A 72089-nucleotide genomic window follows, 5' to 3' on the forward strand; every position below is an offset into this window, starting at 1 on the left:
TATAATGATTGAGATATTTTAATAATCTACATCAGACTCGGTATTTCCAACCAATTCGTAATTTCGTACGTTATTTACCGATTCTAACTCAAGACAAGAAAAAATTGTAAAGCCTTCGGTGCCAGAGGCAATATTTACGAAAAACTCAATTTGCTGAAGAATTTGACTCTATCTAAATCTTGAGATATGGAAGGAAAATAAGGTTATTTTTTGAAATAATAATATATATCTCTCGCTAAGGCAATATATCAACCCAGAAAATGTTTCGGGGATTCTTGAGGCGCGAACACTGTAAATCATACGGTTTAGAAATGAATACTAATCCGAAATAAAATATCGCCAATAAATAAAGGTCGGGAAATGAATTAAATAAAGGCGGTCGTCGGTTTATTTTATCGCCGACAGCGTCAAATTAATTTAGTCGATCAGAATTGTTAGAGATTTGACATTTAATGTTGCCAAAATTTAAAGCTCTATGCATTCCTTGAAAGGATTTTTCAAAATTTAGATTGGTTTCTTAGATAAAGCTGCTTTTGCCATGGCATATAATAGTAATTTTGAGGGGGTTGAGATGAATTTCAAGTTCTGCTGAACCGATTTCCTTGAAATTTCCATATAACCTATCTATCAATATATGAGCCTTTTTTAATTATATTAACGTATATCCTTAAAAACCTATACCCTGATATAAAAATGAATCTTGAAATTTCCATATAATCTACAAGGAAATCTTCATCATTCGAGTCACCAAATTTTCTATCTAAGAAACTCAATAAAATAATCAATATGTGAGCCTTTTTTAATTATATTAACATATATCCTTAAAACCTATATCCTGATATAAAAACGAATTATTTTTATCTCTTTTATTTCACTGTTGCACTTTATAGTGACGAGGAATGATGATGAGGAAGATAATGTAACTGTTATATTGTCAGAATGTGGATCTCTACTAAGTATCATAAATATCCTTTTATCGTTCCTAAAAAATATTTTTATTGCTACTAGTTTTTTGCAAATAATTATTTTTGCAACTTTTACTCAGAAACATCTTAACAATCTTCATTTTTAAATAAAAATTCTTTTCTGTTTTCTCTGCCCTGTGTTTTTTAATCCACAAAAAAGCTTGGTATTAGAACCCTTATATTTTGAAGGGGGTACATTCGTTTATACTAATTTCAAAAAATGTTAAATATTATTAATTTTCTTTAGTCTTAAACTATTTATAATATTTTTATCTGAATTTACCTTTGTTTTTTATGTTCCCAGTATAGTAGTAATCAAAATCATTTAATACTTGTATCCCTCCCTCACTAATCGTATGAAATAACACTTTACGTCAATCGAAATAGTGGATCTACCGTATGAAAGATAGATCTGGCAGCACTGTCTAGTTGTACGAGTAGTGGTATTTATGTTGAATGATTTGATTGTGTGTCTTATATGTCTACATATATAAATATATATATATGTTATTTCTACGAGAGCTCCAGGATACCCAAGTGGTCCGTATTTTCTCTATCAAACTGTCATTAGTAGTAATTAATAACCGTTCTAATAAATATGGTACAGTTTTCAGTTCAGATAAATTTAACCATCATAACCATCAATCATCATTATCAACCAATGTTTCAACCAATTTTAAATTATATTACTTTTCACCCTCAAATTCAAATTTCAACACATTAAAAGCCGAAAACATTCTTCTGGCGATTTAATTTGTATAATTCATCATATTTCTAGATGAATATAGCCTGTCCAAAATAACAGTGAACTCAAGTCATCATGATACCGAACTTTTATAGTTTGTGAGTTTATTCTAAAATCAGATCGTATTTTGCCTCTCATTTTATTCTAGTTAAAAGGAGACAGAATGCATGGGTCTCACGCATCCGAACTTGTAACCAAATAAGCCAGCTTGGTTGTCAAATATCTGCAAGATTCTTCAAGGCATTACACATTAGAGTTGCTGCATGTGACTAAAACCTCTCTAGGAGAAAAAACTAATGTAATGTTAGATTCACTAAAGAGAATCCGTTCAGATGTGAAGTGAGTGACGAATCAAGATCACCTTGATTGAAAAAGTGACTAGTTTTTTATATACATAAGCATTTGATTGGAATATTTTAGTATAGAATGTAAACTATGTTACAGATGATATGGAGGAATATATAAAATGTCTTAAATATGTCCTCCAATAAAAATAAAATACATTACTTGAAAATAAAGTTGTTAATTAGGTGGATTGGACTTCCAGGGGATATTACTAAATAAAGAAAAGTCGCCTGGAACTCTACTTCATAGGTGGTGTGGAGAAGATTTCAATGTAAATGTAATAAAAAATCCTTATATAAGTCTATTAGCTCAGTTTAGCTTTAACCATTGTATTATGTAGATGTCCAAATTTTATTATGGATAAATATAGGCCACAAGAACGAGCATAAATAGTGACAATATTTATTGAAAATAATCGTTCCATTATTGCCACTCAGCGGAAATTGCGTTAGGAAGCCCATTTTCTTCTCAGTGGCCACGATAATAAACAGAAATATCGGTTTTGAGGAACACAAAATCCTCAATTAATTCACGAAACAGCACTGCATCCACTAAAAACAACTATTATTTTGAAAGGTGTTGAAGTTACTGTTACTGTTAAACGATACCAAGACATGATTCCAAATTTTCTTCTGCCTGAAATGGAAGAGCAAGGGCTAGAGGACATATGGCTTCAACAATTCGTTCAACAATTCACTTACTGAATGACGTTTTTCACGAAATTGAACAAATTCAGCCTCAGATGTTGCAGAATGTCATGAAAAATTCCTTTAAAAGAGCCGAAGCGCGGTCACCATTTAACCGATCTAATTTTTCAATCATAACGAAGAAAAAGAAATGTAAAGATCAAATACTTTTTATGAAAACCACATTTACTTATGTTTTCTTTGAGTAGTTATAGGCAATCAAAATGGTAGAGGGACTTTTGCCCCCACGTTATACTACAAACTATTGTGGCTGTATCATTAGCTATAGTTTAAAGCTTTAGTTACTAGATGCAATAAATGTATTATAAATTTAAAATAAAGTTGCAATAAACACTATTTTTGTGCCACTATTTTATTTATATTATATTTAAAAATAGAAACTAGTCACAATTAAAGAATACATTAATTTATATAATACTTGTGAAAGAATAAAACAAAATTAAAATTAGCATTAAACATGCATTTTCAATAACAGCGCCATTTTTTGCCAGCCATAAAATGAAACTGATTAAAAATATTTTATCTGGTGATAGAGGAGAGAAAGCGCCCTCTTACAATCAAGTCACGCGTCGTTATGTAATATTGTTTTTGTTTTTCTCTGTTTTTCAGTCTTCTTGATGCTGCACCAGATGTGGGTCTGTAACGGACTTGTCTTTTTTCTTTTATCAGAGGAACGAACGAACAAAATAATAATTTGTTCTCTCGAGCTGGAGAGGGACCGTAATAAGACAGAAAAGTATGGCAAAAGAGACGAGACGGATTTTAAAATATACCATATATATATATAATCCGAATTTAACGACTTCTTAAAAATTACATCGCACAAATTGGATTAAAATTTAACATAAATAACATTAAAATTTATATTTGGTATTATATATAATAGGTTAATTGAAAAGTCCACAGCCTACCATAGTAAAACACATTTTTTGGCAATTTTTTTTTTATTCAACATAATTCCCTTCAACGGTTATATCAACCCTCCAACTTTTCAATTCCTTTTTTGTAGTACAATTTGTCCTTTACTTCAAAATAGGCCTCAGTTTCGGTGATCACCTTTTAATTCGACGATAATTTCTTCCCAGTGACTATTCTTTTGATATCTGAGAACAGGAAATAGTCGCTGGGGGTCAGATCTGGACAATACGGTGGATGAGGAATCAATCCGAAGCCTAATTCATGGATGTTTACCATCGTTTTACTGACTTGTGACACGGTTTATTGTCTTGGTAAAGCAGCACTTTCTTTTTCTTCAAACGCGGTCGTTTTCGGCAATTTTGTCCTTCAAACGATTCAACAGCGCTATGTAATAGTCGCTGTTGATGGTCCTTCCTTTTTCAAGGTAGTTAATGAAACTTATTAATGCGCGTTCCAAAATACAGATGCCATAACCTTACCAGCCGACTGTTTCATTTTCCCACGCTTTGGAGCGGGTTCATCGTATGCAGTCCACTTGGATGACTGTCTATTGGACTTCGGAGTGAAATAATGGAGCCATGTTTCATCCATTCCCTAAAACACGGGTTAATTGCGCTTGATTATCTTCAAACACTGCGTCGAATCAACAACTCGTTGTTGGTTTTGGTCAAAAGTGAGCTCGCTTGGGACCAACTTTGCACAGAGCTTTCTCATACCCAAATATTCGATAATGATGATAATGATTAATGATGTGATGTACACATTCAGTTGATATATTTAGAGTGTTTGCTATCTCATTCAATTTACGGCCATTCAAAATCATTTTGTGGGTTTTTTAAATGTTGTCATCGGTAACAACCTCTTTTAGGCGTCCACTACGTTCACCGTCTTCGGTGCCCATTTCACCACGTCTAAACATAGCATGCCAATCCTTGATACCGAGTTCCCGGATACTGCCCCAGGAAAATCAAGCCAAGTGTTTCAATTGTATTATTTCCCTTTAGAAGGCAATATTTTATCAACACGCGAAATTCCTATTTATCCACTTTTTTCTGAATAACAAAAATTGCTTCACTCAAAATGCTATCATTCACAAACTATTGATCTGACAGCTGTCAGATTTATACACGCATCTTTTGAGGGCTAGGGCTAACTAAAAAACATATGGATTTAATTCTAGTAGCGCCATCTATGTGTGAGGCCGGGGACATTTCAATTGACCTATTATTATAGCAATCTATTTATTTAACATTAATAAGCTATGTGTTTTTAACCTAATTTGCTACAATAGACGCTTTGGGCTTAACATCTATATCAATGTTTTAAATGTGCACTAAGTTTTACTTATAACATCACATCACTTTCATCTTTTAACTAAGCCATCGTTATCTAGAAGCTGGAGAATGCCAACACTGATGTGCTAATAGAGTCTTTGTTCATGTCTTACGAGACGTCCATTTTCTTCCAGAAGGAGGCTTATTTGCTATCGTACCGTCCTGTCGAAAATTCGCCTCTAAATGATAAATTGTGGTTTTGTGAGGCACTGGACGATTAGGATATTTTTTATGCAATTTCCACTGAGTGCCAATAATGGAACGATTATTTTCAACAGATATTGTCAATATTTCTGCTCGTTCTTGTGGCATATATTTATCTACAATAACACTTGGACATCTACACAATACTATGGTTAAAGCGAAACTGAGCTAAACGTCACATAACCAAGACGGCGCGCAATCAAAATGGTAGCGGCACTTTTGCCCCACATGTTAATTGTAATAATTTCCATATTTCCTCGTTTATTTTTTCCTTTTGTCCTTTAGCTTCTCTTAGATTGAATTTAACTAGTGTTCTAATTTTTATCTTCATCTATATTTTGTTTAATTTTTCTGTTTCAGTTACTATTAACTGTATTACGAACAGACATTAATATGAACATATTGGAAATAATAAAACTGAAAACTCTAGACTGACGACTGATGATTCTCGAACATATAAACGATATTAAATTTTAAGATCGTCGTTACGATTCCAACCACCGTCAAAGGCGAAATCATTTCATGCCGGCCCGTCATTCTTCATTACGAATAACAAGGGTTAAAATGTGCTAAACTTTATGGGCTATTCAATAAAACTTTTTTCTGTTTTAGGAATACATATTAGATGTAAATATGAAAATTGCGTTACATTTTATTTATAGTACCATGAATATATTAGAATAGTATTAAATTTTGTTGAACTAAAAGGGAATAGTTCTAATAATGAATATAACATGAACTATGTTTCATATAAAATATTTTTTACGTATTATTTGGTCAAATATTTAACTTATATCAGGGTGTAGTATTTTCAATTTATTATATTGTACCCTTAGTATAATTAATTTAACTCCTTAACTCATTAACTCTATTATTAATAAAAATGGACGTGTGCTTCCTAAATAAATGGCATAAATGCAGGTAACATGAATAATACGCTCTGGGTTGTCCACTAGACGTAGGGAGATTAAATTTATTCATTAGATCTACAGATATCATTAGCTGTTTTATTTAATGACTGTTTCTAAAAGGGGGAAACCAATTTTCTGTTTTTACAAATTGCATTATTGATTCATTTATTGTTATTAAAAAGCTTATCATGACTTGTTTTGTTGGTAATTTAATTTTTTCTATGTCACAAAATTATATTATTACTTTTGTATCGCTAATTGTATGGTTATTGTCAATTTCTTGTAAAAAATATTTCATTTTTCTTTTTTTAGTGTTTGATATTTACTCAATAAATTATGCGGTTATTGTATTTAATTTTACATTAGGCAGGCCAAATACCGGTGCAGCTCGTATGAGGGAAAAAGGGAATAAAGAAACAATTATTGAAAATTAGGAGTGTTTCAGGCTCCGGGGTCCGCTAACCAGCCTAGGTGATTTGACGAATATTTTAACAAAAAGTTATTGTCCCCGCCGGGAATCGAACTCGCGACCTCCGTTTGGGAGTTAAATGCTTTAACCATTACATCTTACCAAGAAAGTGCATAAAATGTTTCTACGAAGTCTTATATGCTATAGTTAGTGCTTGAAAAGCAGTAGCTAGTTCGATTTTTCGTCACATCAGCTCAGAAATAACATTCTACAAAAATATCTGATTATTTTAGATAAAACATTTGTGAAAACTTTGTGCGTGTCTTTGAAATTTAAACGTTTCCCTCGATTAACCTTCGACAGAACATCCCCATAATTGAACTCCGTATGTCCACATAGGTTTCAGTATTTCTTTATAAAATAGCAATTTATTATGTACTGATAATTGTAATTTCCTTCCAATTAGCCAATACATTTTCCTATATTTCAATTTCAGTTCTTTTCTTTTCTTCTTTATATGTACATTCTAGAGAAGTTTTGCATCGAGATTCATTCCCAGACATTTAGCGTTGTTACTATATAGATTGATAGTATTATTTAATGTTATTGGTGCTTGTTCGGTCTGTTTATAGGGGAACTGCACATGTACAGATTGATTTTCATTAATTCTTATTTTCCAAGCTTGTGTCCAATTATTTATATTGTCACTTGCCTGTTGTAGTTTTCGTGAGGCTTCTTCACTATTGTCTCCGACAGCTATAATCGCAGTATCATCAGCAAATGTAACCATCATAATATTTTCCATTTGTGGTATATCACAATTGTAGAGTAGATAAAGTATAGGTCCCAGTACACTTCTTTGTAGTATACCTACTTTAGCTTCTTTTATTGTACAGTAAATTTCTTCTTGTTTAACTATAAACATTCCGGTTGTAATGTATGATTTTAATAGTTCAGTGTGTTGTTTTGGTAACATTTTCTGTAGTTTATAAACAAGGCCTTCATATCAAACCTTATTGAAGGCTTGTGCCACATCTAGGAATATAGCTGAGCATACTTTTTTTACTTTCGTAGGCTTTTTCAATAACATCTGTTATTCTGTGGACCTGGACAATTGTTGAGTGTTTGTTAATAAACCCAAACTGATTTGTAGGTGTTAGGTTCTTTCTCTCTATGATCGGTTTTATTCCTTTCAACAGGATTTTTTCAAAACCTTAGATATTACTGGTAGCAGTGATAGGGGTCTGTTGGCTCTTATTTCTCTTTTTTTCTCTTCTATTTACTCTCTCCAAGAATAGAAAGAATTTTGAAAATCGGCCCACAACTCATGGAGAAATCGGCGAACATACTTTAAAAAAAATACAGTCGAACATAGAACCTCCTCCTTTTTCGAAGTCGGTTAATAAGTGGAAGTTAACAATATATGTGTTTGAAGAAAATTTATTTTTAAAGCATTATTGTTTCTTCCTGTCCATTGTCTGTTTATCTGTTGATTGTTTAGTTCCACAAATATTTCAAACTCAAAAAATTAGCGAAATCGATCCAGTGGTTTTCGAGTTTTAGCGAGACTAACTTACTAACTCTATATAGGAGAAAAATAATAATATTGTTGATTTAAATCCGGAAAAAGTCGATATAAAATATATTGATAAACATTTTGTATATACATTTACTAGGTTGTGATCCTTTATATCAAAGAATGAGAGTTTGCCGGTCTTATTTTTATGTTAAGCATTTTAGTATGAGTTTTATTCAAAGGTCCATAAAATTTAATGTGCCTTAACCCTTGTTATTCATAACTAGAGATGATGGGTCAGCATAAAATGTTCTCTCTCTCGAGTTGTTTTTGGCTTAAGGATGGAATATTAAAATAAAATACACCTAGAAGTCTGCGAACTGGTTGGAAATTATGAATAATGAATTTCGAAACGCAGAATAACGTTTGATAATGTAATTTAGCTTTAAACGTAGCTCTGTGTCGTTTCTCGTATTTCGCTTCTATTCTACGTTTATGGGATTGTTTGTTACGCTATCTGTTGATTAAAAATGCTGCTCTATCTACAGGAACATACTCAGTTACAAGACGTTATCGGACAATATAATATGAATATCTGATATATACACAATACTTATTTTTCATAAGGTCATCATATATCAATTGAAAAGTCCCCGACCTGATACCCAACCCTTAGAGGCCTAACCCTCAAAAGATTCGTGTATAAATTTGAAAGCTTTCGGATCATTAGTCTGTGACTTATAGAATTTTGAGTGAAGCAACTTTTGTTACTGTGAAAAAATGTATAAAAAGGAATTTCGGGTGTTGATAAAATATTGCTTTTTGAAGAGAAATAATACAGTTGAAGCAAAAACTTAGCTTGATGCCGAGTTTCCGGACACTGGCTCAGGAAACTCAACTATCAAGGATTGGTATGTTAAGTTTAGCACATGGTGAAATGAGCACCAAAGACGGTGAACGCAGTGGACGCCCAAAAGAGTTTGCTATCGACGAAAACATTAAAAAAATGAAAAAAAGGACCATCAACAGCGACTATTGCATAGCGTTATATACGTTATTGGACCTTTTGAAAGACGAAATCGCCGAAAAACGGCCGCATTTGAAGAAAAAGAAAGTGCTGCTTGACCAAGACACTACACCGTGTCACAAGTCAGTGAAAACGATGGCAAAAATCCATGAAATGATCTTCGAGTTACTTCCTCATCCATTGTACAGTGTTCCTGTTCTCCTATCTCAAAAGAATTCTCGCTGGGTAGAAATTTTCATCGAATGAAGAAGTGATTGTCGAAACTGTGGCCTATTTTGAAGCAAAGGTCAAATTGTGCTACAAAAATGTTGTTGAAAAGTCGGCTTTTCGCTAAAATCAGTGTATCACCCTAGAAGGGAATTATGTTGAATAAAAAAACTAATTTTGCCAAAAAAATGCGCTTTACTATGGTAGGCCGTGGACTTTTCAATTGACCTGTTATCTTCGCGAAAGGATGCTTGAATAGTTTTATATAGAATGGATATCTACTTTTCACTTTCTGCTATAGAACTCCCCATAACTTTTTAATTATGTTGAGGTCTGACGATTGTTCCTACCAGTGATTTTTTGATGATATGTTGATGATTCCCAGACCAAGACCGAATGCCTCTGACTGTGTATTTGGCCGCATTATCATCTTGGAATATGATAATGTTTCTCAGCACTATGTTGGTCATAACGAGAACTTCATCACTGAGGATATCGAGATTTTCAATAGCAGCAATCCGGCCAATAATGTAAATGGAGAGTACCATCTGCCCAAATCAGTACGGAAACTTCCGCATGCTTAATTGTAGGAAGCAACTACTCCGAATCGTAGGCTGATGAACAACAAAAATTTATTTTCTCCACTAGGAATTGAAGCCGCGAACTCCGTTTGTGAATTAAACACTTTAACTAATACACCATAGAAGCAGTTGTCTACAATACTCTACGAGGTCTTATTTGCTATAGTTAGTGCTTAAAAAGCCAACTGAATGGCTTTTATACCGAGCGACATCCCATTTTCCATCACATTAACTCAGAAATCACATTATACCCAAATATCTGATTATGTTAGATAAAAATTATGTGATAACTTTGTATATGCCTTTGAAATTTGAGCGTTTCCCTCGGTTTCCCCTCCTTCCCCCCAAGGTATCATAATTTGGTTCCAACTTTATCATCTCGGAGGTGTACTCTTTCGAATAAAAAAAGAATTTTCAAGATCGGCCCATAATTGACGGAGAAATCGGCGAACATAGATTAAAAAAAGAATAAACAGCCGAACATAGAACCTCCTATTTTTTCGAAGTCGGTTAAAGAGGAGCATAAAGATGAGCTACCTGAAAGGATGAGATTGAAAAGTGGAATAGATAAGCAAAGAACTATGCAGTTTAATTTAAAAATGTAGATGGAGAAATTATTCTTTTAATCATTTAATAAAAGAGATAATACGGATAAAAACTATATAATTTGCATAGATGGAGCACATATGATAAATAGAAGAAATTATGAATTATAATAGAAGATTTGTAAATATTTTAAAGCCAATGCTTATCATATATCATTCAAAATATCAATTGAACATTGTATCAATTATTTTGATTATTTAGTTCATTGATCTAAGTTTTGAAAAAAATCAATAGTTCATTTAATGATTGTAATGACATTACTTTAATGAATCGAATTACCTAATTGTATTTGTTATTATTTCAATATACATGTTAAAGTTAAATATCATTTGCAAATTTGTTTAATTCATATATTCTTTCCTTTAATATATAAACTGATATCTCTTCATTTATTATTCCATATTTATGTTTATAACATAAAAGTAAAAAATCTTTTATACTTATTATTGGTGCTCTGAAGTTGTTAAAGCTCTGAAAATAATCTTACTTATGATACTTTGTTATATGTTCAGTGGTGTAGTAGTTTAAATTTGTTTTAAACACGTTATAGTAACATATCATTTTAAGTTATCCACTTATGAAAGACACATGAATAACTTAATAAAATGTGGTCGAATATCGACCACAGGACGACCACTAGTATTTATAAATAACAGAAACTCCCCGTCAGACTTCCGTCACCAAATCATCAGATCAAAGAAAAAGAAACTATGAATTATAAACAACTTAATATATACCATATAAATATATTTTAAGTTGTACAACAAACCATTTATCCAGTTCTCACATTGTCTATTTTAAAATAATCCTAAGCCTTCTCCGATAACCATAAAATCGAAAATGCAGATGGGAATAAAAACGTAGCTACCTGTTGCTCGCCTATTGTTTGGATTGTGATTTTTAAATGAATATGTTTTTGAGGCATGTGTTGAGTATACCAATAAAATCACTCAATTTATCAAAGCGTTTGTATCGAAAATAGACTTCATTCAAATTATTAATGATTATTCTTTTGTTTTATATATTTTAGTTAGATAGAAAATTATTATTTTCAGCCAAGGTACTAAATATTAACTAAAATAAAACCAATTAATAATGCAACTACATTGTATTAAAAATTATGGTATATTACACAGTAATTGAATATGTCTTTCAGGCATGTGTTGAGTGTACCAATAAAATCACTCAATTTATCAAAGCGTTTGTGCCGAAAATAGACTTCATTCAAATTATTAATGATTTTTTTTTGTTTTATATATTTTAGTTAGATAGAAAATTATTATTTTCAGCCAAGGTACTAAATATTAACTAAAATAAAACCAATTAATAATGCAACTACATTGTATTAAAAATTAGGGTATATTATACAGTAATTGAGTGTGTCTTTCAGGCATGTGTCGAGTATACCAATAAAATCACTCAATTTATCAAAGCGTTTGTGTCGAAAATGGACTTCATTCAAATTATTAATGATTTTTTTTTGTTTTATATATTTTAGTTAGATAGAAAATTATTATTTTCAGCCAAGGTACTAAATATTAACTAAAATAAAACCAATTAATAATGCAACTACATTGTATTAAAAATTAGGGTATATTATACAGTAATTGAGTGTGTCTTTCAGGCATGTGTTGAGTGTACCAATAAAATCACTCAATTTATCAAAGCGTTTGTGCCGAAAATAGACTTCATTCAAATTATTAATGATTTTTTTTTGTTTTATATATTTTAGTTAGATAGAAAATTATTATTTTCAGCCAAGGTACTAAATATTAACTAAAATAAAACCAATTAATAATGCAACTACATTGTATTAAAAATTATGGTATATTATACAGTAATTGAATATGTCTTTCAGGCATGTGTTGAGTGTACCAATAAAATCACTCAATTTATCAAAGTGTTTGTGTCGAAAATAGACTTCATTCAAATTATTAATGATTTTTTTTTGTTTTATATATTTTAGTTAGATAGAAAATTATTATTTTCAGCCAAGGTACTAAATATTAACTAAAATAAAACCAATTGATAGTGCAACTACATTGTATTACAAATCATGGTATGTTATACAGTAATATGTTAAATTGCATTAAAGCAAATTCGTTAACTGAGATAACTGATTCGCAATCATAATTATAATAATGAAGAAACCCTTCCAAAAGTATCCTCCGTTTAGAGCGGAGACTCTGTAAGAAGGCGGTACGGAGATGATCTTGACACCATTTGGCTTCACTGTAATCACCACACGTCTTTGATCTGGTGGGATGTTGATGATTTTGTATTGAGGGTTGGTGGATGCTGGCGAAGACATTTCTGTAATATTGAAATATATGCGTAAGTAAATAATTGACAAAGCTTTGTTACTTACTTTACTATGTCGCAATTACACAAGCAATACCACTGAGAAACGACTATGAAGAGTCCTTTGTTAGGTATTGGCCTCATATAGGTGCAATATATTTCCCCCACCACCACTTATGTGTATTGACCAAAGGTTGTCTTTTAACAACGTTGAACTTTTAGCATGTATAAATATTCTATATAAATTATTTTATTTATAATTATATTAAAGTGTTCACAATGTTTTTGTTATATTAACTGGAATACCGTTATTCCGTTTTTTAAATATTCTTATAAAAAAATAGAAACGTTATATATAAGTTATAATAAGAAAAATATCAGTTAGAGAAAAATTACAAAAAGAAAAATATGGTTGATGGTACTACTAATGTATCAGTATAAATATTCTCATTCAATATATTTATTGCTATTTAAAATAATAATACATTTTTTTATACAGAAGCACTAAAAATATTCTGTATTAATTATAGAAACATCTTTTAATTTGTATGAATTTACAATAAGATTTAGTTTTTTTTTAGTTAATTCAGTTAGTATAACTAGTTTGAATAAACCTATTTATTATCCGGCTTGGTCGCTCAGTGGATATATCCTCAAGACAGTCCTCCTAATGTTGCGATAGTCGTGGGTTCGAATTCTGTTAGAGCATGGATGTACTTTATGTTTGTGGTTGTAAATGTAAATGTTTTTATAGACAATAGTAGAAAATCCGACAAGAAATAACCATCCTAGTCACTCCGGTAGCCAGGCTGGGTAAGACCAGATACTATTTGGTCTGTCTGTTGGATGGTCTGTAAGTTGGTCGGTATGCTCAATACCGCGACCGTGATTTGGAGCCCACGTTCAACAGTAGATCAAATTCAGATAAACCCTCGTTGGTAAAAAGGAGACTTTAAAATATCTAAAAAAATCTTTATTCAAAAACATTTTTTATTTTCAAATTTTGTGGAATATTTTAGCTAAGCATTTGGTTATTATATTTTTTCTATAGCATTTTAATATTATATAATATATATTAAACAAAACAAGGCTTTGTTCGTTGTACATATATCTCGTACCCCATCAGACTTTACGACTTCCTTTTGTTAGCAGGAATTTTTCCATTGATTAATTTTTAAAGTATGTGCGCTTTGCATTTCTTATCTTGAATAAAATTGTTATCACATGTACCATACATGTAAAAATTCTGAGACAACTATTGTTTTGACTATTACAAGGATATTTTATAGTAACTGTTATTTAGTAATTTATAATTCTATATACTTATAAATCAAAAGGGAAATAATATTTGTATATAATGACATATATTAATTATATTTTTACTACAGTTTGCAAATTTAAACGGCTCATAATAACTTAATTCTTCTTTGGACAAAAGACTGAAAAATACAGCTGGTTGGAAAATACATTTAGCTTGACCTAAGATCATAGAAATTCGTTAATTAAAATTAAATAATAACATATGAAATATGATATCAAACCGCTGTAATCACAATATATGTTAAATATACATGAGTTTTAATTATATTAATATTTTGGATGTTTTAGTCACACTTTTAATATGATCAGCATGTTTATCGGTATAACTAAGATGATTATTTTATTTCATATTTAACCCCCTCGAAAAATTACGAACATTAAATTTTTGAACATAAGTTACATAAGTAATTTTTACATATATTGAAAAAAATATCTTATAAAATAGGTTTTTAAAATTCAATATATTTATAAAAATTAAATAATATTTTAAAAATAAGGACGTTCTGTATATATTGGTATTTTATGGCATCGAATCCTAAATATTTCAGATATATTTTCTTCATTATAAGAAATTATTATTTATTATTAAGAAATTATCATTATTATTATAGAAAAAATAATTAAGCCGAAATTAATTATGTTTTAATTTCCTTTTTTGAAATATCCCAAAGTTAACTTTGGATTGATAAACTAACTTCGATGATCTTTGACCACGACGTGGCTACCTGGTGGTAGGGGAAGCCTCCAGACATGCCACCACCTAGCTCTAAAGCAGCTCATTTCATTTGTTTCCTTGCTGTGATTGTGATCAGTTGGCCCGAATATCTCAAGTAAGAAAATATAATTTTATACATTACATAATCTGAAAATTATGTGTTTAAATTTACAGCAAGATGAATCCTCAAGAGTCTAACAAACAGGGAGGGAACCAAGGCGATGATGGACAACGAGTCAAGACCAGACGTAGCGGAATCCTGAAAATCACAGTACCTCCGACATTCTACGTCTTCACTGTCTCCAAGAGAGATTGTCAGTTGTTTATGCTGCTGATGTTTATGGTGTTTCTCAATAGCCTGTTCTATATCTTATCTGTTTTGTTTCATTTACTTTTCAAGTTGTAACACAACAAAGTATCTTAACGTAGAATGTCACAACACAAATACACACAATAATATAGTATAATCAGTAATTATATTGTTTTATTTCACGGTAGTTATATAAGGCATATCAGAGAAAGAAATCTTTATAAGAGCTTGTATTTAACTGAATAATTACCACTGAATATAATATAAATTTTTATTAAAATCTCTAACATAGATAACGCTCTATGATAATAATAAGATTGGCTCTTACAAGAAAATAAGCTTCTAATTTTGATTTTGATTTATACCTCTTTTAGAATATAATAATTTATTCCCAAAAAAATAATATTTTTCCCTAATATTTTTGTTATATTTTTGATCACATTACATCATCATATAACTATATGGAATGAAGAATCTAATGTGACTCTATGAAAAATTGGACATATTCAAAGATGATTAGTTGATATTGGTAATCTGATATACAGAGTACTCTACATAATTTATGAATATGATATTTCAATGTTACTTGTTATAATTATATATTAAGCTTTATTTTATTTAGGTATTCGCTTGTTTTATCATTCAGATTTTTATGTTTGTTATTACAATATTCGATGGAATTTTTGTTTTTGATAATTATCAGTTTTGTTGATAAGTGTTGATGATTAATAATAACTAAGTACTTTTGCATATGTGGGAGTTGTCTTTTAGATTTCGGAATATGAAAATGTCCATTTACTGTTGTTTGATTTAGGTCACAATATCTATATTTTTGATTATTAAAAATAACAATTAGGCTAGTATTTGCCAGTCTCTAAATAAGTGGTCGTTGCGTTGAACCTTAATTAGAATTGAATTAGTATTTCTTGAAAAGTTATTTAGATTAAATATAAAAATATAAATAGATATGTAAACTGTAAAGACGTCAGTTGTCAAATTAATCTTATTTGATTATATTTTTGAAGAAAACAAGATAGATTTTTAAAATATTATATAGACTAAACTACATTTCTAAAGAATCCAGTTCGAATATATTCCGATAAGGTGATGTGTTATAGAGTCAGCGTAAATGCAATAAGGAATGTGCTTGATAAAAACCATTGTGCACTCAGTGGAAAGTCGACAGGAAAGTCGTTACTGATTACAAAACTATTTATACGAAGCGATATTTATTCGATATATTATCTTTAAGAATAAAAAAAAAGATTGATTATGTAAATAGTCGACAAATTAAAATTCCATCAAATGTTGTTCAAAGTTGTTCATTGGTACTAAAATTCTTTATAATCGCCATGATTTTGATGGAAAAAGTGTCGACACTTTTTTCTATCTGATAACAGTAAATCTCCCAAAATATATGTAATGTGAGGGGAAATAAACGAAAATTCCTGTTAAATTACTATATGGAACGGATACTCTTTAAGATAATTAATTTTTTCAAAAATATACTTTTCATTATATAACTTAAAGACTGAGTTGTATATACATCATTTACCACCATTGTAACAAATTCGGTTAAAGTAGTACAAACATTTTTATAATCTCATTAACCAATCAAGTAAATCAAGTAAATTTCATTAACCTGCCTTTCTTCCAGCGGAGATGACGGAAAAAAAATCGAATATGGCAACAGATCGCAAACTTGGAAAAAGTACGAACATTCTTAATCTCTTGGATAAAGATGACTCCGAATGGCTTAAAGGCTCCGAACCACGGTCCTCGGCATTAAGTCTACGGACCGGCGAATGACCAAGTTAGAAATCATCCCAGAAGACATCCGATCTTACTCAGCCTGGTTACTACCGTGATTGGGATTATTTTCCTTGTCGGATTTTGCACTCTTGCCTAATAGTTACAAACATCAATTTACGATCATGCCCCTGCAGAATTCGAACCCGCGACTATCGCAACAGGAGTAGTGAAGACCTCCTTTTAGGCATTTCTTAAAAGCAGGATAAACTTTATTTTCTTTAAACTTTAAACATGTTGTAGTTTTAATGAATCATTAATGATGATAGATGTTTCTTTAATATTTTCGCGACAATAAGGTCAAAATCGGAAGCCTTTTTAAGCTAATAGCATTTTTTACTTCTTTCTTGACCTCAGTCAAAGTGACAAATGGAATTTTCATTATTTCCTATCCAATGGCGCATGATAATGATTTTAACGTCTTCCACTGACCGCATAGGTTGAACCATTCTCTCACGGTGGTCTGCCAGTCTTCTTTTGATTATCTCTGGCCCAAGTATCACCTTAAATTTTATTGGCGTCCTTTACATGATTTTTAACTAACCCACGCAGGGATGATGCAAGATTAATCAGTTTAGATTGATCTCTCTGGGATAATTTGCTACGCTTGAGTGCTGAATATTCTTGATCAACTTCCCCAGCTCAAAATTCAGTACTTCCTCAGTCTGCGAAAGTCTTCAACGCTGATTTTTTTAATGCTCCTTCTAACTATTATTAACTAGTTAGCAATTACTTAGTTTTGATATGATGAACCCGCTTAAAGTCGGCGAATGGTCTGATTTTAGTTCGATAGTTGCTTGAGTATATATGGTAATTGCTTGAAACGTTTCTAATTCCTACATCAATTCAGCAGGTCTGGGATCTTAACTAGATCCGTTGGCCAATAATCAATTTCGATCATCACTGTGTATACAATAAATAATAATTTATTTTATAATAAGAGTCTTAACAAACTGTTTATATCTTCCAAATTTGATACAGTGTTACATTACAATAAATGTTTAATTTACTCAATATTTAATTTATTTGACTTGCTCACAGTTGGGATGCCGAGAAAATATCCATATATCGATATTTTTGGCAACATTATTTTGACCGATATATCGATATTTTAGTTATACTTTCAAAGAAAAAGAGACATATATTATATTTTAAAACCCTTTTAATTAATTTGATATATTTGATATAAAAATACATGTTGGCTCTTAATTTTAAAGGTTTATTAAAAAATAAATATTGTAAAATATCAATATTTTATGTGATATGGATTTCTTCTAACAATCGAAATATCGTTTTTTTTGTGCAAAAGTGCATTTTAACTCTCAATTTTAGAGGTTCATTGAAACTATAAAAATTGTAATATATCGATATTTTTTCTAGTTGTTAAAAAAATCGATATTTTTTTCCATCAACATATCGATATATGGATATCTTCTAACAATCGAAATATCGTTTTTTTTTTGTGCAAAAGGTGCATTTTAGCTCTCAGTTTTAGAGGTTCATTGAAAATATAAAAATTGTAAATTATCGATATTTTTTCTAGTTGTTAAAAAATCGTTATTCTTTTTCCATCAACATATCGATATATGCATATCTTCTAACAATCGAAATATCGTTTTTTTTGTGTAAAAGGTGCATTTTAGCTCTCAGTTTTAGAGGTTCATTGAAAATATAAAAATTGTAAAATATCGACATTTTTTCTAGTTGTTGAAAAAATCGATATTTTTTTTCCATCAACATATCTGTATATGGATTTCTTCTAACAATTGAAATATCGTTTGCTCTTCTGCAAAGGTGCATTTTAGCTCTCAGTTTTAGAGGTTCATTAAAAATATAAAAATTGTAAAATATCGATATTTTTTCTAGTTGTTGGAAAATCGATATTTTTTTCCATCAACATATCGATATATGGATTTCTTCTAACAATCGAAATATCGTTTTCTTTTGTGCAAAAGTGTAAAAATTGTAAAATATCGATATTTTTCTAGTTGTTGATAAAATCGATATTTTTTTTCAATATATCGATATATGAATTTCTTCTAAAAATCGATATATCGTTTTTTTTTGGTGCAATGGTGCATTTTGGATCTTAATTTTACAGATTCATTAAAAGTATTAAAAAATGTAAAATACCGATATATTTTCTGGTTCGATATTTTTTTTCTTCGATATATCGATATTCTAAAAAAATATATTTCGTTTCTTTTTGTTGTGCGAAGGTACATTTCATTAAATATCGTTATTTTTCGTAGTTTCTAGTTCGTAGTCATAAAATATTTCATTCATCATGTAAATTTTCATTTTACGCTAATTATTATCCAGTATTCAATGCGTGTATGTCTGTGTGTCGACTAGAAAACGGGCGAACGCGCCAGAGTATCCGAAATGGTATTCGTGCGGTTTTGGGCGAGGTGCAGAAATAGGGTTGCGGTCGGAGACAAATTGGTCATTTGACACGAACGGTGGACGCTGCGGTCGCTCCATCAAAATAGCAACCGGCTCTGTTAATATGACCGCCCGGTGCAAAACATTCTGTCCTCATGATGGTTTAATACAGACGGGGGAATTAAACTGCGAAATTATGTTAACTACGAATACGTACAGTTCGAGTACTGCTGTATTGGAGATGGAATGAGACTGTAAGCGTCACCCAGGTCTCATCATGTATCGAATAATGTCTCAAAACATAAAAATTGAGCCGAAAATCGTTTTGAATAGAAACTAGCCAACCTGTAATTTTCTAGACCGTACAAGAGATTAAAATAATTGATTTTTTTTTAAATTAATTACTTTTTACGTTTTTAATTAACAAATTAGTGTATTACTACTGTTCTGTTGTACTTGCATTAATACACAAGCTAGGCGAGATTAATACATCATTATTAGTAATGTTGGAAACTATCGACTGAAAACAGTCGAATCAGTCGATAGTCGCAAAGCAGCTGAAAAAGTCGATGGCTAAAAATCTAGGGATTGAAAATAGTAATTACTATTTTTAGTCAAATGTACGGTTCTACTGTTTTTTTTTCAATTCATGATGTTAGACGAAGATGTACGTACTCTTTCCTGTATAAATTATGAGAGAAGAAAGAACGGGGATAATTACTTAGAGCAGTTAATTTTTTATGTGCTTATATTTTCAAACGGTAGTACAAGTGAGATGGACATGTATATATTTCTTCACGTACTAACTTTAAAAAATAAATGGAAAAAATAATTACTGAATACTATTAACTTGCAATTTATAGTTTAATTTTCAACGAAATAGAATTACTTTTATATTTGACTGTTCTGGGAATCTGTAAAAAGAATTGGAATTTTTCTATGGAATGGAATAATGATCCACAAATGTTTTATCGTATTTTAATATGGTAATTGCTATTTTCAAATAGTACACTATAATATATATAGACAAAACAACAGATCTTAAACAGAACCTGAGAACTAAGGATGTCTAATAACCATAAATACTAAATAAAAAATTAAACATATACCTAATACCTAATCATAGAAAAAAAAACTAACTCATGACAAAATTAAAATAACCGCAAAATAGCTACTGGAGCTTTTCTAAATAAAGTAAATGCTTTATTTATTATTGAATGCAAATATTGTTTAACAAAAATACAGAGAATAATTAGAATATTATCTATTATTGCCATAAAAACAAAATTATTTTACTATTTATCACACATTATTCACAATTTTAATCTTTTTACCCTATTACATTAACAATCTTGGAAAATATCGTTCCTAAATGTTGCTATATTAATATAAAATATATTGTTATTTACAAGCAAACTACCACAAAAAAAATCATAAAACTGTATATATTACATATAAATCTATGTAAGCATAAATTGGGTACATTTTTGTCAAGGTTGCGGCTGGGACGACAGAGCAAAACGTTATAAATCAATCGAGTGAAACTAGTAGAACCAAATATAGTAACTAAAAGTTCGCCACTGAAACAATCACTGGTAAAAAGTAGTAAAATCAGCAGAATCAAATATATCGACTGAAACAGTCGATAGTAAAAATAAGTCAATTACTAAACAGGCGATAGTCGATTTCAGTCGATAGTTCCCTACACTACATATAAGCATAAAATCGACACATCGCGCTATTCTGGGGAACTTCAGCCAATATAGATTTTGAATACTGAAAGTACTTCTTCATACGAGATTCTAAATTTTCTTTCGAAAAGTTATGATTCCAGCAGGTCAATTTGGTCATCTTCTAGATTAATTTCAAATGCCATACCCAAAGGTTTGTAAGGCGTCCAAGAATTTCAGGGAAGTATTGTTTTTCTTCGAATGTCTTTTCAACAATCCCTATTACTATGTGCACTTGGTCGATGGTTGAGTGGTGATTTAATACACTTTAACATCCGTTTCTCAAACAGTTTTGATATCATATATAGCAGCCAATTTTTTTATCCGTTTATCAGGTGTTTTTGAGAATAATTATTTGAGTAACATAAAACATTTCGAAATCAAAATTAACCAGATCGGTCCAGCTGTTTTCTAGTTTTAGTACGACTAAAGACCAGAAATTAATAGATCAAAATAGATATAAAATACTGAATTACTAAAAAAATTATATTATTATAAACAGGTTATACCATCTAACAGTCTATTAATATAGTATATTATCTATTAATTTCGCAGACTAATTGATGTGATATTCCAATAATGTTAAGAGCGTCAATAGATGCTGAAACACCGATGCTTTTCACTGGAAAATTGAATGGAGTACTAGATAATTTGCAAATACGCTTAATGGAAAGGTCTGTATTAACAGAGTTGCCATTTACCACCGTAGTATTGTTTAAATATTACGAATAATTAGTCTTATGGGTAGAAATTATTTTAAAAAAATGTTTTGCCTGAATTCATTCATTTTAAAAAAGTGGTACACAACCCTGTCTAAATGCTTTTCTACAGCTTTTCATATTTTCATCGTTTTGAACTATTATTTCACAAAATACGACGTGCGGGAAAAGTCCTGCTGCCATTTTGATTACCTATAACTTTGTTCAAAGAAAAGATAAGTAAGTTTGGTTTTCACAAGAAGTTTATAGGGTCTTTATATACTTTTTTCCGTTATGATTGAATAATTATATCGACTAAATGGTGACCGCAATTAGCTAAGTAACTTTCAGCACTTTTTAAGGTATTTTCCATGACATCATACAAAATCTGATGCTGAATGTCTTCAATTTCATGACGAATATTGTCTTTACGATGTTGACTGATTTGGGGCTTCTTCACATAAACTTTTGATTTTAAAAAACCCCATCAGAAAATGTCTGGTGCTCTCAAATCCGGAGATCTGGCTGGCGATGCCAAATCGCCTCTTCGCGATATTAGTCTTCGTGGGAAAACGTCATTCAATATTGAAAAGCATTGCTGAATGAGCTGTGTGTGCTGTTGCCCCATCTTGTTGAAGCCGCATGACCTCTAGTCCTTGCTCTTCCATTTCACGTAGAAGAAAATTTCGAATCATGTTTTGGTACCGTTCAGCAGTAACAGTTACTATAACACCTTGGTCATTTTCAAAAAATAGGGGAAAATGATGTTTCCAGCATGAATACCACACCATAGAGTTGTGTTTTGTGGATGCAATAATGCTTCATGAATAAATGAGGATTCTGTGTTCCCCAAAGCCGACTGTACTGTTTATTGACGTGGCCACTGAGAATAAAATGGGATTCATTACTGTACTCAACTCGCTGAACAATTCTCTCGGTAGCAATTTTTGGACTAATTGAATTTTGCACGGGAACATTTTCAAATCAGCTTTCCAAATTCGCCTTCAACAACTGCGTTCAAAAATGCCTATAACTGGGAACCACGTCCCCGATTAAAGCAAGTTATAAGTTAAATGTAGCGACATCTACATGTTGGACGTCGCGAAACATTTCTCCAAAATTTTCTATTAATAAAGATTTATTTCTCTATGATAGGACCTGAAGGTAGAAACTGTGGATAACGTTATCAAGGACTGTGCCCAAAGACATGAACAGAAACTTATTCAGCACATCAATGTTGAGATTCTACAGCCATTAGATAAAGATGACTTAATGGATACAGTGGCATAGATGATTAAGCCCAAAGTGTATATCATAGGTGGCAAATTAGGCTAAAAAAATAGCACTTTCGTGTTAATTTGCCTAATTTTTTATAACAATTTTTGTTACAATCAATCTACTAAATATATATTTTTTCTTCAGTTACCTTGTAAAACAAACAAACAAAACGAAACATTATTACAAACACAAAAATCGAATTTTGTAATGTTTTTGTATTTTTAGTAAACCTACGTTAATTTTGATTAATTAACCTTCTTCTGAAGTGAGATATGATCATTTAAAGTTGTCGCTTAAGACCAACGTTCTTTTCGAAACAAACTTAATATTTAAATTACACGCGCCGTCGTATTGTTCTTAAAATAAAAAAGAAACAAGCACCGAACTTTCCATATTAATCACCGAAATAACAAATCGAGTCCGTTCTTGGAGAGTCCGTGGCACCCCTCGCCTACCGCAACACCCCACGTCGGTATAAATGGGTCGTTTTATTTTTTCGGAGCACTCAGTATATTGCCGCGACGTAATTTCGCACCCCCGAACCCTAGCGAGCGGCAGCGAATGTGGCGGCTATAAATAATTTCCGAGACAATTTTCCTTCGCCTAACCGAGTCATTTTTTCAGCACGACTCAGAGGGTGAAAATTAAAAATAATGAGGACATAACTAATGAACATTTTCTGCGAGATAAACCGGCCGAAACGTAAACGGATATTCCGCCGGATTATTCGAGGGAGTTGCGTTAAATTATACTCACTTGATGTGTTATCGAGCCGAAAAATATATTAGGGGTACGAATTGAAACCGTGTTACCCAAAAAAAACATGGCGGCAGCCAAAAAGGGGATCTTGAACTGTCAAACAGAATTTTTTTTTAATTCATCAATATAACAGGTTAATTGAAAAGTCCTACCACACTTTTACTACCTACTACTTCTTTCAAGAGTGATACACTGATTATAGCGACTCTCGAACTTTTCGATACCATTTTTGTAGTACGATTTGTCCTTTGATTCAAAATAGACCTCAGCTTCGGCGATCACCACTTCATTCGACGAGAATTTCTTCCCAGCGAGCATTCTTTTGAGATCTGAGAACGGAAGATAATCGCTGAGGGCCAGATCTGGAGAATGCGGTAGATGAGGAAGGAATTCTCCGCCCAATTCATGGATTTTTGCCATCGTTTTCACTGATTTGTAACACAGGGCATTGTCTTGGTGAACCAGCACTTCCCCTTCCTACAAATGCGGCCGTTTTTCGGCGATTTCGTCCTTCAAACGGTCCAATAACGCTATGTAATAGTCGCTGTTGATGGTCCTTCCTTTTCCAAGGTAGTCAATGAAAATTATTCCATGCGCATACCAAAATACAGACAGCATAAATAAATAATCATTTTGTGGATTTTTTAAATGTTTTCGTTGGTAACAACCTCTTTTGGGTGTCCACTGCGTTCACCGTCTTCGGTGCTGATTTCACCACATCTAAACTTAACATACCAATCCTGAATGGTTGATTTTCTTGGGGCAGTATCCGGAAATTCGGCATCAAGCTAAGCTTTTGCTTCAACTGTATTTTTACCTTCAAAAGGAAATAATTTATCAACACTCAAAATTCCTTTTTTTTCGTTTTTTTTTTTGACAATGACAAAAGTTGCTTCACTCAAAATGCTATAATTCACCAACTAATGATCTGACAGTTGTCAAATTTATACACGCATGTTTTGAGGATTAGATCTATCTAAAAGATATGGATTTAATTCTAGAAGCGCCATCTATGTGTCAGGCTGGGAACTTTTCTATTGGCCTCTAATTATTACTGGTCATGGCCAACTAACTCTTAATTTGCCTCTACAGTGACTTGCTTGAAGTGCTTTTATCGTCTAGAATGTTTCACTACACAACTACACAAAATCATTCGATGTGGTTCCTTTGAGTCCTAATTCGGTTTTGTCCAAGCACAACCTTTACCTTTTTCCATCAACTTTTGTTGTCTTTACAGGATATTTATTATTACTTTTCCACGAGTGACCGCGTCCGTCCGAATATCCAGTGCAGCTGTAATAAGCTAAAAAATACAAAACGTTAAACAAACGTTTGACGATTTATAATTCTTAATTATAATATTTTGAAGAATTTTGCAGACGTTTTACAAACAGACAAAACGGACAACTTTTGCAGGCTCATTCGGTTAAATGTTAGAACTTGTCAAACAGCATTCTATCTCTTTTAAATAGAGTAAAATGAGAAGTAAAATATGGTCTGATTGTAAAACTAATTTACAATTTCCGACAGGCACATATTGAAAACGTGCGTCACTAGTGATTTGAATAGACTATTTAATATATTTCTATATAATATATAGCCCATCCAATATAATAGCATACTTGCGTCATCAAAATGTGTGACGTTGAGAGCACGTCGCAGTGTCGCCGCGTCAACTGACTTTGGGTTTACAATTTTAACATTAGTGATGATTGATTTCAAAATGTTGGAGATAATTTTAAAGCTTCTTGTGCCTGAAGCAAATTAAAACTACATAAAAATATTATTGCGTTTCGTCAAAAATTAAATGTGACTGGGAAATGAGAGTACATTATTAAAAAGACGAAATTGTTTTTCCTTTTTTTTTTAATTTTCGGACGGAAAATTCAGTTTTTATTCGGGCCCAAGAACTGGAAGAAATAAATAGCGTAATAAAAGGTGACATAATTCCAAATTCTATTGGGTTCATAAGCATAATTGTGTGCGTGTTTCTCTTAATTGAAAATTCTAATTAACTTTACTTTCATTTTTGTTATACAGGTAATTTGTTGGCGTATATATAATAGTTAGAGATTTTTAAATACAAAATAATAATTTTTAAATGAATATATTCTTTGTAGAATTTTTTTTTTCAATAGTAACTCCTACTAACTTTAAACCATGTAAACGATATACTGGTGTACCGAAAAGTTATCACTGGTTTTTCTAGCATATGTCGCTAGGCCTAAGTAAGAAATGCTATGATTTGATACATATGTCAATTTATTTTAATGACATCGAGCTTCAAAGCTTTACATGTTACATTTTCCAAGTGCAAGATACAGTCGTAGATATATATATATATATATATATATATATATATATATATATATATATATATATATATATACTCTTTGAATACATTAAGTTTCATGATTGAAAACGTACTTTTGCAGCACTTATTACTTTTCTTGTTTATTCAAAAGAAAAAAGCCGCTAAAAGTCATCGTTTGCTGATAGAAACTTACGGTAAGGATGATCTAACTTTAGAAACATGTGAGACATGATTTTGAAATTTAAAAAGAGGTGATTTCGATGGGCAAGACAAAAAAAGGTCTGTTATACCAAAACCGTTTGAGGACGCGTAATTACAAGATTTATTGGATGAAGAATCAATAGGCGACTGATTATAAGCTATGAGGAAGATACCTGATATCGTGCTGTAAAACCACTTTACAGTATGTTCGAATCCATTTTGAACACTTTTCGATCAATAAACTGTTCAAATTAATCATTTATTGTCGGTATAGATTACTATTAGTTTTTCACCAGGATTCAACAGTTTCTAATACATCACGCCGCACTGATACCACAAAACATAGAGCGTTATTTTCCGACCAAAACGATTTAACCTTGGAGTCGATTGGTCGGCTTCGCCAGGTAATAGCCACGATTTTTCGCACTAAGGGGTTTCAAAATAAATCCACTTTTCATGACCCGTCACCATTCGATCCCGAAATGACTTTCGATCATACTGTTGAAGCAGAATTTTACAGATAATCTTTCTACTCCTCATCCTTCGGATTTTCCCCGTTGCTGATCAGTCGCTAACTATTTCTTGGACTACATTTAACGCTTCTGCCAATTGTTTATGAGTTTGGGTTTGGTCTTCATCCAATAACTCTTGCAGTTTCATATATTCAAACATTGTAGGTCTACTAGAACGTTCTTAACATGTTTTTAAGGTTAGAGGGACCTGGGACCTGCAGCAGCTTTTTCTTTTGATTAAGTAAGAAAAATAATGTGTAACTTGATATTTTTAAAGTATAAAACTACGATGGTGTTTCTTTCGCAAAATATAACATGTAGAGTAACAACGAAACTTGATATTTTTTTATTAATCTCTTAGAACGTCAACAATCTGCCCGTAGGCAATAAGTATTATTGTATGATTTCCGTTATATAATATAACCATCCTAACATGTAGAAGATCACTTCAGTAAGTGACCTGCTGTATAACTTATAATCTCATTCTTATTCTAGATACTATTCTAACTTATTTTATAGACTATTCTAACTTATTATAGAGAATATTATATCTCACTCAATGTATCTATTAATCAATTCGTATTCGTATGGTAGTCTGCGTTTGAGCCCACGCACTTCACTGTCATCGCGTACATTTAACTGTTTGGCGAGTGCATTGGGATGCACTAATACTTCGCACTAGCACTTCGAATGACACTCGTTATGGGTTCTAAGGGGATATCGCGTTGAATCAGTTTGTTGGACACGTAATATGGGGCAACACCTTATTCTGAAACCTCTGGAGGATATCTATGTACCCCACAGTTCAATATCATAGGTTCAGATGCTGTTAAAAAAAAACGGTGATGACTTTTCGGTAGACCAGGTATATAGAGAACTATTATAAACGGTTACCTTTTGGACGCGCTATAGTATGGCTTCATTGAATCGCTAATACTTAGAGATATAAGGCTTTGAAATCATCTATTAGGAGAACTATATATCACTTTTCCCCAAAACTAAAGAAAGCAAATAAATAAAATATAAACATCCTTCAATTTGTTTATATCTCAATTCTTGGTAAAACTGGTAAATAAAAGACATGTTATTATTAATAAATAAATTTATTTGCAGTGCAGCAACTGAAATTGTTTATTAGATATTAAAATTGAGTTTAAACGCTTTTTTTTTGGTTAGGCTCGTTCATATCCCAGTAAAATGGTTTTGTACTCGTATAATAATAGAATTACATCGAGAAAAATCATTTTACAACATCAACCAAGGACATGAACACGCTGGTTGTTCTAAAAACATCTAGTTGTTATAATTCGCTATTTAAATTGTTTTCAATTGAAAGTGTCGAAAAAACTGAACCATTAGGCAGTGCCCGTAGTCATCTCCTCCTTATGATCGAGCTGGTTTCAGGGTACGGCTCGGCGGAGGCGGTATCCTGCTGAATCCTGCCGAATCGAATACCGGAAGCAGTCCTGATGATGAACCTACATAATTATTGCGATATTGGCTGTAAAGTAGGTCAAGTTTTTCACCTTCTTTGCTGCCTTTCAGCATGTCTTTCTTCAAGGGCTCGGTGGGGAAGTACGTGGCACCGTAGAAGTCCAAGCCTTGTTGCAGGAGGGTGTTGTATTCTTCCAGGGATGCGACGGTGATTCTGATCGGGTTCGGTGTTCCTGGTGGCTGTTCTAATCGCGTTTGGAGCCGTGTAACTTCAACCTAGGATTTGGAGGAGGAAAATGAGTTTCTATCGAGAGTTATTGAAGTTTAATAGAGTAGGTTGAAACATCACAGTTTGTTAACATAGTTTCTTATGTGTATCACAGTAGAACAACTAGAGACAATTTTATTTTCTTATGTTCATTTTGGTTTGTATGAAAACCATTGATATATATATATATATATATATATATATATATATATATATTTAAATAGCAATGACTTGTTATGTATGACGTATAACAGATTTAAATTAAAACATTTTAACAATGTCTATTACTCATTCAAGTAAATGACAAGGATGAGAGGGGAGATGAGAGAGCAAAAATTAGGAAAACTTGTCGAAAGGACCCGCAAGTTGAAAAGTTTAGACAAAAATATCGATCTTGCTGAATATTTTGAATTATTTTTTTAGAAGTCTAAACAAAATTTGTAATATTAATAATAAAACTTGAAATACAATAAAATATAACATATACTTTTTGTAGTATTAGTAGGAAGTGAGACGAAAGTTTTGGAACTATTTCTAACCAAAAAGTTAGCTGATATGACCTACAAATTATTATATATGTAATATTTAAGGAACGCTGAGAGTCCACGTTAGGTTATAAAAATATGAAAATAAAATATAGACATATAAAACGAAATATTTATTCTTCCAAAGTGATTTTAAGTAATTTAAAAATCCTATTTGGACATAAACGTATTCACAAAAAATCTCAATAAAATATTAAAAATATATTGTTTTATGCTCTCAATAATTTGCCTTTAAAAAATAGATATAGATAGAAAAATAGGACATTTCTGAATCAAATAGCTACATAAATATGATAACACAATCAATTTTTTTAACATTTTGGATGAGCTGTTGAAATCTGGAAAGATTTTATGTCCCAGTGCTTTTTGATTTTTAATATTTACACATTTATGGTTCACTAAATCTGGATCAAAATATACAAATAAATGTAAATTTAAATACATTTCCAATAAGTCGAATGATCAAAATATGGATTGTACTATAAGAACATAAAAATTCATTGTTCGCTGGTCATCTAAACTTACCACCGAATTATATCGATACAGGCTGGCCCTGATGTCATCCTCAGGCAGATCTACGGGCACCTCGTGGACCAGCAGAGAGAAGGTTTTCTGGGGACGGCATGGGATAGCCACTTTGCGGTACAATCGGCCTCCGGTGACCTGTAAAATTTATTGGTGGATTTGAGTGGAATTTTTTTGCTTCCTTGTTGTAGCAGGAAAAAAGGCAGGGTCGCTTAGTAGAGAAGGACGTCATTTCAATCATGATATAATCTTGAAGTCGATATGGGGTTTTACCTCAAAAGATAATGGGATTTTGTTAAGACAAAGTCATTATTTAAATTGGTAAATATTGAATTATACGAAGTAATAGGTTAGAAAAAGTATAATATGTGTAGATGGAGTTTTCTTTTAAACGTACGATGAAATTATTACAGTCGCTCATCCTCCACAAAAGTACTCTAAAGCCGGCTTGGTTGGCGCAGTGGCAAAGACGACAGGACGGCCCAACTACTTTTGCGATAGCCGCGGTTACGAATCCTGCTGGGACATGATTGTGATTGTTTAATATTTGTGATTGTCCCAGGCAAGAATGAAAAATCCGACAAGGAAAATGATCCCAGTCACGCCAGTTCTAGTCTCAGGTAAAAGGTAAAAGGAGACTTTAGAATATTAAAAAGTAGTTTAAACATAAGTAAAGCTAAAATATTTTAGTACATTTTACCAGTCGGGTCAGTAATACATTCTACACATTTTAACCATTTTTCATTTATGGATGCCACGTGATTTCAACCATATTTTGATTGGTTTTCTTGTATGAGAGGGCGTGTTATCATGCCGCAAAATCACTTTATCAAGCTTTTGGGCATAATATAAACGTTTTTCGATCAATGCCCAGTTAAAACTTAAAACTGCTTCTTCTGGTTGCAACAGTTCATAATATACATCAACTTGTCCTCGTATGACACAGAGCATGATCTTGTCTTTAACAAAACATTACATACTTATAGAAGTTTCTCTGTCTCATATTCCTCGCTAACTCATATAATTGTTTAGATATTATCAATGTTAATTATAATGACATTTTCATATTCAACTAGTTTTAAAGAAATATAGGTAATGACATGGACAGTATGGAATTAAGTGAGATGAATCTATTCCAAAGCCTAAGTATGGTAATAAAACAAACTTCAACAGATGCATCAGTGATATCTCTGAGTTTACAGCAATTTTTGACTTGAACCAAAACTATAAAAATCCAATATCCACATTAATAGTGAACTTTATAACAGGACACTACGGTCAAACAAACAAGCTCTATGATGAGGAATTAGAAGCTCCAACTATATGAAGCAATAATGAAATATGTTTATCGAATGCTTCTACTACTAGGTAACACTAATGCTAGCAGAAAAATGATGGAAAGTGGGAGATAACAACAAATATAACTGAACATAAAAAAAATTACGTATCTAAGACTTAACAGTAAAAGTTGCGAAAACATATTTCCACGCGAACTCTCCTATTATCCATCTGTATTTTGGTATTACAAGATGCCATACATTAAGACATTTTATAAAGCAAGCACAGGGTTCAATATATTTGAAGGTCTGAATTTCAGACAAAATGCTCTCTAAACCTTATGTCTTTTGTACCTCAGATTTATTGGATCTTGCGGGAAGTAGTCCTATTTTAATTGCGAATATTACGAGGTCGAATGTTGACCAACACTTAAAATTATTCATGTATAGAGTATTCATTATATTTCATTATATTAGACCGCCGGCTTGGTGGCGCAGTGGAAAAGGCGATGGGACGATTCTCCTATTGTTGCGATAGTCGCGGGTTCGAATCCCGCTGGGGCATGATCGTAAATTTCTATATGTGATTGTTTAAAATTTATGAATGTTCTAGGCAAGAGTGTAAAATCCGACAAGGAAAATGATCCCAGTCACGCCAGTAACCAGGCTGGGTAAGACCGGATGTCTGCTGACCGGATTTCTAAAGTTGGTCACTCGCCAGTCGGTAGGCTTAATGCTGAAGACCGTGGTTCGGAGCCCAACAACTCTGTACCTCTCATGTTTCCTCATGTCATGATTATAATACAACCAGATACTAGCATTGATTATGAATATATATACGAAATAAACAACTAAAACTCTTAAAATGTATATAACTTTCAGTTTATATTTTAAAGAAATTCACAGCAATCAATCGGAGGCCAATAAGAAATGCTTTTCAACTATATAAACACATTACTAGAGAAATTCCAACTTGGCATGGCCCTTAATAACTAAATCTCGAGCTTAGCACTAAGCTGCGAACTACTATTATCGGTTACTTATTGGTCAGTTGCCCTCAGCTATCCTTATTCATCAACCCTCCGTTCGGATTTAACCTGTTAGTCTCTTAGATTGCCCTGTGATTGTCACGGATTAAATAAATCAATTAAAAGGCGAAAAGGATACAGAAAATATAATTTGGAATGTTTTGAATGTTTCTGTTCTGTTTTAAATTTAAATTATACATGTTTACCATCTAGTATATTTTCCTTGATAATATTTTGGTATTGATTATTAAGTCCAGATCTAAAGTTTCAAACTTAACTAGCGTTTGATGGATTTACCCCACTTAGTTCTCATTTTTTAACCTTCAATCAGTTTTAACCTAAATTTTTTGAGTCTTATACATAAAAGATTCTGTTTAAATCATCTCTCAGATGAATCATTGGTTATTGATTGATATGAAATGGCCTTGGAGATTGTACAATGTTTTCCAACTGTCTCTTTAGCAACTGAAATAAGTTTAGCAGAGAGAGAACCTTTGAAACATCTGCTCGTTTGTTACTGAAAGTTTTTTCTAAAAATATTGTCTTAAAAATTTGTAGTCATTATTTCGTAAAAACGCCATTGATAGAAACCGAACGAAATTTGGTAGATTACAACTACTTTCACAAGTTTCTTACAAGAATCATAAATAAATCTTGAGCACTACAGAGATAAACTTTTCTTGGAAGATCGACAGAAAGCTAGCTCCAATCTCGGAATTTTTGAATAATGTTTAAATATTGCTCTTTCATAGTGCTTAAAAATATGAATAAAATAATTGGTTCGTTATACAGAAAAACATGAATTTATGTAAAAGGAAAGAGCAGGTAGCTAGAAGCAGAGTTTCATTAAAAAAAATATGATAGTATCTATTATCTGACAGTTAACAGTGAAGATTTAAATAAATAGTGTCATACCAATACAAATAATCAATCAAAATTATCGAAATATCAGCCGATGAAGACAGTGTTTAGCTCTAGAGAAAAGGCAGATTTTAATAGAATCATCAATAAAGGTATATAAATATATAATATAAAGGTATTGAACAATCCAAAGAAATTTGGGTTGACCTTTTGGTGCTGCGTAATCATTTCTAATACCCGACAAAATATATTTTAATAAAAAAGCTGACTGACGGGACAACTAATAATTGGACGGAGCAAGATCTGGAGAATATGGCGGGCGAGGTATCACTTCCCATTTTATTGTTTCTAAATATGCTTCCACCATGGTAAATATGTTATAGAGCATTCGATGTCCTTCAGACGTCTTTTTCTTCAAATTTAAGTAAAGAAAGTCAAATTTTCCGTGAATGCCATTTACCCAATACCAATTCAGACATTTGTTATGTATTGAAACGTTTAGCCTGTCAGTCAGGCTTCAGCAAGTTGGTTAAAACTGTATCCGATACGATATAATACGTATAGTCTATTCAAAATAGCAGTGAAGACAAATCATCTCAATTTAAGACCTCACTACCTCACATTGCTGCCGAATTTAACTTTAACTTTTAGTTTATTTTAGTTTTTAACAGGTAAATTGAAAGTCCCCGGGCTGACACATAGATGGCGCTAGTAGAATTAAATCCATATGTTTTTTTTTAGTTAGCCCTAATCCTCAAAAGATGCGTGTATAAATTTGACAGCTGTCGGATCATTAGTTTATCAATTATAGCATTTTGAGTGAAGCAACTTTTGTTATTATGAATAAAATGGATAAAAATTAATTCTGCGTGTTGATAAAATATTGCTTTTGAAGGGAAACAATACAGTTGATGCAAAAACTTGACTTGATGCCGAGTTTCCGGACACTGCTCCAGGAAATTCAACCATCAACGATTGGTATGTTAAGTTTAGACGTGGTGAAATGAGCACAGACGACTCTGAACGCAGTGGACGCTCAAAAGAGGTTGTAACCAACGAGAATGATCATCAACAGCGAAAAAAATGTGTTGTACTATGGTACGCCGGGACTTTTCAATCGACCTGTTATATATTACAACATTCAAATGCGATGTTAACATTATAGTTCAATGTTCAATGCTGTTTTGAATAGACGATAGTGATACCACCGGTTATATATCCTTTAAAATTAATTTATAAACTTGTTTTTTTATAGGAAAGGTAGTGACTAGTGGTAATGTAGACAGTAAATCTTTAAAATTACGATTACCGACGTTTTTTTGCCTTTCTCCTAAAGAAAATACGATTAAAATTTTATTCATAGCCGAAATATGATGCCTTAAAACGCCTATTGACATTATTTTTACGACAATCTAATAAAACGCCTCGGGTACGGCGTTTTAACCGCATTTTACGAACGCCCTCGACGGCATGAATACATTACGTTTTTGTCGTCCGATATATCGTCGAATTTTTCCGAAGATCCGTGAAATGAAAACAGCTCCGGCGGCTGCTTATAATCCCGAATCGCGATTCAGGAATAAGCCGGTCCCATTCTGGGCCGAATCCAATAACTTCGGACGACAATAGGCGAAAGTTTCCCGGCGCATTCCGGACGACACACACCGCATCGCACAAAACCACGGGAAATATCGAACTTTGTGTGTTGGCGAAAAGTTCGGCCCGGCGTTAGAAAATTTAAACGATATTCGCGATCTCTTTGGTGCCGGCTCGCTGCAGCTGCTCTCGGCAACCGAAGGCCACACATGTAGTGGCAACAATGACGATTTTTAATAAAGTCTTGTCGGTTTTGTTGGCTGCGGGAGTTTTTTAAAATCCGTTCAGATTTACAAGACCGATTAGGCGGCCAATAGGCTCTTTTAAATTAAGGAAGGTTTCTGTTCCTGTTACAAAATGGATCTCGAAGAAATTGCGTTTTCTAGCTGTACTTCCCAGCCATAGAACCTAGAAACCACATAAATCAAATACAAATGTGGCTGAAAAGATGGCATCACAGGTCAATTGAGAAGTTCCCGGCCTGGCACGTAGATGGCGCTACTAAAATTAAATCTATAAGTTTTTAGTTAACCCTAAACGTCAAAATGTGTTTGTATAGATTTGAGAGCTGTCAGATCATTAATTTGTGAATTATAACATTTTGGCTGAAGCAACTTTTGTTATTTTGATAAAATATTGCTTTTTAAAGGAAAGAATATATTTTAAGCAAAAACTTGCCTTGATGCCGAGTCTCTCGACACTGCCCCAGGAAAATCAAACATCAATTATTGGTATGCTAAGTTTAGATGTGGTGAAATGAGCACCGAAGACGTTGAACGCAGTGGGCACCCACTAAAAATTCTAATCGAATTTCGACTACAGGGCGATCACTATTCTAAAAATTAATTACAATTTATAACGTAAACAAATTTGCATTAAAAATCTACCGTACGAAATGCACGACGCGTCATAAATCAACCGTGCGATTTGCATAAGACATTACCTTGTGAAATCCTTTCCTAAACACTTGCTGAAAATCCTCCGGTTCGGAAAACTTGAACAGTATTCCGGTCGCCGTCTTGGTCAGGCTGAAGCTGCCTCGGAAGTTCAGCTTGTCGCAAATGTTGGCGGCCTTGTCTAAGCTGAGGTCGTGCGACGGCGTCAGCAGGAAAGCCCCTAAAACCGGAATGGCATTAGCTGTAACGAGGGGTAAACCACCCCGTACTGACGATTGTATGACGTCCGACAAATCTAACGAAGCCTTGATATGTACAGCAAGTTTACTTGAGCGATTTATTAATTAAATATGTACAAAGGTTCAGTTTAAAAAATGTAAACTAAATCACATCATATATAGGATATTTATATATATATATACACAAATAATTTACAGATGATTCAAAGATACTCTAGTGAAATATTAGGAACATTCTTGTTATGGTTTATTGTATATCATAATAAATAAAAAAGATATCTAATTGAAATCATAATATAAAAATTATAGAAAATGATAATTTACTACTAACAGGTCAATTGAAATATCGCCGGCCTGACACATAGATGGCGCTACTAGAATTAAATCCATATGTTTTTCAGTTAGCCCTAATCTTCAAAAGACGCGTATATAAATATGACAGCTGTCGGATCATTAGTTTTTGAACTATAGCATTCCAAATAAAACAACTTTTATTATTGAAAAAAAATGGATAAAAAGGAATTTCGCGTGTTGGTAAAATATTGCTTTTGAAATGAAACAATAAAGTTGAAGCAAAGACTTGGCTTTATGCCGAGTTTCCGAACACTACCCCAGGAAAATCAACCATCGAGGATTAGTATGCTAAGTTTAGACGTGGTGAAATGAGCACCGAAGATTGTGAACGCAATGGACGCCCAAAAGAGGTTGTTACCGACGAAAACATTTAAAAAATCCACAAAATGATTTCAAATGACCGCAAATTCAAATTGAATGAAATAGCAGATACTCCAAGGGTATCAACTGAACGTGTACATCATACCATTAAAGAAAATTTGGGTATGAGAAAACTCTGTACATATTGATTGCCGGGCTAGCTCACTTTTGACGAAAAACAACGACGAGCTGATGATTGGGAGCAGTATTTGAAGATGATCAAGCGTAATAAACCCGAGTTTTTGCATCGATATGTAATAATGGTTGAAACATGGCTCCATCATTTGGTCTGCACACGACAAACCCGCTCCAAAGCGTGGGAAAACGCAACAGCCAGCTGGCAAGATTATGGCGTCTGTATTTTGGGATACGCATGGAATAATTTTTATTGACTACCTTGAAAAAGGAAGGACCATCAACGGCGACTATTATATAGCATTATTTAACCGCTAAAAGGACGAAATCGCCAAAAGTACTACTTCACCAAAACAATGCACCGTGTCACAAGTCAGTGAAGACTACGGCAAAAATCCATGAATTGGGCGGAGAATGCCTTCCTCATTCACCGTATTCTCCAGATCTGGCCCCCAGCGACTATTTCCTGTTCTCAGATCTCAAAAGAATGCTCGCTGGGAAGAAATTTTCATCGGATGAAGGGGTGAAGGACGAAACTGAGGTCTATTTTGAAGCAAAGGACAAATCGTATTACAAAAATGGTATCAAAAGTTGAAGGGTCGCTATGATCAGTATATCACCCTTGAAGGGAATTATGTTGAATAAAAATAACTAATGTTGCCAAAAAAATGTGTTTTACTATGGTAGGCCTGGTAATTTCCAATTGATCTGATATTATTGCGAAGTGTCTGGAAATTTCAAAGGATTTATAATATTAGGTTAAGAAAATCTTCATTTACTCAGTCCAAATTTATTGGGCTTTTGGAAAGGGAGATCCATTTTCGTCAAATATATGCAAAGGCACATATTGTGTGGTGTTGATAGTGATATGTTCTCATGTGAACACTAGTTTGGGAATTGGTTTGTTCATTTTTGTTGGAACATTTTTGTTTTTAAAGATGTACGATGTACTTAGTCGACCAATCATTGAAGATATTGATAGCTTCCTTAGAAGTAATGTCTTTACGAAGTTAAACATACTCGTAAACTATTAGACAGAGTAGAACCATTTACATAAGACTGAATATCAAAAGAATAATTGTTTTTACTTTATGTAAATAAAGATTAATAGATTATTTAAATTATATTATATTATATATTATTATTTATTATTATTTAAATATATTTGTGCCGAATCTCTGTTACTACCTTTAGTTTTTAGTATGTGGCACTATTTTGAAGTTTAACAAGTATTTAGTCTTAAACTAAAACCGAGACATCATGACAAATCACTAAAATTGTTGGATTTCGAAAATATAAGCAGAAATCATACCAAATTGAATGGCGACGTTTCTTCGTCTATTCCGATATTATGATATTATGTTTTTCTTTCTGGGTTTATAGCATTACCTTCATTTTCATTAATATTACCTAACTATTTATAAAAATATATTTAACAAAATTCTATAAAAATTAATTCGCTCTCCTTAAAAAATGTTTTCTTATATTTGAGGGACAATAGTATACACAGAAAACTAAAACTAGACATAGCAGAAAGATACCTAAAACAATCATATCTACTATAAGTTCATGATTAAAAAGTAAAAACCAATGGTAACAATAAAACAAAAGAAATTGGCATAAGGGCATTACCGAAAAGCCCCAATACTTTTTCGATTAATTTTATTACACTAAACTATATATATATATATATATATATATATATATATATATATATATATATATATATATATATATAACAACTGATTAAACTAATTAATTATACTTATGACTCACCCTTGGTCAAGAATCTTGCGTGCTCGCTCAGTTCACTGTTATCATCGTCGTTTTCTCCCATCATATCAGATAACATCAACGACATGATACTCCGAACAGGTCATGCTTTGTGACTGATGATTGCTCTCGGCCCGGCTTTTATACCTCGAGGAACTCTCCTAACGATACCGCCAACCTACACCTATCAATTTTATATAATTTATAACTAATTCTATTTCTATAACAATTAATTACATATATATAGGCCGATTAGGTCATTGAAGAAGATGTAGTCAATTGGAACTGAGTTGATAGCCCAGCTACGTTCGTGGATTGCGTAATGGGTTAATTGGACAGGCGTTCGCTTATTAGCTGTAGTTTTTTTTATGGTTAAAACGGTTGTTTCCCACAATATTATCTTATGGTTTAAACGTATGGGTAGAACATTGCGTGAAATTGGTTTCAATCAATTTTTATATTGACCGTGTAAATTAGTTCGATCAGTTCTTACCAAAAATTCGACGTTTACATGGAGTATCGGTAATTTCTTTCCGGAAATCTTTGGTCTTTCAGACAAAATATGGACGTCATTCCAAAAGAACAGTTTCTTCTTTGAGCCAAAGCATTCATCGAGGTTTTTTCAATTTAGCCAGGCAGAATGGGACTAGGTCTGGAGAGTACAGTTGGTGAAATAAAATCTCACACCCTCTCTCAAAGCCCCCTTTCAAATGCATTTCAGCGTATAGTGGACGATTTTCGATCAATGCACAGTTAAAATTGATCATTTGTTCTCTATAGCGATCAGTATTAACTGTTTCTCCAGGTTCCATCCGTTCATAATAGACAACATTGATCTGAACTCACAGGAGTATTGCGAACAAACTTGATTTGGACTTGCAATCGATATTTTGTCAGGTAATAACTGTTATCGACAACAAAGCTTTATTTATGTTTGGCAACCCTGTCCCTCAGTTTAAATGAATAATTTTGAACTCCCGCAAGTAGGACGTTTGACATATGGTCGTTTGACATATAAAAAATATATAGTGACAAAACGTAAACAGCTTGGGCTTAAGCTAAACCCAAGGTATTGGCTGATACTTGGAGAACAAGTTTTACTAGATAAATCAATACTTAGACACATTTGGACCAATTGTATTGAACTTACTACTAGCAAATCTAACATAGCTATCCTCAGAGATGACCCATATTACGTCTCCAACAAACTAATTCATTGCGATATCCCCTTAACACCTATAACAAGTGTGATTCAAAGTGTTAGTGCAAAGTACTCTGAAAGACTGCCAGTGTATCCCAATACACTCGCCAAATTGTTAAATCTGCGCAATGACAGTGAAGTGCATAGGCTTAAACGCAAACCACCATACGAACTGATTAATAGAGCTTAGTGTTGCAGCTTAACTGAATATTAGTGTATACATGGTCACTGAAATATCTTAAAAATTAAAAATATAATATTTAATTAAGAGAAGAAACCCGTCAATTTGATGTTAGCTATATCAGAGATATAAACATAATCTAATACAACTATTTCATAGGAGACTGTTAGTCTGAAAAAGTATCGAAGAGATCTAATGGAATTTCCGGATATTGCTTTTAAAAGAATACAAGTTTTCAAAGCATATAATAAAATGAAGGAAGACTTATTATTTCGAGTTATGTATTTAGATGAGACATGGATATTTCAGAATGGAACTAATGGGACTCATACCCAATGCTCACTCATGGAGAGATGGAAAAAGGTAATTTATTAATGATTCATTGCACATATATTGATTTTTATGCTGGAAACAGGAATGGTTAATAACATCTTCGGATTGGATGAAATCGTTCAGACACATTGAAGAAGAAATTGAAAAATGATGATATTGCGAACAAATGTTAGATAGATTGGAAATGAACAGCCTATTTATTCACTTCAATGAATCTTTTTGAATATATGATTCAGTGCTGCCAATTTCTAAGGCAGGGTGATAACTGTAGGAAATGTTGTGTGTGTTGTTCATGTTCAAAATATACATGAGAATTTGGTTAAAGTATATTAGGAGAGTACAATAGTAACTGCTTTGAAGATGTAGCAGTGATTGAGTTTAGTATTAACAGAACAAACGAAGGAGAAATACAGTTATATCAAAATATCTTCACAAGGAAATACTGTACTGAAGGACACAAGAACTAAGCGTAAAAGGTAAATATTCTCTCTAATGAAAGTAAAATACATTACTGGGATATACAATGGTTAATTAGGTGGATTAGGCCCCCAGGGGATACAACTTTAACTAATAAGTAGCATGGAAAGAAAAACAATGTAAATATAAAAGACACAACCCTAACCTACAAACTACTGTAGCTGTTTAATTAACTGTAGTTTAAGTCCTTCGATAATATATGCACTAGATTTACAATATTGTTAAAATAAATTATATTTGATAATAGTATTTTTGTGTAATTATTTTGTTCAGATTAGAATTCAGATGACGTATGTACAAAACTTCTTTGGATAGACTGTACATAGTCGAACATAGAGCCTCCTCCTTTTTTGAAGTCAGCTAAAAGGTAGTAAAATCAGTCTGGCCGAGTAATAGTGACTGAAACAGACGATAGTCGTTTTCAGTCGATAGTTCCTAAAACCGTCAGTATAAAAAAATCAATTTCGCACCACAAAACCGAGACCGTTTTGCCGTCGGTAAAACAAACGGACACGTCTTTAAGGACGGAATCGATTCCGAGTTTAGATTTTGTTGCGCTCCAGTAAAAATGTAGCCGCCGATTCGGCGAAACAATGTAAATCGGGCGCCTCTATAAAAGTACGTCGAGCGGCATTCTCGAGGAAATTACCGACGTCCACGTTTCCAGCAAAATTTAAGGGGTCGTTTCGTTAGGAACGTACTGCGCAGCTTATATCAGCAGTTCGGAATCATTTAATCCATTTAACAAGGTCGTAAATCGTGCAAAATTATGGTTGCCGCCTTTCGCATGCCGTAATCCTTGTCAATTTGTTTAAAAATTTCACCGGCCGTATTTAATAAATAGTCGCGCGCAGATTTACGTTAGTTTTTCTTGTCGGATTTATTCAGAATTTCGCCTTTAAGGGGGTTAACATACTTTATATATATATATATATATATATATATATAGTCTATTCAAAGTTATTTTGTACATACGTCATCTAAATTTGTGACGTTAAAACGTCGTAAATATAAGTTTCCATCAAAATACCTTGTATGAGTAACCCATTGCAAAAATAAGTTAGTTATAGTAGAAATTCTTTCAACGTACATCTTATTTGCCAAACTTAGCTCCGTCAGATACCTCAAAGTATATATTCCTTATAAAAATATTTTTATCAAGCTTTTGTAATACAACAAATTGTCCGGAGTTCATCCATGCTGTGTATATATTTGAGATATTGTAGTTTCACTTTTTGAATGTTGTTTTTAGACACGAAAGAGATTCTTCAAAAAAAAGTATTTAAAATGATGTAAAACATCTAAACTCTATAAAATATATACTAAAACCCATATGGAAGGTAGTAAAAACGTTTACTTCTTAACCAATAGACTGCTGGTGCGGTAAGATTTTGAATGGCCTTTGTATTTCCCTTTTTCAATAGGATAATGCAAAGCATATGGGAATATACCCGTATGTATTTCAATTATATTATCGATATAGATTAATTAATGAAAAACTTACTATTTAAATTACTATTAAGAATTGCATCTTGGTGCAATTGCTCTTTCGCATTTGGATGCATAATCATTTGGTCTGATAGATGTATTAGTTTACTTTCAAAAGAGGTTTCTGCGCTAAATAGCGCAAAATCCTTCATTTTATTTCAACCTTCACATCCTAGAAAACAAAACTAAGAAAGAGTCAAAATATCAACGTGAAGTTGTATATAATTAATATTTCATAGTTATAGAGATTGTTTTAATGAAAAATTAGTTCAATAATCGAATGTAAATAAAGGAATGTAAAAATAATTATTGAAACTTTATGTATACGGAAGATAAATATAAGTTTTCATCAAAATAACGTATTATATCATACGATATATAAACCCTTGCAAAAATAAGTTAGAATAGAAAAGCTTTCAACGTACATTTTTATTTGCCATACTTAACTCCCTCAGATACTTAAAAATAAATATTCCCTGAAAAATTATGTTTATCAAGCTTTTGTAATACAACAAATTGTCCGGAGTTCATCCATGCTATGTATATATTTGTGATATTGTAGTTTCACTTTTTTAATGTTGTTTTAAGACATGAAAGAAATTCTTCAAAAAAAAGTATTTAAAAAGATGTAAAGCATCTAAACTCTATAAAATATATACTAAAACTAATATGGAAGGTAGCAAAAACGTTTACTTCTCAACCAATACACTGCTGGTGCGGTAAGATTTTGAATAGTCTTTGTATTTCCCTTTTTCAATAGGATAATGCAAAGCATATGGGAATATACCCGTATGTATTTCAATTATATTATCGATATAGATTAATTAATGAAAAACTTACTATTTAAATTACTATTAAGAATTGCATCTTGGTGCAATTGCTCTTTCGCATTTGGATGCATAATCATTTGGTCTGATACATGTATTAGTTTACTTTCAAAAAAGGTTTCTGCGCTAAATAGCGCAAAATCCTTCATTTTATTTCAACCTTCACATCCTAGAAAACAAAACTAGGAAACAGCCAACATATCAACGTGAAGTTGTATATAATTAATATTTCTTAGTTATAGAGATTGCTTTAATGAAAAATTAGTTCAATAATCGAATGTAAATAATCTAAGATTATTATTGAAACTTTATGTATACGGAAGGTAAATATAAGTTTTTATCAAAATAACGTATTAGATCAAACACTATAAAAACCCTTGCAAAAATAAGTGAGAATAGAAAAGCTTTCAACGTACAGCTTATTTGCCAAACTTAGCTCCGTCAGATACTTCAAAATATATATTCCTTATAAAAATATTATTATCAAGCTTTTGTAATACAACAAATTGTCCGGAGTTCATCCATGCTGTGTATATATTTGAGATATTGTAGTTTCACTTTTTGAATGTTGTTTTTAGACACGAAAGAGATTCTTCAAAAAAAAGTATTTAAAATGATGTAAAACATCTAAACTCTATAAAATATATACTAAAACCAATATGGAAGGTAGTAAAAACGTTTACTTCTCAACCAATACACTGCTGGTGCGGTAAGATTTTGAATGGCCTTTGTATTTCCCTTTTTCAATAGGTTAATGCAAAGCATATGGGAATATACCCGTATGTATTTCAATTATATTATCGATATAAATTAATTAATGAAAAACTTACTATTTAAATTACTATTAAGAATTGCATCTTGGTGCAATTGCTCTTTCGCATTTGGATGCATAATCATTTGGTCTGATATACGTATTAGTTTACTTTCAAAAGAGGTTTCTGCGCTAAATAGCACAAAATCCTTCATTTTATTTCAACCTTCACATCCTAGAAAACAAAACTAGGAAACAGCCAACATATCAACGTGAAGTTGTATATAATTAATATTTCATAGTTATAGAGATTGCTTTAATGATAAATTAGTTCAATAATCGAATGTAAATAATCTAAGATTATTATTGAAACTTTATGTATACGGAAGGTAAATATAAGTTTTCATCAAAATAACGTATTAGATCAAACACTATAAAAACCCTTGCAAAAATAAGTTAGAATAGAAAAGCTTTCAAAGTACAGCTTATTTGCCAAACTTAGTTCCGTCAGATACCTCAAAATAAATATTCCCTGAAAAATTATGTTTATCAAACTTTTGTAATACGAGAAATTGTCCGGAGTCATGCATGCTGTGTACTTATTTATTAGTACTTATTGTAATCCTACACTCACTATAACTTCAGTTATATTGGAACTGTCGTTCAGATTAATAGTACCAGGCGATCCTTCAGTTGTTAATATTTTGGTATTTTCTCTATTGACGATTTTTGTTAAGATAGATTTTATCTTATGGAACATCACGTTTTTTAATAGTTTTCAATAACACAAATAAATATTTATTATAGAAAGCTTTAGAATTAATTCACAGTGTTATAAATAACCCACCCTAAAATAGAGATAAGGATCTCAAGCAACCTACTTTTACCAGTCGCTATGTGATAACAATTAATAATAAAAAAATGCAGGAACCAAACATAACTTTGGCATTATGTTTTGGCAGTACATTTGATCTTTTGGCCTGCATGAAAACCTTACCTCTTAAGCAGCGACCTCTTTTAATGTAATTGTTGTTAATCGATATATTACAAAATATATATTAAAACCATGTGGAATGTAGTAAACGCGTTTACTTCTCAGCCAATACTCCGCTGATGCGGCAAGAGTTTGAATGGTTTTCAACCTAGCCAAATCGGGCATCGAAAAATATTAATATATTTTTTTTAAACTACCCATTACATATTTTATCCACAAGGTTGATTTCGCCAGAGACATCTGTAAGAAATTATTTCACCTTCCATTCGACAGATATGTCCAGACAATTACAATCTGCGTCTCTTGAGATGTTCCTTAACAGTGCATAGATTGTCGTGTTTGTGTCGTGAAACGAATGCATAATTTCTAACACGATCTTGGAAAGAACCATGTAGATTTTGCGCTAAGAATCGGATTTCAAATAATCGGTTTGATTGTCTTGGTGCCATACACAAAATTTGACAAAATAAACGTTTGAGAGAATAGTATTTAAGTCTTCATTGTAATATTTTCTCTCTTCCCTACACACTAAGTACTTGATCCAAGTACTGATCCCAAGTACTTGAACTCCTGCATTCACTATAATTAGATGCCATCGAAATTCATGGTACCTGGCGCTATCAGTTGTTAATACTTTCGTATTTTATTTATTAACAATTTTTGTTAAGAAAGATTCTATCAGGATTGGGAACATCACGTTTTATAATAGTTTTCAATAACATAAATAAATACAGTCAATTCAAAACAGCAGTGACACGGGAAACCTATAAATTGATATAATAATTCTTCCTTGATTTTGTTATGTTTTTAAAAATTGTATTTTTTTAAAAGCTATCTCTGGAAGTTTCATTAAAATCCTTCGTGGGTTATCTTGACACCACTTAAATCCTATATTACCCAACAGTGTATGAAGGGATGTTCTACATCCCTCAAATAGCTGTATATGTTTTGACTTTTTATGGATACTCCAAGCTAACAATTTTCTCTGAAATAATTGTATTAAATTATGTTTCGATTGAAAAAACCACTTACTGCTTTTTACATTTCGTATATTTGAGCTCTGATACAACTAATATCAAGTTGATTTTGATTCGTCACCTATTTCGCATACAGACGGTTTTTTTTGGTGAATTTAAGATTATATTGTTTTTTATTTTTTGAGATATTTACGTACTAATATTTAGCGCAGCTGCAAGGCGAAAAAATATTTTTAATAACAACCGCGGCGATTTGTAATTTATTTAAAAAAAGCGTTAAAAGAACGTTTGCCGGTTTATAACCAGTAATTATAATATTTTGAAGAACTTTGCAAAGTTTGACAAAGGAACAACTTTTGCAAGCTCTTTCGGTTACATGATCGAACTTCTCTAACAGCATTCTGTCTCTTTTTAAATAGAATAAAAAGAGAAGGATAATATTGTCTGACTGTAAAACGAATTTACAACTTTAGACACACGCATATTGACACACGTGTCACTACTATTTTGAATTGACTATATTTAAAATTACTCAAGGAGCTTTAGAAATAATTCAGAATGTTATAAATAACACACCCTAAAAAAAGATAAGGATCTCAAGCAACCTACTTTTACCTTTATGTGATAACATATAATAACACAAAAATTGCACGAACAAAACATAACGTCGGCGTTATATTTTGGCGGTACATTTGATCTTTTGGCCTGCATGAAAACGTTACCTTTTAAGCAGCGACCTCTTTTAATGAAATTGTTGTTTATCGAAGATAAGTCAAGTAAATATAGCGGAGCGTTGGGAAACTGCTAGTTTGGTTCATTAAGTTCTCTAACTGTAAAATTCCATCTATGGAGAGGCGTATTATCCCACCGCATTATACGTTTTCCATTTATCCGCGAAAGCACCATTCAATTTGGTGCTTGTTTATACGATGTGTTGTTTTCGTGAATAGAAAACGCGTAACATTTGTCATATCGTAACGTTTGTAATAATTCAGTAAGTTTATACATAGTTATTGTGAATTATGTCTGCAAGTAGTTACTGAAATTAAATAATGGTTTAGCTTATAATATATTCGAAAAATTATTATGTTAGATATGGTACGATTTATCTTAAGCTATTCAGGAACACTATTTTTCAATTTTGGTAATAAAATAATGATTTTACTGTCATTTTACAATTTGATATTTCACATTTTTACGAGGTATTAAAGTAAGACTTACTAATATTATATGTAAAACAATTTACAAAAAAATATTAATCTAGGAACCTCATCACAGTAATAGTTTCTCTTCTTTGAATTATGCGAAAACATAACATCTTGGTTAGTTTTGTTTTAACTATTGTGTTGTGCCCACGACCAATTTTATTATGTATAAATATACGCCACAAGAACGAGTAGATATAGTGACAATATTTATTGAAAATAATTATTCCGTTATTGTCACTCAGCGGAAATTGCGTCAAAAATATCCCAATAGTCCAGTGCCTCACCAAAGCACAATTTATCGTTTACATGCGAATTTTCGACAGTACGGTACGACAGGAGAAAGGCCTCGTTCTGGAAGACAACGGACGCCCCGTAACGTTGAAAACGCGGCTCTGGTGCGTGATAGTCTTGCAGAGGATCCGATTCAAGAACGGGCTTTTAAAAAAGCAATACAAAGAACGACTAGCCTTATTCACTATGGAGGCGAAAGAAAACGTAAAACGGAGCAGTTTAAGTCAGGTCATATCAACAAGGCTGTAATAGCCAAGCAGCTAGCCAATGCTTCAGTCGCACAAGGGAAGAATGATGTTACTCAAGAACAACTCGAACAGCTTATAAATACTGTGGTTGGAATGGCTGAAGCATCTAAAGCTTCAAGAAAACCCATAACTGCAGCTGCGTTCCTAAGTCAGTTAACGGGTGAAAATTCTGAAAGGTCAGAACAAACTAAAGAAAAAATAATCATACCTCGAGTTAGGTCAAGGTTGGATAAAGCAGATTCTTATAGAGATTTTGATCATACAGATCTGGATAAATTAACTGAACCATTATCACCAAACACTCCAGAAAAAACTACTAATGCTACGGAAAATTTATCAGATTCTGATTTGCAAACCTTACTACAAACAAACTAGTCTTGCAAAGTCTCCAGAAACATCAATTCGGAGACGTTGTTCCCAGTTACACATTTCTGCACGCGGTTTAAGACGAATTTTGAAAACTGATTTGAAAAGGTCCTCGTACAAAATTCAATTAGTCCAAAAATTTTTACCGAGAGATCCTGATCAACGAATTGAGTACAGTAATGCAGTCCTAAGGCAGTCTTGTGAAATGAATGAAGATTTTTCGTCTAAATCTATAATGAGCGATGAAGCCCATTTTCTTCTCAGTAGCCACGTCAATAAACAGAACATGTATGGTGTGGTAGTCATGCTGGCAAAATCATTGGTCCCTATTTTTTGAAAATGAGCAAGGTGTGCAATTAGTATTACTACCGAACGGTACCAACACATGATTCGAAATTTTCTTGTGCCTGAAATGGAAGAGCAAGGACTAGAGGACATGTGGTTTCAGTGAGATGGGGCCACAACAGACACAGCTCCTTCGACAATTCCATTATAACGTAGTTCCACGAAGACTAATTTCGTGAAGTGGCGATTTAGCATCGCCAGCCAGTACCATCAGCCAGTAAAATTAAGAGTATACTTATACACTAAGCAAGATCATGTGATTTGGTTCAATATTTCAATGTATTAAAAATCGATTTTTTCGAAAAATCGAATCCAGCAGTGTTTAGCTTAACGTCTCGACTAGTACCTTGCATAATACGATGGTACTAGGCGAATCAAAGCATCAGTCTCGCGAGAATGCAAAAATCGTCGTCGAGATCGTTCCGGTCGCCGATTACGTCCACGTCCAGGTGTCATCGTCGGCACGGGGTCGAGGGCCCCGCCCTTCCTCCCGGTCGTGACAGCGTCGCCGACGTTTACCTTGGGCCCCATCGCCATCGGCCAAGCCCCGGGCATTAGTTAATGGAAGGTGCGGCCGCGGAAGCCGCAGGGAGCGCCACGGGGGCGCGGCTCTGACACGGGCGGGGTTGAGCACGCGATAGATTTCGCGTGGAAATTAATGGAAAATAGGGAAAAAATGCGACCGCGTCCGCCCAGAACGGGAATTGTGTTTGTTTTCGCCTGAGGGGGGTGGGTGGCGTGTCGTGGTAAATCACGGGACCGGCCGATGATTCAAATTCGCCCGAAGGGAGGACGAAGGGGTGCGAAGAGCCGTCTCGACGAAGCCTGGAATAGACCAGGGGGTTGATTTTTGTTAACATTTATGGCCTGCCAAATAGTTTTAAAGGATTTTTTTTAATTTGAAACTTTATTGCAAAAAATCGGTGCAATATATTTTATTTAGCGTTGGGAACTATCGACTGAAAACAATCGAAACAGTCGATAGTCAAAAAACATTACATACAAGTTGAAAAGTCCCCGGCCTGATACACAGATGGCGCTAATAGAATTAAATCCATATGTTTTTTAGTTAGCCCTAAGCCTTAAAAGGTGCGTGTATACATTTGACAGCTGTCGGATCATTAGTTTGTGAATTATCGCATATTTAATGAAGTAACTTTTGTTATTGTGAAAAAAATTGAGGAAAAGGAATTTCGCGTGTTGATAAAATATTGCTTTTTGAAGGGAAGAATACAGTTGAAGCAAAAACTTGGATTGAAGCCGAGACACTGCCCCAGGAAAGTCAACTATCAAGGATTAGTATGCTAAGTTCAGACGTAGTGAAATGAACATCGACGACGGTGAATGCAGTGGACGCCCAAAAGAGGTTGTTAGCGACAAAAAAAATCCACAAAATAATTTTGAATGACCGTAAATTGAAACTGAACGTGTTCATCAGATCATTCACGAATATTTGAGTATGAGAAAGCTTTGTGTAAAGTGGGTGCCGCGCGTGCTCACTTTTGACCAGAAACAACGACGAGTTGATTATTAGAACAGTGTTTGAATTTCGCCGAATGAAGAGGTGATCGACGAAACCGAGGCCTATTTTGAAGCAAAGAACAAATCGTACTACAAAAGTGGTATCGAAAAGTTGGACGGTCATTATAATCATTGTATCACCCTTGAAGGGAATTATGTTGAATAAAAAGAAAACTAATTTTGCCAAAAAAAATTATTTTACTACGGTGGACCAGGGACTTTTCAATTGACCTATTATACCTAATTATAGAAAAAAATATCCATGACATAATTAAATTTATCATTCACAATTTTAATTTTTAGTCCATATAAACCCATAGTTGGTAAAAGGAGATATTAAAATATACATAAACAAAAAATGAAGAACGTTAAAAATCAGTAGTTAAAATAATATTGTAAATTCATAAATAGATTTAGGTAGGTATTAAGCTAAATTGTGTATATATAGTAGAATATAAAATACGTGTAGTAGATAGGTTAAATAAGGTTTTTGTTTATTTTTATTTAGTTATTACAATGACTATTATGTACATATTTTATTTTAAAACTTTTTTTTTTAATTTCGATTATTTTTTGTTAGTTTTGTTATTTCCTTATTTTTGGAAGTCGTTTGAATTATTTTGTTTAAAATATTTTTATTCTTGTGTTATTATTCTACCGATTTTGCTGCTTTATTAATGATTGAATCCATCCGACTTAAACACCATTCTTAGAAAGTCTCTTTATCGTCGTAGGATAGACATTTGATGTTTCTCCAATCTTTCTGGAAAAACAACAACATATCGTGACGCGTACCGCACAGGGACATATTCTTTGACCGCGACCAAGAAAACCGAAACAAAATCAAACCTCTATACCCCTCCCTCCCCGCCGCACCCCTCTCAGGTATTCCAGGTCGAGCTTAAAACGAAGTTTAGGCCCGATTCACAACGTGCACTCGTTCGACTCTAATTCGATCAACTCGTTCGGACAGTCCTCGACGTGCATCCGAAATTTCAAGTGCTGGTGGCTGTTAAGGGTCGCGGGGGTGCACGAGGGGAGATAATTCACCGACATTATCCTAGAAATTTGATTAGAACGAATCAGACTCCGTCGCGGAGGGTCGATCGATCTGTCGAATTGTTTTTAGTCGGACTGATTCGGTTTGTGATTGTTTTCTGTTATTTTTAGAATATGGTCTGTTAAAGTAAATATTCTTCCTAAGAAGGAATGTGTGTTAAGTACAATAATGAAATGTGTCAGTCAAGAGAGATACCACGTTGTTGTTGTTTGTATTGTATATAGATTAATTCATTAGTTCGCTTATACCTTCAACTGTTTAGAAAATGGGGTTATGAAATATGTGATAAATAGGCCTGATTATTTTGTCAACCATGAAGCATTCAATCAACCACAATAGTGGAAAAGAATTTTTAAATGCTTATAGAAAAGGAACAATTCGGTTCTCATTAACTCGAATATTTCCAAAAATATGTTTTCTGTTCTAGCTGCTCATGACTGAAATAAGAATAGTAAGTTTGAGTCAACGCCTACGTCCTGCTCTGTAAAGATTCATGGTTAACGTTATGTGGTTTTCGTGCAGTAAATGGTACTCTGTACTGAGCAGCCATTAAACCATTATAGGTGTATTAAATAAAGCTATTTGTTAAAACTAATCTCAGTATAACAATTAATAACCGTAAAATCTCAACATGGTCTTTCTTTGAGTTTAATTTTCATAGTTCTTTTGGTGATTTCAATGTTTTTTATATGCTATTCAGTTATATCTTCCTAATAATGTACTTGGAATTTTATATCCGATAATCAACACCTATTTTGAGGTCCTCATTTAAGAGAGTCTTCAGTAAAACAAATAATTATCGTAGAGGATAACAGGTGGTGAACATGGCAGATTGTTCTGTTAATGGTCAATAGGTCACAACTGTTACCGATTTTCTGTGGTGATTACATTTGTTTGGGTGTTTTCCTATTTTCCAAGCTGAAACCTTTAAAAATAGATCCTTAAGAGTATATTTCAAAATTTAAATTATTCTTGGAGATTATTAACGGATATTTATATAACTTTAAAGGAAAACTATTTTTGACTACTATTGATATACCAAGTTTCATAATATTAATACGTATTTTGAGGTTATTCAAGATTTCCCATTTTTGTGAATCTTCAGCAAAATAAATATCGAAGAGGATAACATGTGGTGAACATGGCAGATTGTTCTGTTAATTTTCAATAAGTCACAACTGTTATCGATATTCGATGATGATTATATTTGGTTAAAAGAATGTTTCGTTTTTATTAAATTTGATTTAATTTAATTTGATTGAATTTGAATAACAGAATGTACTGAGAAGCTTCACACCAAATCTCAACTAAATCGTTTCGGTAAAATGTCATCGTTTAAAGCGCGTTTAAAATTTCGCTTTTAGATGTCGCGTCAGTAAAACAACTATACCTCTGAAAACAATATAATTTTTGAAAAATCCTCAAAATAAAAGGGAATATGGTTCAGTTTTGACTAAAATATTACAATTTTAATCAACTATATCGAAATAACCATTATTATAAAAAGTCAAAAACAAGAGTTATTTTATTATGGACTTTCCAGTTGGTGAACTGATACGAATACTGAATATTATGTTTAAGATGTCAGATTTTCCTTACTTCTACGCACCCCCTCGAGATATAATCCACCTCAAAAAATCAACTTTTTATGTATTTCTGTGTTAATTTTACTATTAACTTAGAACTTTTATTTATATTGATATTATTAATTTTTTTGTTTATGTTTCCTATGTATATTCTATATATAAGTAACGAAAGGTATACAGTTCAAAACAAAAACTTGACTTACTTGGAAACTATTTGTTCTGAAGGAAATGAAATAGCTAGTTGTTAGATCGACTACACAAACGACACTATCGCTTCATTTATATTCTAATATTAACGAAACCCTTACAATGTAAGAACAACGTTCATCATGTGACGTCAAGGGAGATTAAAACAAATTTCTTAAAATATCAAGTGAACTATTAGTCGTGCTATATAACCCTTGCCTACCAAATAAACGATCAGTTGTGTAAACGACAACATGTAGTTGATTGTGAGTTTTGCCGAATGTTGATGTGTATCTGTGCTTTAGTGATGGTCAGGTATCAATCCACCACCAAAGATTTAGTCCCTGAACTTGCACCAGAAATCCACGGCCTAAGGGTCAGAGACCCTGTAACTGCTATTTTTTAATTCTAGTTGTACCTTTAAAGAACCAGATGTTAAAAAACCTGCCAAGATTATCACATATTATATAAAACTAGCGACCCGCCCCGGCTTCGCACGGGTGCAATGCTGATACTAAATTAAATACACTACAGAAAAAATATGAACGTTAAAAACATAGCGGCCCGCTCCGACTTTGCACGGGCATAAAATATATATGCCTATGTCACTCAATGAAAACATGATTAAAATCGATCCAGTATTTTTGGTTCATTCATTACTGCCCTTGGCCTGCACGCATTAAATTTGGAGTAAAACAATTCCTTTTCCCCTATAGTTATTATGAAGATTTCCTGCTATCTTTGGAATATCTAAATTCATATAATTTTTATTACATTACACATTTTTAATGCAAATTTTAAATTTGTAATATCTCCGAAAATATTTGTTTAATTTACATGCTGTACGGAACCATATTGATCTATATTAATTGCACACTGTATTTAAGGTACTTAATTCGATAAGGATTAATGCCGTATTGCTTAAAATAGCTTCGTAAATAAGCCATTTTCTCACGTAAAAAGTAAACAATAAAAATGGTTAATGTGGATTATCCCTAAAAGATAAACCTATACCATCGCGGACTTTTTTGTAGACCTTTTTATGGTGTACAATACTGTAGTATATTAATTTGATCTAACTCGTAGGGTTAGGCAGCGTTTTTGCTAATTGCTAAATAAGCTTAAAAAAACAGGTTAATTTACGACATCACGTTAGAAACCTCTAAAATTATCAATGTTGCCTTAGCATATATTATTATATTATGCATATATATTATGCATGTATTATACATGTAAACCTTCCTCTTGAATCACTCATTCACACGTTGCGTAGTTTTAAAGATTTAAGCGCACATAGGGATATAGGGACAGAAAGGGCGACTTTGTTTTATACTATGTAGTGATACAGTTTTTAGCTTACAACATAATACAATTAAGATGGTTGGCAGGATTATCCTGCTGTATTACTATTCCTGCCATAAAAGCGAACGATATTTATTGGGGCAGAATAAAAAAAGATTTATTTTTATTATTATTTGACATCTTCCTAAATTCCCATTCCAATTTAGTCAGACGCGCCATTCCATTGAGAAAAACTTCGTCGTCGTAAAACAGATCACACTGATGGCAGTAAATAAAAACGAACAGTTTCAAAATACATCCTGTAGTACTACAGGCCTGAAACAAAAGTAAATAACGGGATCCCCTTTTATAGGTATTCGGGAAATAACAAATAGGTTTGTCCATTTTACTAAAGTTTATGACATCGACTGATTTTATACAGGTGATGTATGTAAAACGAAAACACTGAATGAAAATCATCGATTAGAAGTTCTATTGGGTCTACATAAAGTCTAAATAAATCATCGAAAAAGATATTTCATTTGAACATAGATTACTTTTTCACACAGTAACAGGTCAATTGAAAAGTCATCGGCCTACCATAGTAAAAATTTTTTTTATACAGCATAATTCTCTTCAAGGGTGATACACTGATTATAGCGACCCTCCAACTTTTTGATACCATTTTTGTAGTTGCTTTGCCTTTGCTTCAAAATAGACTTCGACGATCACCTCTTCAATCGACGAAAATTTCTTCCCAACGAGCAATCTTTTGAGATCTGAGAACAGGAAAGAGTTACTGGGGGTCAGATCTGGAGAACACGGTGGATGAGGAAGCTATCCAAAGCCCAATTCATGGATTTTTACCATCTTTTGCACTGACTTGTGACACGGTGCAATGTCTTGGTGAAGCAGCACTTTCTTTTTCTTCAAATGCGGCCGTTTTTCAGCGATTCCGTCCTTCAAATGGTTTAATAACACTATGTAATAGTCGCTTTGTTAGTTAGTTGATGGTCCTTCATTTTTAAGGTAGTCAATGAAAATTTTTCCATGCGCATCCCAAAATACAAATGCCATAACCTTGCCAGCCGACTGTTTTCGTCTTTTTCCCACGCTTTGGAGCGGGTTCATCGTGTGCAGTCCACTCGGGTGGCTGTCGATTGGACTTCGGAGTGAAATTATGAAGCCATGTTTTGATCCATTGTCATATGTCGATGCAAAATCTTGGGTTTATTATGCTTGATCATCTTCAAAGACTGCTTCAAATCATCAACTTGTTTTCGGTCAAAAGTAAGCTCGCGCAATGCCCACTTTGCACAAAGCTTTTTCATACCCAAATGTTCGTGAGTGATGTGATGTACACGTTCTATATCATTCAATTTCAATTTACGGTCATTCAAGATCATTTTGTGGATTTTTGATTTTCGTCGGTAACAAACACTTTTGGGCGTCCACTGCGTTTACCGTCTTCGGTGCTCATTTCACCACATCTAAACTTAGCATACCAATCCTTGGTGGTTGATTTTCCTGGGGCAGTGACCGGAAACTCGGCATCAAGCCAGTTTTTGTATTTCAAGTCAACTGTATTTTTTCCCTTCAAAATGCAATATTCTATCAACACGTGAAATTCCTTTTTTCCCATTTTTTCACAATAACAAAAGTTACTTCACTCAAAATGCTATAATTCACAAATTAATAATCCGACAGCTGTCAAATTTATACACGCATCTTTTGAGGGTTAGGGCAAACTAAAAAACATATGGATTTAATTCTAGTAGCGCCATCTATGCTTCAGGCCGAGGAATTTTCAATTGACCTGTTAAGTATATACTGTAACCTAAGTTAAATACCATCGATTCTCGAACAGTATTTAATATTATATGTAAATATAAACAGGTTTTAGGTCTTTTACATTCAACGAACTTATTGTTCTATTAGATGTGTTAGTCTATTATCTATTATGGCGCACGACAGAAGCTCACGTCTAATGTACGTGTTTCGGGATAAAGCCTTTGATGTACCTACCGCCTGAAGAGTGGATTTGCTACACGTTTGAGAGCGCCTTGGTTTGTGTACTTATACAAATTCGAGTCATAATGAGAAACTAGCAAATTATTAGGTTTTACTGCGTTTACAGCATTAGTTAGTTACTATATTCAATTCTTCTATTGTTTGTTACTAAGTTCAAAACATTTAAAGCCAAATTTAGAGAGTTATTTTTTTATATTGATTTGGAAGAAGCTTAACTTGATGACTCAGACATCTGATGAAAGTAACTTGCTCCAAAAGAAAGTTCTGCGACACTAATTCAAGCGTGAAGATACGATAACAATTGATGGTGATGATAAAGGAAAAAGATGAAATACTTAATACAACTAGTCTAACTAAACATGTCAGTAACAAAAAGTAATTTAAATAAAATCTCTTCAGTCAATTTCACAAATTTAAAAGTGTATCAGTGCAGAAAAACATAGAAGAATCTTGAATGTACAAAAATATATATGAACAAAACTAAATAATAGGCTAAATCATTTTATAGATGTTCGGAAATAACAAATAAGTTTCTCAAATTTACTAAGGTTCATGACATTGAATATTTCTATACAGGTGATGTATGTAAAATAAAAACACTGAATGAAAATCGTCGATTAGTCGTTCTATTGGAGCAACATAAAGTCTAATTCATCAAAAAAGGCAGTTGATTTAGTTCATTGGGATTGGTTATAGGAGGCGATCCTTCAAAAGGAGAAAAGAGGCGCCTGCTTCAACAGCGGTAAGGGACGACACTGAGGGTAAAAACAGACCAACCCATATCACTCGTTCACAATTCAAGTAGCTAAAAAAACAGATGACCGAATAAACTTGGTCGTATTACATAATACCTTCTTCCTAAAGAAAAGGCCACAGGGATGTACGTTCTTGTAATTCCATCTGGACAGCTTATAGTTGTTATAAAAATTGTTTTTGTGTATTGATGGTGCCTTCGTCTGTCAGCTTGCCTTTGAATATCTTCGAAATAACAATGTTTCTACTCAAATTTCCGTAGTACTTCTCTATGGAATGGTTCTCAAGCTTTGGTGACTCCAGATTCCAATAAACTACGGCTAAGAAGCTGAGGTATTGCAATCCGCATTTGGTGACCGTTCACTATAAACTGCATGTTGAATTGGTGCATGTCGGCACCGACTTCATAGAGATCATTTGGTAGTAGTTAAAATAATATTGTTTGTTTGATTATTTTTTAATTTTTTGTGAGTTCCTTATATATTTTTTGAAGTCTTTCCAATTGTATTGTTAAAATATTTTATTTTTCTCTTTTTAGTGTTAGATATTTACTCAATAAATTATGTAGTTATTTTATTTAATATTACGATGGGAATAATAGGAATAAAGAAACAAAGATAATAAGGAGCATTTTAAGCCCCTGTGTCTGCTACCTAGCCTAGGTGATTTGACAAATGTTCTATCTAAACAACAATAAAAAGTTAACGTCGGGAATCGAACCTGCGAACTCCGCTTGGGAACGAAACGTTTTAACCAACACACCATAGAAGCAGTTTTCTACAATATTTTTACGAGACCCTATATACTCTAGTTAATACTTTAAAAGTAAACTGAATGGCTTTTGCAGTGAGCGACTTCCGATTTTTAGCCACATCCGCTCAGAACTAACATTACACAAAAATAACTGATTATTTTAGATAAAAAATATGTCAAAACTATGTACGTGCCTTTAAAATTTGAGGGTTTCCCTAGATTTCCTCCTCTTCCTCCCAATAAATCCTCGTTTGATTCCAATGGGACCACGTCGAAAGTGCACTCTTTCGAATAAAAAAGAATTTTGAAAATAGTCCCACAATTGACCGAGAAATCGGCGAACATACGTTAAAAAAAATATATATATACAGTCGAACATAGAAGCTCTTTCTTTTTTGAAGTCGGTTAGAAATTATTAATCTACTTGAATATTATTTTATTTAACAAAACGAAGAGACAACTGGTTGAACGGCGATATAAAGATATACTGAGGGATAAACAAACCAACCGGTCTCACACGTTCACCATTCAAATAGTCAAACAAATGACCGAATAGTCTCTGCTAGTGTTCTGAATTATCGATTGAAATCGACTATCGATTGTTTAGTAATTGACTACTTTTTACTATCGACTGTTTCAGTCGCAATTTCGGCCCGACTGATTTTGTTACTATTTACTATCGAGTTACTATATAATATATTTATTGGTTCTACTAGTTTCATTCGACTGATTTTTAACGTTATGGCTATGTCATCCTAGCCGCGACCTTTTATGCACCCAATTTATGCTTACATAGATTTATAGGTTATATATATATATATATATATATATATATATATATATATATAGTTTTATGGAATATATAAGCATTCTTCTCTCACAATTTATACAGGAAAGGGTTCGTATATATTTGTCTGACATCACGAATGGATAAAAACAGTCGTGCGTTGACTGAAAAAACCGTGCATTTGACTGAATATAGTAATTACTCTTTTCAGTTGTTCGTTTTTTGATTATCGACTATTTCGACTGTTTTCAGTCGATATTTCCCAACGCTAGTCTGTGCAGTATTATATAACATGTACTGATGGTGATGGATCAACTGAAAGACTTATTGAATGAAGAGCTATAATATTATGGATGCTTAGTTCAAACCCTTCGTAAATTTAGATTGTTAAGATTAATTGTGGTGTTCTGAAGCTGTTGGCAGCTTAAATAAAATAAAACCCTCAACGTTTCATAATCTCCTCGCCGTTAAAGGAACACACTCGCACATTCGGCGCCCGTAGACTCGGCAGCGTCGCGCCGTAGTCGCGCATAATGAAAACATGTTCGTTTCGAGTGTCCCGAAACTCACGGGGAAAAATACAAACGAAAGTAAATCAACAGGGGGTGTGTGTATTAAAGTCCGAGCCTTCCAGGCATTATATTTTCTATTATCTGGCGTTGGTGCCTTAAAACTTGCCAACTTTCCCAGTCCCGACAACGATTCCGTCGGGATTTATTAATTCTTGCGGGCCGGGCGTCGGAATTTGATAAAGAAGAGGACGGTATCGATGGAGGGCGGACGTTGTTACAACTTCGATCGCTAATTTTAAACGGAACGAATTGAATATGTCGAGAAAATATAAATATTTTGGTTGGGGTTGGGAATTATCAACTAAAATTGACTATCGACTGTTTAGTAATTGACTACTTTCTACTATCGACTGTTTTGGTTCGACTGATTTTACTACTTTTCACCAGTGACTGTTTCAGTTGACTGCTTTCATTCGCTATTTTCGGTCGGATTGATTTTGTAACTATTTACTATCGACTGTTTCATTCGACTGATTTTTAATGTTCCGACTCTGTTGTCCTAGTCGCAACCATGACAAAAATGTACCCAATATACGCTTACGTAGATTTATATGTATTATGTGCAGTTTTATGATTTTTTTGGTAGTTTGCTTGTAAATAATAATATACTGTATATTAATATTATAACATTTTGGTACGATATTTTTCAAGATTGTTAATGTAACAGATGTTGATGTACAGATCCACAGATCATTCAAGTATATTAGTAATTCTACTTCGTTTAAAATTAAATTATAAATTGCATTTTATGTATTATTATAATTTTTTTCCTTTTCATTTTTAAATGTAGTTCGTGAAAGAATTTATATATCTCCCTCTCGATTACACTACCGTTGGAAAATATATACACATATTAAATTAACTGTTACAAGCAATTATCTTCGTATTTTCCTCTCTCACAATTTACACAGGAAAGGATTCGTACATCTTCGTCTGAGATCCCGAAGAGAAGCGAATAATAAAGCTGTTAATTTTTAATTTATCTAATATTTGTTCACAATTCCATCATTTTTCAATTAATTCTTCGACGTGTCTGATAGAGTTCACCCAAACCGAAAATGTTAACCATTCCTGTTTCCAGCATAAAGAACAATATATCTGCAATGGATTATTAATGAATGTTATGACTAATAAAACCTAATCAATTGTCATTGCAACGTTTACTTTTTTCCATCAACCTGTTGTCTTAACACTATTTCTATTATCATCTTGCCAAGAGTGACGATTGGCTATATTGGTCCCATTCTGAAATATCCATGTCTAATCTAAATTCACAAATTAAAATGATAAATTTTCGTTGATTTCATTATAAAGTTTTATTATTAAAATAATGAATATTTTATTATTTTAAAAGCAATGTCTGGGCATCATTTAAATCCTAGGCAACAGTGTATGAAGGCGTGTTCTCTATCCCACAAAGGGCTGTGTATCTCTAAGTATTTAACAGTAAAAATGCTTACTTCTCTAACGCATTTTAGGGCAAGAGGGTGCCTCAAGATTCCTGGTATTTTATATCAACAGAGAACAACTATTCATCGGTATTTAATTTATTAATAAATGTGTTATTTATAATAACATATTTTCATGTTATAATAATTATTATAATATAGGGAACATGAGTGCAATTTGGATTAACTTTTCATGACATGTATTCTATAATATTTTAGAATTAAAAACCATTAAAATTAATTCATTGCTCCAGTAATTTATTTCGAAATTCGTTAATAATCTGATAATCAACCAAAGCCAACTGCGATTATGTGACAAACTGTGTATACGTCCCACACCCGTCCAACTTAAATAAACCAATAAGACTTCCGCAAATATTTAAATTCAATTCCCCGACAATCCCGAAACACTCAATTTCCTCACAGGTTTACTCAGCCGCGGCCTTAGCTTAAATCGGTACATTTTCGAACGACAAAGCCCCCTCGACAAAGGTTCATTTTAATAACAATTTACGGTCAGTTTTGTTCTATTTGCGATGGCCCTTGTCCGAATAATCGCCTCCGGTGTAAAGACGGCTTTCAGTTTAATTGCGACCCAACGATTTTATGGTCGCTAAATCATCGAAAACAGCGCGATTTCGTGTACGGCACGAGGGTGTGTTGCCGGTCGTTTTTCTTCATTTCCTTCTTAAAATGTTATATCGAATATTTTCGTTATAACTGAATATAAACAGTGGTAATTACACAGATGGTTTGTTGCAATAGATTAGATGGCAGTAATAAACAATCATAATAATATGTTACAAGAAACAATAACACTACATTTCAAAATTAGCCATGTTAAGTAGAACATAAATCAGAAACTCTACGAAACATTGACGTCACTTGCTATCTTTTAACAATTATTTCTGCATTCCAATTGTTTTGTAGCAGTTAGTTAGATGACTGTAATAAAGAATAATAATATTTTATTAGAAATATAAGCACAAAATTTTAACATGTACCTCGTTAAGTCAAAAGCGTATCAAAAGCTTTACGAAACATTGACGTCACTTACCGTCTCCTAACCATCATTTTCGAATTCCAGTTATTTTGTAGCAAAAGGCTAGATCACTGTAATAAAGAATAATAATATTTTATAATTTTTTTATTATTTGAATGTTACATTGTTACTAGTCGTTTTCGACTAACCTATAATTTGTTTTTATGATAACTTAAATCTAGTTATATAACTAGGAGGACCCATCGGCCCTATCTCAGTCCCTGGTGAAATAATGTTTATACCTGTCACTTCTGTATTTTTTGTTAAACACACCTCACTACACGACACTACAGAAGATCAGATGGTGATACTTTTGAGTCTGTCTCCTGCTCTGGTGGTATACAAAACTTGCAATACTTCAATATTCTCATGAGAATGGAGCCTTTCTTCTTGCCCCCTTGCAATTCTCTTCATTTCTTGCTGACTGTGGGTATCTGAAGGTTTCGATATAGGTAGTTACTTCCGTAGTATTTGGGTGCGCCCACAATACTTCTCAGGACTTTGTTCTGAAAAATTTGTATTTTGTTTATGTTACTTCTTGCAGTACATCCCCATAATTGAACTCCGTATAGGTTTCAGTGTTTGCTTATATAATAGCAATTTTTTATATACTGATAATTGTGATTTTATTCCAATTAACTAATACATTTTCCTATATTTTAATTCCAGTTTCTTTATATTCTTCTTTATATATTCCTTCCAGCGAAGTCTTGCATCAAGATTCATTCCGAGCTATTTAGCGTTGTTGCTATAGGGAATGATAGTATTATTTTATGTTATTGCTGCCTGTACGGTCTAATTCTAAGTGAACACTATTGTCTCCGATAGCTATAGTCGCAGTATCATCAGCAAATGTAGCCATCGTAATATTCTCCATTTGTGGTATATCACAAGTGTAGAGTAGATAAAGCATTGGCCCTAGGACACTTCTTTGTGGTGCACCTGCTTTTGCTTCTTTTGCTGTAGAGTAAGCTTCTTCTTGTTTAACTCTAAACATTCTGATTGAAGAAGTAAGCTGCTTCATAACTTCTCAAAGAAAACTAGGAACTTGGAATTGGTTTGGTACTTGGTACTTTGGTACTTTGAATATTATAGTTGTAATGTTAGATTTCAATAGCTCAGTGTGTTGTTTCGGTAACATTTTCTGTAACTTATTACCAAGCCCTTCATACCACACCTTATGGGAGGCTTGTGCTTCGAATCTAAGAAAATAGCTGAACAGATATTTTCACATTCATAGGCTTTTTCACTTACATCTGTTATTCTATCCACCTGGTCAATCATCGATTGTCTGTTAATAAACTCAAACTGATATATAGGTATTAGGCTTTATATTTCTAAAATCCTTTGCATCCTTTGCAAATACAATGGTGTGGAGAAAGTATATCCAGAAAGTGAAACAAGTGAAAATGTACAAAAAATAACCTCACTGGTAAAAAGGAATAGATTTAGTGTGTACTAATAAGCGTATACATTAAATATTATTTAACAACAAAATGCCATTACATAAAAATAGCCAAAAATTTAAAGCCAGGGTATGGTGCCCTACTATTAGGTTGAAGCTTTCTCTTGTTCCCTACAAAGTTTTATATGTTTTATAAATGAAAAGATCACTATAACAACAGACTAAATTCTATAATATAATATAGTTTATGACAGATAATGTCATTCAGAGCAATCTACATTATTTTTCATCTTAATTTTATAACTTTCTAAAAAACGAATTTCTATACTAAATCAAAAACTACTTTTGTTAAATTAACTAAACAAGTAGGAGACTAAAGTCGGCTGACACCAGCAAGCAGGGAAACTTAGTACCAATAAAAGTTAAAAAGTTCGGAATGGACAACTATTCGCATTTGTTTTCTTGTAAATTACTAAAAATCGCCTGCAAGAACAACATTATCATATTTAATGGTCATTCTTAACACAAATACATTACTCCAATGCATTATTTTATCTTTCAAACGTTTTGATAGTTCCTCAACATTAAAAAATAACAATATTTTTGATAAACCAACGGTATTCGATGATATTTTGGAGTTTCTAACCAAATGTCTATTAAATCTTTATTGTTTATTGTAACATCCGAAACTAAAAGAAACTGTATTAATCACAACCCACAACAATTCAAATCTTTCTTGGGAATACTAAGTTAGTTTACGAATAGTTTAGCGAACGTCTTGGATGTGATGCAAATGGATTTTTTTAAACTCGCACAAAACTTAAAATGCTTCAAGATTTACAGAAATTTGGCTAGATATTTCTAAAATATAAAAAACTTCACAAAACTTCGTGGTAGATTTTATCTATAACAATATGAAGTACTTACCAACTTGAAAAGAAATGATTTCTACATGATGTAAATAGTTCAAAACTTGATTTAGTCCTGATTCTTGGCTGCTGTGGATATGTCTGACCAGTTTAAAATTGTTGTTAAAACGACGCCAACCAAACCAATAAATAGTCTGCTCAACAATTCAATAAAAATACTAAAATTTAAGTCAGAAATTCAGTTTTTAGTTGATTTTGACCATGGTGCATCATACCGTCCGTTAGTTCAAACGTTAGAAAGAGTCCCAGATGTAAACATTTCGACTGATGTTCTTCTGTTTTCGACGCTCGATTGTTAATTGATCGATATTCCGAAAAACCATAGATTAGCGGGCAGAAAAATTGATGAATCGACTGGAATGGTAAATAGGATTGTCATCTCTACCCTTGTAACGATCTCGACGACGAGACGAGACACTAACAAACATAACCTGAATAATGGAAATAATAATTTGCAATGTTAATCTGTTGAGTTGTTTTATTCTGCGCGGTGTTTTCGGCGGTACGGGTACATAAATCAGGAGACTGCTCATTTATCACCGCAAACGAAAAGGGATATATAATTACGGGCGTCAATTGCTACTTTGCCTCGTCGTTTATGTAAAATAATTAATAGGAAAATGGACCGAATTATAAACAGGACTAATTCAAAGGGTGCGGCAGACGCGAGAGTGAGACCGGCGACAATGTTTCTTGGAAAACTAATTAAATTATTCGATTAGGATATAATAGATTTAGGAGGGGCTTTAATTGATTGGATTAGGTACGTTCTGTTTGAAGGTAGTTATTTCGATTTTTGACGCCTATTTCTGTTTATTTCTTCGTTATTCGTGACGAATCTACGAAAACCCTTGAAGTAGACCTGCTACTATTACGCTATACAGTAAATGAAGAAATATTAGTTTATTATTAATGTCTAATTAAATATTATTAAATATTTTTGGTTTGGAGTTTAAGATAATTTTTAAAAAATGGAAAAAGTGGAAGAAAATTTTTAAAATAGTGTTAAACAGTCTGTCTTATTGTTCCATTATGGGTTTTTACCTCAATATTTTTAGTGGAACTCTAAATGGTTCATTTTACATTCCCGAACCACATGACCAGCTCTATTATCAGTCCAGGGTTTGAACAGGCCTATTAAAAAGTCCCTGGCCTACCTAGATAAAACATTTTTTTAGCCAAATCAATTTTTTTGTTCAACATAATTCCCTTCAAGGGTGATACACTGATTATAGCGACCCTCCAACGTTTCGATGCCATTTTTGTAGTACGATTTGCCTTTTGCTTCAATATAGGCCACAGTTTCGAGGATCACCCCTTCATTCGGTGAAATTTTCTTCCCAGCGAACATTCTTTTAAGATATGAAAACAGGAAATAGTCGCTGGTGATCAGATCTGGAGAATACGGTGGATGAAGAAGCAATTCTAAGTCCAATTCATGGTTTTTCGCCATCGTTTTCACTGACTTTTGACACGGTGCAATGTCTTGGTGCAGCAGCACTTTCTTTTTCTTCAAATGTCGGTCCAATAACGCTATGTAATAGTCGCTGTTGATGGTCTTTTTCCTTTTTTCAAGGTATAAAATACAGACGCCATAACCTTGCCAGCCGGCTGTCACATTTTCCCACGCTTTGGAACAGGTGGATCGTGTGCAGTCCACTCGGATGAGTGTCGATTGGACTTAGGAGTGAAATGATGGGGTCATGTTTCATCCATTGTCACATATCGACGCAAAAACTGAGGTTTATTTCGTTTGATTCAAACAAGGCTCCGAATCATCAACTCGTTGTTTTTGGTCAAAAGTGAGCTCGCGCGGCACCCACTTTGTACAGAGCTTACTCATACCCAAATATTCGTGAATGCTATTTAGAGTGTCTGCTCTTTCATTCAGATTCAATTTACTGTCACTCAAAATCATTTTGTGGATTTTTTAAAGATTTTCCTCGGTAACAGCCTCTTTTGGGCGTTCACTGCGTTCACCGTTTTCGGTGCTCATTTCACCACGTCTAAACTTAGCATACCACCTTGATTGTTGATTTTCCTGGGGCAGTGTCCGGAAGCTCGACATCAAGCCCAATTTTTCGCTTCAACTGTGTTTTTCCCTTCAAAAAGCAATATTTTATCAACACGCGAAACTCCTTTTTATCCATTTTTTTCACAATAACAAAAGTTGCTTCACTCAAAATGCTATAATTGATAAACTAATGATCCGACAGCTGTCAAATTCATACACGCATCTTTTGAGGGTTAGGGCTAACTAAGAAACATATAAATTTAAACATATATATTTTCAATTAACCTGTCATGACTTACTACTTAATAAGAGGTACTAGATATGCTACTTAATTCAGAAAAATCGAAGTTACTTTTTCTACAACCTTAAAATGAATTAACCTAAAATAATTAAATTTGAAAAGATCGATTCTCTTTTCGTACTTTCAAGGCTAAGGTTTTTAAAAACGTACTTTTAAGAGAATTTTTAAAAATTCAAATTATCTTACGTTGACGTTGTTTAGTTTCTAAATAATTTTCTAAACTAAAATACCCATTAAATGCAAAAACTGACCTATTTATTTATTTGTACATATCACCTGCTTTTTAATTAGTCCTAATCATCGACATCGCTCTGTACATAAACACCGAGGTAAATATATATCGGATAAACTGGATTAAATGGACAAATTGAGTTATCCCCCTCGAAACAGCTACTACATTAATCAAATACTTGTTAGTTAAGTTAATAATATAATTGAAAACTCAAGTTAGTTGACGCCAACAAACAGGGCGATATTGCAGCCATAAAAGTTGGAAGTTGGGAATGTCCAGCTAATCGTATTTATTATCCCGCAAATGAAAACTTTTGTTTAACTCGCTTTTATGGACTGTTTTTTTGTTGGAGTTTATGTCCGACTATGAACAAGCAATATTTATTCGATTTTATTAACATTACATGTGTTATATTGTTTGTTCAAATTTTAGTAGGGCATATAAAGGGTGTTTTTTCAAGTAAAATTATTTCTGAATTTATGAATTTCTAAAGAACTTAGCACACGATCAAAAGTTTGATTAGACAGGTCTGCAAGAGAAAACTGTTTAAGGACGTTGACACTTGTGAAGAAATACGATACTTCACAATTTATCAAAACTGAGAATCTGGAATTGGTTTGGTTTAGTTCTTTCGTACTTTGAATATTATAATTGTAATGTTAGATTTCAATAGTTCAGTGTGTTGGTTCGGTAACATTTTCTGTAACTTATTACCAAGCCCTTCACACTACACGTTATGGGAGGATAGCTGAACAGATATTTTCACATTCATTTTGTTAATAAACTCAAACTAATATGTAGGTATTAGGCTTTATAATTCTATAACCCTTTTCACCCTTTTCAAATATAATGGTGTGGAGAAAGTATATCCAGAAAGTGAAACAAGTGAAAATGTACAAAAAAGAACCTCACTGGTAAAAAGAAAAAGGTTTAGTGTTTACTAATAAGCGAACATTATATATTATTTAACAACAAATTGTTATTACATAAAAAAAATTTGAAGCCAGGGTAGATCTATGGTGTCCAACTATTAGGTTCAATCTTTCTCTTCTTCCCTTCAAAGTTTAATATGTTTTATAAATAAAAACATCACTGTAACCACAGACTAAATTCAATAATATGATATAGTTTAAATGACAATATTATTCTGAACAATCCACATTATTTTTTATCCTAATTTTATAATTTTCTAAAAAACGAATGTCTATACTAAATCAAAACTACTTGTGCTAAATTAACAACACAAGTAGGAGACCGAAGTCGGTTGACACCAACAAGCAGGCTAACATAGTTGCAATAAAAGTTAAAAGTTCGGAATGGACAACTATTCGCATTTGTTATCCTGAATAAACGAATGGAGTTGTTTGAACCGTCTTATTTATGAAATGTTGTCTGCTTAACTTCGTAAAGTCAAATATATAAATGTCAGTTTTGCTTATTTAAGTAAAATGATTTAATGGTTGTCTTTACTTTTGTATTACGATTGCTAAAAACGATGTGTCCCAAAGAAACAGGAATGAATAACAATAACATGGACGTGGCGATATACGAGTTTAACAGTGACTTGCAATTTTCGGCAATGGTTCGAAGGTCTTCTGGCGACAATCGGTCCCATTATTGACGTAGTGGTTGCTTTAGCGACATCAAATTTTAGTGACGTTTAGCACAGGCCCAGGCCCTTGAAACTGCTTACTTTACCACATTACCTTTTACTGTAAACTTTACCACATGCTGTAGTCCATTGAGTTGAAATACGGCGAGTACGGAGGCCATTCTGTCGACGTGATGAAGGGTCTTGCTGCTGACACCTTCTGAGCGGTGCCCTCTTGTTCTAACCTGTGGGAAGCTGAACTTTTTTGAGCTTGTATGCTGTGAGGTTGAGTTTCTTTTTGGCTATTCAATGAAACAACGACTTGCTTATCCCAGTCTCATGGGAAATGTTTCTCATGGAGATTCTCCAATCTCGCTGCATTGATGATCTTGCAGTTAGCAGAACTGCTGGAGATGCACTTTCCTCCACTTGCTGGACGCCGAACATCATGACCAAGTTCTTTGAAACGATCATTGAAAACCCCAAGAACTTTAATTCTGACAACTATCTTCTCTATATACGCGTATGTATCAATATTACGGTTTCACTGATTGAGGGGCAAAAAAGAGTTTTCTATAGCTTATTGTAAGTAACAATAAATATGGATCTAGTAACATAATTCCAAATACAAAAATGCATACCTTAGTCCATGAAAGGAGTTAAACTGTTAGTGCAGATGCCTACTAACATTAAATGACTAAATTTAACGACGTATTCTTAAGACCTGTAATACCGTGTAAAAGACACTGAATCCCCAACGCTAGATCGCATATTGTAAGAGTTCTGAAGGATGTTGCAGGCTGAATGGGAAGCTCTGCCATACGCAATGAGCTAATATCAAATATCTAGTGTCAAATAGTTGGACGGGCACCAGGTTAAGGGTAACTGACATATATATCATTGAACAATGTGATATTATCAAGTTTTTTGCACATTAGTAGGTGGGCGTTATGGCAAACAGAAGTTTCAACTACGTACAGACAATATATGAATCCAAATGTCCTTATTGAAAGCAAGTAGAGTAAATGAAAATATATTGAGTGCTTGTAAGTTTGTAACATCTATCACCAAGTATATATAATTTAAAGTTTTATTTTGTGTTGTAGTTACAGGTTACTATCGACTGTCAGCTTTGTCTTGTCAAACGTTGACATCTGTATCATCAAATTGTCATAATTTTTTTCAGTATATTTACAATTTCTACGATTATACGATTTGATTGGCATTAGCAAATATAAGCACTTGATTTCATAAATACTATTCTTACAGTTTCCAACTGGCGATTGTGTTATTATTGAGTATCCACTATCTGACTTTGTTTTCAAGTTTTGATGATGTTTTTACTTAATGCTCGTCAATATTCTACAACATTTCATAGTTAGTGTGTCTGGAATGCCCACTCACTTCAGTTCCGTGAACATTCTCGTATTCTGTTTGAATTTATTTTACACTTAATCACACAATACACAATCACAATCTAGTGTCAAAGTTTTGCCAGCTCGATACAAACAATATAACCAGCAATCATATTTATTTTTTCGGTTATTTTATGTCATAATGTTTGTTGTTTAAACAGAACGTATTTAGACAATTTTTGCGAACGTATTTAAGTAGGCAAATAAAGTAAAACTCTCCCGAGACCACGGCACAAACCAGTGGGGGAGTGGGGAGAAGGATAACGCGATAACTTTCTATTTTTTCCTGTTTTGAAAAGCAGCGCCGCTGCTGTCTGTATTGCGCGGCTCCATTCCCTGCAGTTTATTTGTTTCCATCTAGGGCATTTTACGGTCTTGCTTTTTTACAAGCTGGCACAATTGTGAAAAATGTAAAAATCGTTAGTCGCGTTGTCGCGGGGCTAGCAGCTAACTGGCAAAGGGGGCAAAACGAACTTACATTTTTAATATCGAACCGACGCGGTTCTAAAAAGAAACTGTTATTAATGGGTTTAGATAGCGTACGAAACGTTCTCGTAACTAGTTAAAATAAATCCTCTCGATGAGTCAGTTTCGGATGGTATTTTCGGTTATTATTTCATGAAGAGTAAAGGAATAAGATGGGGATCATTCAATAAGTTCTTATAAAAATGTTAGTTAGTATAAAACTTTTTGAACGTTTATTCAACTTTTTTAGGCTTTTTAACAGGTCTTAGAATTAACAAGTTTAATTGAAAAGTCCACGGCTTACCATAGTGAAACTTATTTTTTGGAAAAATTAGTTTTTTATTCAACATAACTCCCTTCAATGGTGATACACTGATACCATTTTTGTAGTACGATTTATTCTTGTCTTCAAAATAGGCTTCAGTCCTCAACTCAAAATATAGACGCCAAAAACTTGCCAGCCATCTGTTGCATTTTCCCACGCTTTGGAGCGGGTTCATCGTGTGCAGTCTACTCGGATGATTGTCGATTGGACTTCTGAATGAAATTATGGACCCATGCTTCATCCGTTGTCCCACATCGACGCAAAAACTCGGGTTTATTACACTTCATCATCTTCAAACACTGTTCCGAGTCATCAACTCGTCGTTGATTTTGACCAAAAGCGCAGCCACTTTGCATAAAGCTTTCTCCTACCCAAATATTCGTGAATGATATGATGTACAACTTCAGTTGATATCTTTAGAGGCTCCGCTTCATTCAATTTCAATTTACGGTAATTCAAAATCATTTTGAGGATTTTTTTAATGTTTCCGTTGGTACCAACCTCTTTGGGCGTCCACTGCGTTCACCGTCTTCGGTGCTCATTTCACCATGTCTAAACTTAGCATACCAATCCTGGATGATTGATATTCCTGAGGCAGTATCCGAGAACTCGGCATCAATCCAAATGTTCGCTTCAACTGTATTATTTCCTTTCAAGAAGCAATATTTTATCAACACGCGAGATTCCTTTTTATCCTTTTTTCCACAACAACAAAAGTAGCTTCACTCAAAATGCTATAATTCACAAACTAATAATCCGACAGCTGTCAAATTTATGCACGCATCTTTTGAGGGTTAAAAACCATATGGATGTAATTCTAGTAGCGCCATCTATGTGTCAGGCCGGAGACATTCAATGGACCGTTTTCCTTATCAAATTAAACATTAGTTTGACTGATGACACTTTAATGTCCGTCGAAACTATACAGATTTACTAAGGCTTATGATAAATCCCCTGTACTGTCCTTATAAAATTTTGTTTGCACTCAATATATCATTCAAAATACTGTTACACAAAAATCTTACCTCTCGAATCCTTGTGTACCACAAGGAAGTGTATTAGCCCCGATTCTTTTCCTACTCTTTACATGTCATATACCACAAATGGACAATATCACGATGGCTATATTTGCTGATGTCACACAAAAATTGCAACAGGCAAGTGACAATATAAATAATTTTCCCATATTTGACAAATAAAATAAACGAACAGAAAATTCAAAAATTCCATATAGCAACACCACTTTCAAGAACATATAGCAGCAAGTTTCTCGGAATAAATCTGGATGCAAAACCACTGAAAGGAACATTTAAAATAGAAAAGAAAAGAACTGAGAAGTATAGTCGCTGCACCGATATACTACAGGACTGATTACTTAAACCGAGATATTAAGATACCCACCGTCACTGTGTGATGTCAAGAAAACTGCAAGGAGACATAAGGACAGACTGCAGTTTCATGGCAATAGCGAAGTAATACAACTCCATCAAGGAACTTCTTTTGTTCATAATTCAATTTTTACATGACACAAAATTATATTATTATTTTTGTATTTTTTCGGGTTCGGCACCAACTTGAAAGTGATCAGTTAGTAGTAGTTAAAATAATATTGTAAATAGATAAATAGGTTTAGGTAGGTATTAAGTAGCGCTGGGAACTATCGACTAGTCGATAGTCAAAAAAGTAGCAACTGAAAAATGCTCCAAATGCAATGTTCCAAAATGCTGCTATATTTATATACAATATATTGTTATTTACAAGCAAACTACCAAAAAAATAATGAAACTATATAGATTACATATAAATCTATGTAAGCATAAATTGGGTACATATTTGTCAAGGGCGCGGCTAGGACGACAGAACCAGAATGTTAAAAATCAGTCGAATGAAACTAGTAGAACCAAAAATAGTAATTAAAAGTACATGACTGAAACAGTCAATAGTAAAAAGTAATTAGTTACTAAACAGTCGATAGTTTCCGACTTATATTGTTATTTAGTTATTACAACGATTATTATGTACATATTTTGTTTTAAAACGTTTTTTTTTGTTTGATTATTTTTTAAATTTCCTAATTTATTTTTTAAAGTCGCCAATACATAATTTTTACTTAACGCACTGGGTTTAAAATTACCACTCCAGTGTGCTACAGATCTGCAAATTAGCTTTTAATATTCCATAAATATATTAAAAAATATCAGGTAGATCCATCTAAATTACGAACCGAAACCGTTTCCTTTAAGAGCGATAAAAAATACGTTTTCTAATTAATATCAAACTCAACTACGGCCCGTACCAAACCAAAAAAAACGAACCTAATCCGGCTTTTAAAAAGAACTCCAACCGAACGCGTATTCCGTCTAATTCTCCTGCCCGTCTCATTGTACTCCTCGTCCCACCACGGTCCTGTTAAGCCTCTTAGTCCTCGAACTCGACGGCCGGACCAAATTAATTAGGATTCTTTTGATCGCCCCGTTCGTTATATCAACGGTAAACGTTATGTTTACGTCCTGGGTCAATGGTGACCGTCGCGTTAGTCGATGACATAAGGTTTAAATGCGTACGGACGGCACACGGCGACATAGCGAGCGTGACTCACTCGGTGGG

The 72089-nt window shown here is 33.0% G+C and overlaps 2 protein-coding genes and 1 long non-coding RNA gene across 6 annotated transcripts; 1 reads left to right on the forward strand and 2 right to left on the reverse strand.

The window, feature by feature from the left end:
* The first annotated feature begins 14795 nt into the window (after positions 1-14795).
* On the forward strand, positions 14796-15285 carry LOC143193442 (uncharacterized). Its single transcript, XM_076399643.1, has 2 exons — positions 14796-14926; positions 14986-15285. Exons 1-2 carry the CDS (start codon positions 14847-14849, stop codon positions 15215-15217), a joined length of 312 nt encoding a protein of 103 aa, XP_076255758.1. The 5' UTR covers positions 14796-14846; the 3' UTR covers positions 15218-15285.
* A 12606-nt stretch (positions 15286-27891) lies between these two features.
* LOC143192698 (uncharacterized) lies at positions 27892-38253 on the reverse strand. Of its 4 annotated transcripts, none has more exons than XM_076398193.1 (5): positions 38102-38253; positions 35285-35478; positions 29580-29717; positions 28334-28517; positions 27892-28273 (listed from the first exon to the last, which is right to left on the reverse strand). In XM_076398193.1, exons 1-5 carry the CDS (start codon positions 38184-38186, stop codon positions 28191-28193), a joined length of 684 nt encoding a protein of 227 aa, XP_076254308.1. In that variant the 5' UTR covers positions 38187-38253; the 3' UTR covers positions 27892-28190. The 4 variants fall into 4 exon arrangements, with proteins under 4 accessions (XP_076254308.1, XP_076254309.1, XP_076254307.1 ...); XM_076398194.1 differs by having other exon boundaries at positions 35285-35457; positions 38102-38250; XM_076398192.1 differs by having other exon boundaries at positions 27892-28285; positions 38102-38248.
* A 22355-nt stretch (positions 38254-60608) lies between these two features.
* On the reverse strand, positions 60609-63358 carry LOC143193935 (uncharacterized). Its single transcript, XR_013005143.1, has 3 exons — positions 63138-63358; positions 60768-60876; positions 60609-60708 (listed from the first exon to the last, which is right to left on the reverse strand). It is a non-coding gene; the product is annotated as an uncharacterized LOC143193935 (long non-coding RNA).
* Between the last annotated feature and the right edge of the window lie 8731 nt (positions 63359-72089).

The sequence above is a fragment of the Rhynchophorus ferrugineus genome, unplaced genomic scaffold (assembly GCF_030347505.1).
Source record: "Rhynchophorus ferrugineus isolate W39M unplaced genomic scaffold, kcgeb_rfMv2 rfM3, whole genome shotgun sequence".
Classification (NCBI taxonomy): Eukaryota; Metazoa; Arthropoda; class Insecta; order Coleoptera; family Curculionidae; genus Rhynchophorus; species Rhynchophorus ferrugineus.

Coding starts and splice junctions, on each gene's coding strand:
- LOC143193442 (XM_076399643.1), top strand. CDS start 14,847: ATGCCACCACCTAGCTCTAAAGCAGCTCATTTCATTTGTTTCCTTGCT. Junction 14,927..14,985: donor AGTTGGCCCGAATATCTCAA/GTAAGAAAATAT, acceptor TTAAATTTACAG/CAAGATGAATCCTCAAGAGT.
- LOC143192698 (XM_076398191.1), bottom strand. CDS start 38,186: ATGTCGTTGATGTTATCTGATATGATGGGAGAAAACGACGATGATAAC. Junction 35,458..38,101: donor CGCAAGATTCTTGACCAAGG/GTGAGTCATAAG, acceptor TTCCGGTTTTAG/GGGCTTTCCTGCTGACGCCG. Junction 29,718..35,284: donor TTAGGAAAGGATTTCACAAG/GTAATGTCTTAT, acceptor TAAATTTTACAG/GTCACCGGAGGCCGATTGTA.